Here is a 72,089-nt window from a genome sequence, read left to right as displayed (position 1 = left end):
GCACTTGAGGAGCCAACAGTTTCTAGGATTTAATGATTGTTTAAATCCATCATTCATCCACCTTTCTATCTATTGGAGTGCAAATTCAGTGCTATTTTCTGAGAATACAGTTATGGCATTTTGTGTAGACTCTTCGTAGATAGAGGAGATGAAGTCCTGAGAGAATCATTATTCAACGTATTTCCAGTAAACCCTGTTAGCCTGATCTCCATGCCTTTAACCCCCTGATTCAGTGTCTCTCCCCTGGGAACCACTGATCCCATGTCCTAGCTTCACTGTGCAGTGTGCCATTCCTGGGAGATGTTTTGTCTGACTTGGTATTGAAAAAAACCTCCAGTGGTTATTCCAGAAACTTCCAAAGAGACTGATCCTGTTGCTTCACTGTTCTCATTATACTGGAAAATGTCAACATTCTGGAAAGCTTTACCCTTAGTGTTTTATCTGTCTCATTTGCTTCAACATTACTTTTGGTCAGAGGGGAGGTAGTTCAGTAGGGTGGTCTTTAAGATTAGTTTAATAACATCAGCAGCACAGGTTTTCACATGAGAAATGTAATTTCTCATTCTGGGTCATCACGCAAGACACTACAGAAACACATGTCAAACAGCTGCTATAACTGACTCACAATTCCAAGCTGTTGTATAATTTTATTAAACATGATTGATGTGGCTACTTTTATAGGAGAGCCAGGTCCTGCCTGGGACTTCTGGGTAACAAGAGAGGAGTGATTTGAAGATGCAGCATGATTACCTTTGGAGATGGGAATGGTATTGCATTTTTTTCATAACTTTTACACGATTGGAAGGGAGAGCAGGGTAACACGTTCTCTGAAGTTCACTTTCAGGAGTGATGTGCTTTTTTGTTTTGCCAACCTTCTTGGATGACCTCTTACTCAAGCGAACTCCTCCGGCAGTATCGAGTACTTGGTTGTCTATCTTTTGCTGCCCACAACAGCAGGTTGGCGACATGATGAACTTTTGTTTGCGTCTTCTGAACCAAATTCTACATTTTGCGTTGTAAAACCATAGAAACACCAAATAGAGTGAAACCCATGCTTTAAAAGAGACACGAGATGCTCTAGCCCTGTGTCCTCCTAGGATGCCTGGCATTTTTTCAGCGGTTTTACCCCTCTTGCTTGTACAAAGCCATTTCGTGCAGAACTTTTCAACTCATGGATCCCTCCCCCCTCTCAGGCAACCTCAGGCACCGAGAGCTGGCAAAGTGTGTATCGTGAGGGTATGTGGAATAGGGGAGCACCAGCCCCTTTAAGTTATCTAACTTTTCAGCTTAGGAGTGCTAACACAAAGGAAGTAACAAAGAAAGTGATAGAAAAAACACCTAGATACACAAACTTAACAGCAGGTGGTCAAGAAAATAAGAAGATCAGAGCCTTTCAGCCACTGGCTGATGGACCATTATGGATGGCCCTCGGGCACCGCGGTGGGGGGGCAGCCATCCTGAGCTCCCTAAGCGGTGGGAAGGGGGAGCGAGGCTGCCTTCGGTGCGGTGGGTGCTTGGGGGCTGGGCAAAACTCGTTATGGGATATCAGAAGGTGCTCCTGGGACTGTGCAAAATTTATTATGGGACGGTTAGAGGAGCGGCCAAAGGTGGAGAAAGGTGGCGGTGGGGACCAGAATGGACTGGGGAGGAGCAAGCACGGGAAAACAAAGGAAAGGGGCCGGTCGTGCGTGCAAGATGCCAATCAATATGCTTGTCTGACTGAGCCTCTGACTGATCACTGCAGTCTGTACTATACTGGTATTAAAACCTTTGCTTAACCTTTTTTCCCCCTTCTTTTTCTGTGTAATCCTGCTTTGTATCCCACGTGTGAGTGCTGCAAGGCCTAAGTGCTAGGAACTTGGAGGAGGGACCCACAGATCTTGGTGACAGCAACGAAACAGACCAATATGCTGGAAACCAGTATGATAAGGTCAGGGGAGACGTTATCAATCTCTACCACTACCTGAAAGGAGGTTGTAGTGAGGTGGAGGTCTGTCTCTTTTCCCAAGTATCAAGTGATAGGACATGAGGTAATAGCCTCTAGTTGCACCAGGGGACGTTTAGATTGGATATTATGGAACGTTTCTTCACAGAAGGGGTTGTCAAGCATTGGAACAGGCTGCCCAGGGATTGGTTGAATCACCATCCCTGAAGGTATTTAAAAGATGTGTAGATGTGGCACTTAGGGACAAGCTAGATTTATATTTGTAGAAATTAAATAAGGTATTTGCAGTAGAAAAGGAAAACAAAAAGTATGATACAGTTCCTTTGCATTAGAAAATGGCTGAAATAGAGGCTTGGTTGATCATCTATCTTCAAGAGGGCATAGAGAGAAAATGTAACGAAATCAGAAAAAAGCCTAATCTCTTGTTTACACAGATAGCCAATGTGCATCTTCTATATTTTAGGAACAGAGTATTTGTGCATGGAGATAAAATGAAGTCTTTGTCAGTGTGGTTTATAAGTAGCAATAAATCAGTCAGAGTGATACTGTGGATTAAAAATGCTGAAGATCAAGCAGGCTGAAGATAAAAATGATATGTTTTTACTGTCACAATGACCTATATAAACCTACATCACCACAGTCCTAATAAAAAATTCATTCTGTGAGCAGAGAGACTAGTGAAGCTTGATTTCCTGACTATCTGTGCCGCATCTCACTGAAGATCCATTTTGCCGTGTCCTCAGCAAATCCCTGCCCTTCCTCCGTGGTGGTCCCATCATGTGCCCTCCTGAGCTGCTGCAGAGCTATTAGCCAGAGCCAGGGTCACTGTTGGTCCATCCAGAATGTTTTCTTAGGGCTGCTGCCAACTTCTTTTCAGTCAGACCCCAATTTTTATATTTTGCTATTAACAGATGTTGATTTTCACAAAACTGGTAAGACTTTCCAAGGCTCAGGTCATTACCCATCATCAAATAATGCTCAAAACTGACAAAAAGGTTAAACAGTTGCTGAGGAGTGGCTGTCAGACAGCTGTATGGACAGACTGACAATGTGAGTGCCTCACTGCTTTGGGGTGCCAGGCTAAAAAACTTTTCAATGATTCTTAGGTATTGCGATTTTCAGTCCACAGCTGGTGAGTGCAGGAAGGGTGTCTTCTTGGCAGAAAGGTAAATCTTTCAAGCTGTAGGGATTTTAGTGAACTGACATTTTAGACCAGACTTTTCATCCAAGCAAGCCTGAGAACTCTAAGTGAGCACTAGCCTTCCTTTTGTCTCCCTGTCACCCTGCCTAAATAGTGTTTTTTAATAGTGGTGAGAGGGAAAGAGGTTATCCAAGGGTTTGTGTTAGATAAGCACAGGCTATGTGTTTCCGCTTTACAGCTGGGTGAAAGCTCTTCACTAACTTGGAATTCACCAGAATATATTCATATATAGTAGGAATCTCTTGCAGCGGGGGAAGGGCATTTGGCTGTGTCAAAAAAGATTGCAGTGAAAAATGATTGATTTGAAGATGATGTCAGGAAACATGTAAACACATTTGGCAATGGAATAAAACTAACAGTTAATCACTTCCTTGGGGTCTGGAGGATTTCCTCATTTAAGGGATTTCCCTGTTGCTCTGCAGCTTCCCATGTCTCTGGCATATGCTAACCCAGTACTTGGCCTGCAGTCAGGTTGGAATAAGATGCCATCTCATTATATGTGCATGTGTAAGCAGTAAATCTAACAGTTACTGCCCTGCCAAACCATTCTGGGTGCTGAAGTTTGAGAGAAACCAGTATTCTTTTGGCTGAGGAAGACAGAAAAGCCAGGAAATTTACTTTGGGAGAGGAATTCAGCTCAGTGTAATTTCTTAAGAATTTGGTTTTTTTCATTCGATAATTTGTTTTTAAAATCACCTGACTCTCTCCACTATCTGGATGGTCTAAAAGCATAAGAAATGTCTTTCAGGTCAAAGCAATTATCCTTCTAGCCCAAGCACTCGGTTTCTGACTCTGGAAGTGTCAGATGCTGTTTATTGGAGCACAAGAGACTGGCCGGCTTCTTGCAGGCAGTTTCCCTTGTGCCACTCCCACAGTATCACGGTATCACTCCCACATGTGCCAGTATCCACACTGGTTTACTGGGCAGTGTTAGAGGTTACTTCTCTTTGTATCTACCCATGCACTTCTTTTGTATTAATTTATCTATTCTGGTTTGAATCTGCTGATATTATCTTCTTCCATAACTCCCTGTCACAATAAGCTAGAGAAGTATTAGGAATAAGTAGAATGTTCTTGCAAAGTTTGTAGTAGTCACAGTTAGCTTAGTAATAGGGGCATAGAAAAGTTATTAGTTATTTAGTTGCCCAGCATAAGATAATACAGTGCCCAGAAGACAGAGACCAATCAGTAGCAAGGGATAAATATGCAGTAACCTCCATCTGGAAAATGTTGGGGACCTTCAAAGCCCTTAATGAACATGTAATGGGGGACATGTAGTAGGCGTGTCGGGAAGCCTGTAAACCTGGAGTATCTCAGCCAATGGAGAAAGGGGGAGGGACCCGCATTTCGGGCAAAGGGAACAAAAGAGGCTGCAACCTCTATCAAATAGAGAGACCTCATTGGGGATTGTCCAATGAACTCTCCCTTTTATTCAACTAAAAGTTTTAGTTAGCTCCTCTGTCTCTTGGCTAGTTTTGAGGCTCTTAGTACCTGGATTTTTTTTGGAATAGAAGTATAAGAAGTATAAGAAGTACTTACTTTAATACTTACATATTCTGTTTTAAGCTAATTTCCTGGATATTGTCTTCATTATTATGTAATATTTAACTGTTCCTCTTCTCAGTGCTTTTCTCTCTCTTGCAAAGACCCCAGCATTTTTAGGTTTTCCCTCGTCAGGCAGCTGCTTGATCATTTTGTTTGGTTTTCTCCATACTTGCTGTAACTCTCCTGCATCCTTCCTGAGATGCAGAGAGCAGACCATGACCTGTACTCAAGTGCGTATAATCACTCAAATGTGGTTGTACCAAAGGTGTAGGTAGCAGCAAAATGATGCCCTCTGTCTTGTTCTCAGTACCTTTTTTCGTTATACAGCTTTGGCTTTTATTGATGACCAGAGGATTGTCAATGATGACTGTTGAAATATTTTTTTCTGACATGCCGCTTTCAGTTCTGTATTCAGCATCATGTAGGTTTGGCCTATCTTTCCCCGTATGCATTAACTTACATTTATACACTCTGAAGCTTATCTGACACTTCTTTGCCCATTTCATTTTGTCAGGTCTTTCTGGAGTTCTTCACCATCAGCATAAGAGTTGACTGTCTGAGAAAGAGTTTAGTACAATTTGGAAATTTCACCGTGGATTTCCTTCACTAGGTCTCTAATGAATATGTTGAGTAGAACTGATTCCAGCATTTTTCCTTGCAAGTAAAAGGCTTGATTTAGTCTTACTCTTTTGTTTCCTATTCTTTAGCTAGCTTTTACTTTGCAAAGTACCCTTTCCTCCAACCCTGTGGCAACTTAAGCTTCTTTAAAAACACTCTTTAAGCATTGTTTTGGCATGTCTCCATTTTCTGTGTAAAACACCACAAATTTTAGCATTCAGTTCAAGCTGTCTCAAGCTGCTGCTGATAGAGATTGAACAATCACCCGGTAACTTCTAGGACTGCCTTTACCCTGCTGCTGGGTTTGGAGTCAGGTTTCCTTATAACTGAGTCAGGTTTCCTTTTCATGAACATTTTGTTAGGGTATTTACTTTTGGAGCAAGTCTAGCTATAGTTAGGCTCAGAGACAACAAGATTTGAAATTCCTAGACCTCTGTGTGGAGTGAGACTGGAGAAGAGTTGGTCCAGAAATAAAACCACCACTCAAACCATAGCTCCTATCTCTGTTTCTCCTACTTCCAGAAATTACTATGGTAAGTCACTGCTAGCCTGTATCAGCACAATAACTTCTACCACGTTGTCACAGCTAAGTTGACCAGTGTTAAAAGAGGAAAAGCCAACATGCTCTATTTCTCTGTGGTTTTGGTTTCCCTTTTCTTCTCCCTCTCTGCCCATCTTCTACATAGTGATACTCGAGTGAGTGCAAAGGCCCATCAGCCCTCATCCTCAGCAGACAGTGAGAGAGGATGTTATTACTTGTTCTCACTTCTTAACATTAATGTATGCTCATTAATTTGCCAGGTGAGGTGAGAGCAGATGAGAGCATAAAGGGAGAATGATTTTTTTTCCCCCTCCAGGTTTTTGAGTTAACTTGATTTGGAATAGCTATGTTTTCACACGTGTTTGTCATTTCACTTGTTTTATGTCTTTATACTAAGTGGTTCATAATGTTCCTTTCATGCAAATATACTCCCAGAGGAGGATACAACAGCAAAGCAATTCTGAAAAGTCACCAAATAGATTAAAGCACAAAACATTGAGCCATATATTCCTGAAAAACATGAGGGTGCACAGTTGCCTGAGAGCCCAGGGGAAAGAGCTCCAGCTGATGGGGCCTCCAAGCATGGGGCTGGATGTAGAAGTCTGAAACAGTTTGAAGTTAATATTTAAAAGAGATGAGTAATTGCATGGCCATTAGTAACATTTGCAGCCAAAGATAATGGGAAACAAAAAAATCCGGTGCTTCAAGAAGTAAGTTGGCCCTGTAAACATTAAGGAGCAATTTTTTTTTTTACTGCTTTTTGGTCAGACCAAATACCTGTTTGTGATAGGGGTTTTGTGGTTTTTTTTTTCCTTGGGCATGAGGCATTAACCTTGATGGGGAGATGATACAGGGGTTCATAGTGCAACAGTGTTCCTAATAAAGATCTTTTCTAGTGTCTTAGTATTACTCAATATTTTCTGTCCCAAGCAGAAGAGAAAATATAGTCTTGCTTTGGATTTGTGGTCCAGCAGTAGGGAGACTTAAAAAGAGTAGAGTGTTCAGAATTATAAACATGGAAACAGAATGAAGCTACTTTGCTATAACAACTTGCCTTCCTGCACTCTTCAGTTTCTCCATCCTTGGGCAGCATCAGCCCATTGGCTTTTTCTTGGTGCCAAGGGTACAATAGATTTCTGAGAAGTGATTGGGAAGAGAAAGGGTGTTGACATGAATCAATCCAGTGGTTATGCTCTGGATCCACCCAATGGTTGCGTTGTGGACCAACAGAGGTAGTAACTGAGCTCCCGGCTGCTATCTGGACAGTAGAGCTAGGGCTGTCTGGGCACAGACTGTGGAACAACATATCTCATTGGCTGATGTGATTCTAGATGCCCATGTGGCTGTGAGTGTAATGTAATGACAAAGGGTTTTTGCCTTTTGAGTTGTTTGATTGGAGAACGGCTAAGGGGCACAGATAATGCTGTGAATCGGACACGAGGAATGTGTTAGAACATAATGCCTTTGTTGTGTACGTAATCTCTGTTGAGAAATGATTATGTGCTTGAACTGTGCTTTGTAGTTTCTAAAACCCTATTCACAGTTACTGTTTTGATACTTATAGTTAAAACTCTGCCCTTGATGTTTCCAATTTCTTCTGGTTTATATTACACTACTATTAAGTGTCAAAAAATTGTTAACTTTTTCTTCCAGAAAAAAAAAGTTTTTCTGCTTTTGTTATTTTAAATCCTCAGTTCAATAGGCGGGGCAGAAAATCTTGTGCGTAGTAGATAGTATTTTAAGACTGAAAATCACTCCACCTCTTCAGGTAACATAAAATAAGCCTTATGGGAAGAGGGTTTGGACAAGGTTTGTATCTGATAAGGACTCCTCTGAGCAGACAGTGTAAAAGAAGACGAGAAGATTGCTCCCTGAGAGCCTCTCCCTGCCCTTAAGCCTTGATGTGAAGAACAATGCACAGGCTGGGAGAACAAGATTGTATGTGCAGGACTGTTGTCACTCTACTATCTTCTTTCTAGGCCTCATAAGCTATACTAGAGAGATAATTGCAGATTATATATCAAAGACCCAGAGACCAACACAAGTCTCTCTAGAAAATCAGCAACCAAAAACCCTGAAAAGTGGTGTGAAGCTGGGTTTTAAGATACCACCAGCCTTTTGTGAGGAGTGCACCCCATGTGCACTGGGGATCTTCTCTTAATAATATATGATACACTATGTACATTTATTGTATATGTTTATTACATATATTTATTATATGTTATACTATATATTATATATTTTTATGAGCTGCTTGAACACTACAGACACATTCACTGGAATGGAAAGATGAAGCCCCATCAACTGTACACTTCTCTGTTGCGAAGTACCCTATATAGCAACAGGAGAAGATCACATTTTAACTTATGTATTCTCAGATCCCCCCTTCTTTTACCTGCAGGCATCTATCCCCTGAGCTATGGCAAAATCCTCACCAGAAGCAAACATACCCTGTTGCCATCATACCCCAAATGGAGCTAAACTGCAGCAGAGCAAAGAGTCCTGAGCACATCACCAGAAACACTGTGACAAGCACTCCAGGCAGCACGGCCTGAGAAACACAGCTCATCAAACACCTTTGGCTGAGCGAGACCAGACCACCACCACCACCAGTCACACTCTCAGCATGTGGCAGGAACATTGGCTTCCCAAGGCAGACTTAAAAAATTAAAGAGGGAACTAAAATTCATAGCTAGACTTCATAGCAGAAACTACAGACTTGGCAGGAACACTGGTTTCCCAGAATATCACAGCTTTCCCTGATGAGTCTTCTGCTGCTTGTACTCCATCTTTACACAGCAGAGGCTGTGGCTCTGTCAACTCTCATCTTCCGAACTTTCCTTTGTACCACAGAGATGCAAGCTATCTTTTTCTTTAAAGGCTTTAAGTGGTGAAACTCAGCAAATGTTGCCTTCCTGAAGCTTCCTCTGTTCTTTCAGACCTGAGGGGATTTTCATCTGCTCCAAAACTCACCCCCCTTTCCTGGTTATACCAGCTGGTGTGTAAAAGCAGTTATCTCTCTGCAAACCTGACCCTACTCGCACTCCTAGACCCTTATGGCTACACCCCCACAAATACTGTTACCGCTGTGGGGTGCTCTTCTTATCTGTAAAAACTGTCAATCTGTCTTTATTCTTAATGATGCAGTGGAAGTGCAGGGTGGCTCAGGTGGGAAGGGACACCAGGGGGTCTCCAGCCCAGCCTTCTCTCACAGCCGGCTCAGCTGTGAGATGGGTTGGATTTAATGATGCTGCCTGGCAGTAGGATGTGTCTGAGCTTTAAAGGGGGGATACAAAGGCAGAAATGCTTTAAAGAGCTTTTTGTGTGTGCAGGTGTTGTACAAACAGGGCATTGTGTCTGTGTAGACCCACAGTCAAGTTAATACATTTCACTTTTTCTCTTTCTGTTGGTTCCATATTGGTAAGAAAAAACACAAGTCCCATCCAATAGTTTCCTGCCAACTCATATTAATGAGATGCCTAGATATGACTCTTGGATTCTCCTAATTGGAATGCTGCTTTTAGATCTCCTGTCCTACATCCTACATGCATATTCAGTTGCATCTCAGAGGAAAACTCCTTTCTTCTCAGAAACTGGTTTTTTTCATCTTTCCAGATTTATTTCCTTGGAACTTTGAAAGCATGAATATATTACAGAAGCATTACCAAGAATCCAAAGGCTTTGGACGCTTTGTGTTTTAATTTTCTTTTGCTGCAGTTCCCAGTGTGAGTATTTATGGCCCTTGAATGCCATCCAGTGGTGGAAAAGCAGGGCATCTCCCAGCCTGCTGAGAAACTGCCTCCAGACACGGCAAGTTCACAGGGAAAATTATTTTTACATTAACAGCTTATCATTCTCATGCCCTATTTGTAGTGAAATCAGAAACCATAAAAATATATTTTATATGGTAGAGCATAGTGACAGAAAAGCCATCTGGTGTTTCACAGTTCTTTAAAATGTGAGACAGAAATAGACCCTATTTATAATTTGATTTTGTCTGGCTTTAAAGCTCAAGCTTTAAACAAATGCAAGGGCTGACTTTTTCATCTTCATCAAGATCTTTTAAGGCAGAATTTTCTCTTGGGATTTGTTGCTCAAGAGAGCTAAAATGTGAGCTCCCATGGAGGGAAACAGCTTTGTTAACACAGTTTCTGCTTTTCCCCATCCCTGCCATTTAATGATGGCAAAATAGAATGAAAAAAGAGAAAATGGCCAGAAAACAGAAGGAAACAATTAAAAAGCCCACCCCAAACCAACAACAAAATCCCACCAAATCTTCATTTTCTTATTTCTTCTTATAAAGAAGAGCATCTTTTTTTTTTTTTTTTATCTCTGCAAAAATTTAATTTTCAGTCTTTTAAAGCTCATGCCATTTGGGACAAATTTTCTTACTTAGAATATTTTCTGTCCAGTCAACTCTGCTTTTCAGTGACAATTATGTCAAGCCAGGATTTCTTGCCCTCCGGGAGCACCCTGAGCTGCGACCACTTACACTGCTTGGTGCTAAATCACCGTTTTGACAATGAGGGTCAGCCCTTGTTCTGAAGCCTCAGGCTCCCATGTGGACCTTCCTCACAGATTGCCTTGCAAGGAGTGCAGAGATGAATGTATATCCCTGGTTTTCCACCTAACAGTTCCCTTCTCCCTGGGAAGTACTGTCTGTACTACCAGACAGTGCCAGGGGATATCCCAGCTGCTTGGACATTCATACTCATGACCTGTTAGCACACCCAGGACATCGTGTTGGTTTATGCCATATAGCACAAATCCTAGATCTAGTTCAAGAGAGAACACTTGGGACTTTTCTGATATGGCTTCTGTTTTGGAGAGGGACATAGAGCTCCGAGCTGGCCTCAGGAGCAGGAAGCAGGGACTTGTGCAGTTAGTTTGCTGAGTGTCTGTACCTTTTGCACACAGGTCCCGGGCTTCTAGAATATAGTACTCAAATATTTCCTGAATCCCAGACACTGTTTATAGTTATGTTTGGCATTAATGGCTACTCAGTCCTTAGCTATTGTAGCAAGGCACAAAATGGTACCTACTCCTATTTCATCCTGAGTTTTTAAAACACCTTGCATGTTTGGGACTGCTATGGAGTGGGGACTATGGGATCAGCAATGCCACTGACTTTCCTAGGTAAATTTTTCAGGGAACCTATTGCAACAACAGTGACATACATTTTAGGATTAACACTCCAAGTTTGCCTGTCACTAATTCCAGGAAAGACTTATTGCTCAGCTCTGTTGGTGTTACTTTTCTTTACTCTTTGCTCTGATAGGCATATTTCCAATACCTTTTCCATTAAGATCTTGTATACACTTCTCTTGATGAGGCAAATCACATCTCTCTTTTATCTGCTACATATCTCAAGGAACAGAGTGCTCTTAGAAATCAAAATTAGTAGCAGTTCTCCAAGTGCTGAAAAATAAGCACAGAACAAGCATCAAAAATGAAGAACCTAGTGTAAAAGTAATTAAATTTTTAGCAGTAATAGATTGTAAGTTTATTTGCCTGCTAGTTTTACAGCCTTTAGTGGTACCATACTTTCAAACTCCCCTACCTTCCCTGTACCCCCATACCTTGGAGGAAGGCACCCAGTGGAGAAAGACAGGCAGAGGCAGGCAGGGCTGCTCATGGTCCAGGGTGCCTGATCCCTCCAGCATCTGCCTCTGCTCCCCACTTCAGAGTGTCTGCGGAGTTCAGCGTTTCCCTCTATTTTTGGTGTTAGCCACTAATTCCTTTTGAAGGGCAAAGTGAGCTGATTCAACAGAGAGGGAGTGTGACTTCAACACTGAGTTAATCCTGACACAGGTATCATTTGTATGAGTGGTGCCCTGCAGCCATTACCATGTGTCCTGCTGGTTCTCAAGATGGTGGAAATACCACTAGGCAGCACAGATCTCCAGTCCCAGCAGAGCTGACCCCAGTTGGTGCCATGCATATGCTTTTTTGTCAGTCCTGCACAATCACAGGCCATGGTTCTCATGTCTGAAGAAGCTGACAAGTACATTGTGCAGCCACGTCGAGATCATGCTATTCTAGTCCTACACAGGTGCTTTTTCTGCCTTGCAATAGGGCTTCTGCCTGGAGCCTCTCCTCGGATTTCTGAGTCTAGGTGGTTGTGCTATTTGATATGTTCCTCTCTATTTGCATGTAGTGTAGTTAAAGTCTTGTTTCCAGCAGTACAGAAACCAGCTTAGATGCTGGGTGGAGATAATTTCCTGACAAAACATCACCATTTTTCACCAGAACCTATCCTTACAGTTCTGTCTCACTTTGTTTTCTGTCATGGTGATGCAAATATTCCTGTTGACAGTCCATATCTGTCTGCTGGCTCCTCTCTACTTTGCAGTGGCATATCCTGTGTCTGCCAGCAGATGCCATCAAAACTAATCAAACACGAGAAACTACACAGAATCATAGAATACCCTGATTTGGAAAGGACCCACAAGGACTCCTGTCCCCGCACTGGACAGCTCCAAGGGTCACATCATGTGCCTGAAACATTTTCCAAATACTTCTTTAGCTCTGCCAGGCTTGGTGCTGTGACCACTTCCCTGGGGAGCCTGTTCGAGTGCCCAACCACCCTCTGGGTGAAGAACCTTACATCTAACTTAAATCTCTCCTGACACAAATTCTTGCCATTCCCTCTGATCCTGGTCACAGAAAGAAGAGGTCAGTGCCTGCCCCTTCGTTCCCCTCATGAGTACCCGTTCAAGGGCGGAGGACAGCTCTGCTTCCTTTGTGCTTTCTCTGCTCTTCTCCAAACCACAGCCAGAAGGGGGAAGGAGTGGTCAAGGATATTTCAAGGAACAGGTTAATGAACATATAAGTTTGATATCAGGCTGAACACATCTGATAAAATACATATGGAGAGAACTAGTCAAAGCCACCTCTGTATAATTAACAACTATCACAGAAAATTAAAGGAGTGGGGGAGGTGGAGACTTAATGTGCCTGCATTTAGAAAAGTGCAAATAGGGCTTGAATAATGTCATTCCTAAGAAAGAAAAACCTTCTACAGGCCCAGCCAAACTAACTCTGATATCTGACAAGATGTAGGACAATCTTTTAAGTGATCAGTCTGTATACGCCTCCTCAGGTAAAAGGAAATAGTCAGCATAGATTTGCTGAAAATAAATTGTGTCAAAAAAAGCTAGTTTCATTTTTTGACAGGATAATGGCCTAGGAAAGGAAGTGAGAAGTGTGATTTACCTTGCATTTAAATCAGACTTCTAGTACAGCTATTGGGTACATTATTTTAATATCATGTCTGGGTCTAAAGAAAATTTTTTATTCCTAGTGCACAACTAGCTGGAAAACAGTTTATAATTAATTTTCAAGGACTCACTGTCAAAGAAGGAGGACTTCATAAATGTGGCCCTATGGGACAAGACCTGAGGGCAGCTTTAATCATTATTTTATGGATGACTCGGATGATAAACTAGTTGGGATATTTGCAAATTTTGTGAATGACATTAAGTGGTCAGTGGTTTTATGTACCTTGGAGGAGGAGAATTCATACTTATTTTGATAAATTGGGCAAATGTTTCAAAACCAAGGAAATAAAAAAAAAGGCAAGTGAAAGGAGAGACAAGTCTGACTCTAGTCAGTGCAGAGCTGAGGCTCTATCCAGGTGGTTTGGGAATGCTTTTGGGAAACAGGAGCTTTGAATGTTAGTAGGCTAAAGAGTCATCATCAGAGGTCCCAAGGACCAGGTGGATCTGAACTTAAACAACTCCATAGGACAATAAACTTAATCAGATTGCACTCCAGAATGGTCTTTAGATTGATGGCCACACCATGGAAGATGACCACACCATTTTTCACTTAATTTCTTTGCCAAGAGGAATCCAGGGCTGAAACATCTTCAGGGTAGAAAGTGTGTTTGGCAGAGTTCAGTCCATCAAGGATGGATGGGAAAACTTCCATGAGAAGCTACAGCTTTGTGGCTGCCTGTTAAATTTTTAACTAGGAAACTTTTCCTGTTGCCTTACTGGAAAGTGTGTTAATACTCTTGTCTAGAAATCACCTGTAGAGACTCTCCAACAAATGCTGCCTGTCAATGTTCTACTGCAATGTAAATTAAGGGAAAATTTAGGTGGCACTTCATGAAGCCATTTGCTTTCCTCTTGGTTCTACAGCCACAAATGAAACTTGGACTTTGATTTTCTGGGGACTCTGCCAGTTTTGAAAACACATTTTCACGGTGTTTCTACCACTTGCTAATGGAAACTCTTTTCAAGGAATTGTTAAGATCTGACAAATAAACATTAGTTGTTTAACACTGAGGTTAATTGGGAAGACTGTTGTTTCAAGATTCTCTAAGCATGAGTAACTGATGGCCATACTGTTGTTTTGTGTTGCAAATCTCCTGAAATAGATTCATTTCTCTAATGTTATTCCAAGGGAGGAATTAAATATTTGAAAATGGACTTCACGAAACATAGTTGTTCAAGTCTGTTGTTGCTGCCCTTTTAAATTTCCACCTGTTGCAGCTGCCACTGCACTGTAAAGCCATGTAGAATGAAGAGGAGAATGCATATAGTTGCATTAATACTATGCTACATACATTATTAAATCACTGAACTGTAAACTGCTCAACAGAACATATTTGTCTTCCTAATCCATCCCTGTATCAGGAATGGTAACCTGGGGAAGAAGGGTGGGTAACATACGTAACACACCTAGGAGCCACAGCTGTGCCTGCTGAACTCACCACCCAAAAGCAGTCAATGAATTCTGGTAAGAAGATTAGAAGATTGGGGGGCTGGTTTTTCCGGGTTGAGATTTTGATTATCACACCGGTATCTTACAACAGTTAAAAGATAGAGAGGACTTCAAATTCTAGGTCCAAATTGTCAGTTCAGCTGAGAAGGATTGGCATGCCCATATTCATGCGCTTAAACTGAAATATTGTAGATGTGAGAGACATCAGCTAAAATACACACTGCACCTCCTACCAGTAATAACTAAAAGCAGTGGGTGCTGTACTGCAGAACAAGAAAAGGCATTGCCTGCCCTGTGATCTGGAAAGGAAACTAGAGCTTTTCTCTTCACATGATTGATAGCCAGAAGGAAGAGGAATTGCTTTTGCAAAATGGTCAGAGGCCTTGAACATGGTTGATGTCTACATTCAGAAAGCTCAATACACTGGGAATTGAGACTGTTGGTCTCTGAGGTGGAGAGGGGGGCAGTGTGAGTGCAGAAAGAAGAAGTGGGACATTTGTATTTACAGAGAAACCTCGTCAGTCATGGTAGACTCAGAATATTTTGAAGCCCGTGCTAACTTAAGTGTTGATCACTGCAAGACATGTCAGGCATGTGGGGGGATAAATTCTTGCTCTTCTGCAAAGAGGGGGAACCTGAATATTGTTACTCTGCTGCCTTGTGTGCTGTGATTTCATTTAAATCTTTGCAGAAAAGCTCAGAAAAGTGACAAAACCGAAACTTTCCTGTGGGTTGCTAGTAAATGGACCTGAGTTTTCTCCCTATGTCAGTTCTGTGAGTCAGGGATGGAGAGAGACAAACCTAGATCTTTTCCATTGTCACATATTGTGCTGGTTTAAAAGTAAACTCGTGGGAGAAATGAACCCAGCTCAAGAGAGATTACAAGTCACAGTCAAAATTTACTGAAAAGATTACAATAAATACAATGATACACAGAAAACTGGTTTTAACCCACAAAACCAGATGTATAACCCAGCACCCTGGGACAGGAACAGAGCAGTGTTCCTTAGCCCCTGTGCTCAGCACCACGTGGCCCCCCTGGGTGCAAGTTATACCTACATAGTGATAAACTGGTCCCAGCCTCTGTAACTAGGACACATATATACCTAACAGAATCTTACCTTCCTTTGGGGCAGAGGTAGGAAATAGGGCCTAAGGGTGTGTCAACACAATGCAATGAAAGTCATAGTGTGCTGACATCATGCAGCAGTCCTTGTGTTATACCTGGGCTGGAAGGAAAAAGTGGCTGCCTAGTGTAATGGTTAAGGGAATGATGCTTTGGAAGAATGGATGTCTTCACGTGCTTGATTGCCAACTTCTGGGAACTAATTTGGGAGAACTGTCCCAAACTTCTTGGAAGAAGAAGGATGTGTTACATAGAGCTCAGTCTCCCAGCTTTCCCATCAGCATTAGTAGACATATGCTCTCTGCATCTGTGATAGCTCAGGCTGCATTTAAGCAAGCACTGCTGTACTTGGAGCCCCTGGGAGAACTAGAAATTTAATAGAAGGCTGTTACATTTGTCGGTTCAGTAATATTTGGATAGAACAGAAACTCATAATGTAAAGGTAAGCCCAGAACCATCATGCCACCAATTGGTTGAAGAGAAATGGCCCCATCCCAGTGCATGGGCTGAAGAGCACTGGGCTTCAAGCTCCCACCAGCTCACACTGTCAAATCATTTGGATTTTGGAAGAAACTCCTGTTCTGAGGTGGGTAAAGAAACAGAGAAACTAGACTAAGGTGGCATGTGGTGTTTGTAAAAGAGATGTTACAACACAGCATTTGGGGGACAACATCAAGGCAGAGACACAGACATTCCATCCTGTCCTAAGCATGCAGAGAAGCTCTCTCTTACCTCTGACAGGCTCTGCTACACAGTGTATGTAGAGTGAGGAGGGAAAAAGACTCAAGTGAGAAGGGCTGGCATTATTGTACAAATTGGTCCTAGACCTGCTAGATTCCTGGATTGCCATCCCATTCTGCTAGCTGAGGGCACTTGTGCTCTTCTTCCCTAGTCAGTGTCTGCAGAGTTATTTGAGAATGCCACCAGTGGTTATTTTAGGTGCAGGGCTTATGTACTTCACTGAAAAGCAACTTTTTCATGCTTAGGTGTGAGGCGTATGAAAAGCAATTGGCTGTAAAACCTAGAGCTCAGAGATCTGCATAAGAGATTTATTTTGCTGATAAAGGTAATTTCTTTTTCTGATAAACACATCCTTGTTTAAGTTGTATGCTTCCTGTAGTACTTCTCTCCTGGAATAAGAGTGGCTGAAGAGTGCTCTGATACATAAATGTAATATGTATGGTGCATTTCAAACTTGTAAGTATTTCTTGTAATAGGCAGTCAACTACAGAGGAACAAAAAGAAAGTGTGTCCTTCTGAACTGCTTATTGAATGTGAGCTGGTTTCTTGTTTTCTATTCCTGTTGACTTGAGGGGAAGCTGATGATCTTTTTCACTTGCAAGTTCATGGGTCTCAGGCTCCTTGTGCACTGAGGTCTGCAGAAAAACAAGCATCTTAAGAAAAAGTAATTATCTGTGCAGTGAGGCTTTGATACTGACCGCGATGTCTCCATTGTTAGGTGTGAGATGGTACTATTTTGTTCAAGCATTGCTTCTTGTTTGAATTTTGTTGGAAACTGTGTGAAGTCCAATGACTTTGCCATCGATGATGAAAACTATTTTTCTTCACTCAGAGAGGAATTGTTAAATTGCTGAGGTACTAGGGCTACATCTATAACAACTACAGAGAGACATATCCCTGTACAGGGAGTCATTTGTGCCCTTTATGAATAGTGAAGAAGACTACATGAGTAATTTAGGTGCCTCATTTCTGGATGGTCAAAACTAGGTAAAATGAATCCACCTGAGTGTTTCTTACAGCACCAGTCACTAACTGATAAGATGAACCTCAAAGTGCTTCCACCATTATATGTCATGATGGTAGAGTAGCATCCACCCTGTTGAGCCATGCTCAGCTTGCTAGTTTGGCCTCTGCAGTGACACTGCTTGGGACCTGAGGCAGAGAGGAGGTCACTGAGGTCAATCCTCCAGAAGGAGGCTGACCGGTCAGAAGATGCAGAGTACTGAGAAGCTGAGGAGGCAGATCCTGGACAAGGGTGCAGACAGGAGGTGGAGATGAAGACTGGTGTTAAATACCTCCTTTTGAGTGCAGTTTCCCGCACTGAGCAGCCAACCTTTTTGGCTGTAAGCTTTCCATATATTTTTCACTTTCCATATACTTTTGTGCAGCTTCAGTTTACTCAGCGAATATTAATGTTAAGCAAATTTGAAATTTTGCTGTCAGCAAACACTCTCAGCAGAAGTTGGAGTATTAGTGCCTTCTTCCATGGCTGAACTGAGCAGAAGGGGTCTCTGGGGGTCTGTGAAGCAAGAGCAGTGAAGCAGCAGTCCTCCCATTGTAAGCCTTTAAAACACACGACATTTTGAGGGAAACTTTTCTGACTGTAATGTCAAAATAGCTGCAATCTGCTTATAGGCAAAACATAAGCAGAATAGGAAGGAAGATTTGTCAGGTGGTAAGTGTTCAGAGGCTGCTGCAAAGAATAGGGCATTCGATTTTTTCTCTTTGTCTGTGGTAGACGGAATGAAAAGAGGCACCCGCAAATTGCAGCAAGGGAGATTCAGGTTTGATAATGAATAAAGCTCTCTGTTGCTGAAGGAAATGAAACAGCAAAATAGGCTGAGGAAGATGAGGCATTGCCATCACTGAAGGACTTTGAAAACAGATTGAACAACTATTTGTCAGAAGTGACATAGCTGTATGAGACCCTGCATTGAATCTAGGGAATGGATGAGGGCCCTCAAGCTTTATGATCTGCTGCTTTCTGAGATGGATTATCTACTACAGACAAGTCTGTTGGCATAAACACAATATAAATGTGTTTGTCAGACTGTTAGACCACTGTGAGTACAGACAGTCTAACAGACATGAGTTTAACACTTCACATTTAATAGGAGCCAATTTCCTAAAATGAAGCGAGAGATTGAGGAATCTATTTAGGAAGCCTATTCTAAAAAGTTTGAGCATAACACTTGCTGCTTCTAATGTTGCAGACTGGCTTATACAGCACTACACTTTTTAAAGAACTGAGCAGGGAGATGATTGATTATTTTTCAAGTGTGAGTTACTCTTGATTCAGGTCCTACCTGAATGGTGTAAGACAGACCTGTGTGAATTACAGCATCTTCCTGACACTGCTGGTGCATGTTGCCCCTTCCCCACATGCTCCCTGTGCTTCTCTTCCTGGCTTTCTCTCACCAGACTTTTGAACAGAGCTTCAGGTGACATGATGTATGTCCCTTACAGGAGCCACCTGGACCAAAACTGTGTCCAAGGTGGTCAGCTGGCTGGGCAAAGGCCATTCCCAGTGTCCAGTCAGCTTTCACTCACTCAGTATCTGCTCCCCACAGTTTCCCACTGTGAAATGTACAGTTTGGTCATGGTGATCTAGGGAGCCTCCTTGGCTCTGTCTGGTTTTGTAGTTACTATCAGATAGTCTTTGGCCACTAAAATCTGTGCTTGACAGCATCAGCTGGGGAATGACAACCCGGTCAATCTCCCAGGGAACACTGTGATTGCTGAGATGGCAGAAATGATGGTAAAATCAGCAAGTGTCATCATCATTACACCCTAGGTGTCAGTATAGGTACATGTGTTGGAGGAAGAACAGGGCTCCAGAGTATGCCAGCATCGTATTTGCAAATGATGTTGATGTGTATGAATTGTGGCAGTGACTGGTGGGGCCTCAGTCTAAGAAGAAATTGTGATTGCAATAACCACTGTTTCACTTTGAGGGATGTCCAGTCAACAGCTGCAAAATAGTCAACATACTGTTTACATCAGAGGGGGTGGTGAGGCCTGGGCTGGGACAGAGGAAGGAGCTGGAGAGGCAGCAGATGACAGCATGACTTGTAGGCTTCTGTGGGAAGGATGGATGCCATGAACTTGCTGATGGTCAGCTCCTAACATGGGGCAGGGAGGATAGGGTACTGATGTGACCAGCTTTCAGAAGAGAAGAGCAAATTATCTGTATCTGTATGGAGATTGAGGGCTGGACATTGGTCAACTGTCACTACAAAGCTGGTGACCACGCTGCTCTGGGCCCAGGAACAGGAAGATCCACATTCTCAAATCACAGAATCATAGAATATGTGGAGTTGGAAGGGACCCATCAGGAACAGAGAGTCCAACTCCTGGCCATGTGCAGGATGCTCCAAGAATCACACCATGTGCCCAAGAGCGTTGTCCAAACACTTTTTGAATTCAGACAGGTTTGGTGCTGTGACCTGCTATGACTTCCGTAGAGAGCCTGTTCCAGTGATCAACCACCCTCTGAGTGAAAAACATTTTCTCAATATCCAACCTAAACCTCCCCTCAGCTTCCGGCCATTTCCTCGAGCTCTGTCACTGGTCATGAGAATGAAGAGATCGGTACTTGCCCCTCTGCTTCCCCTCATGAGAACGTTGAAGACTGCAATGAGGTCTCCCATCAGCCTCCTCTTCTCCAGGCTTAACAAACGACAAGTGCCTTAGAACTCTCCTGAATCCGAAGTACAAGGTAGTCCCAACAGGGTGCTTGTGTCATGTCCATAATAGTCAAGACATAACCAGGTCAGATCTACAGCTGATGGCCACAGCTCTCAGCAGTGGGCTGTTCTTCTGGTGTGTGAAGGACTGATTGGTGCTGATACTACTGCTGGGACTCCAATCTCTAAGATACTCCTGCGATATATGAAGTACAGATGACAGAGAGCATTGTGGCATGACCTCATGTGCCTGGGGTGTGCAAGGATCACCTGCTACTTTTCTCTCCCTTCTTGAATGTGTGGAGGATGCTGACACAGCAAGATCAAAGGCCTGTGGGTGGGTGGGAGCCTCTGACTGGAGATGAGACAAGGATGGAAGCTAGCTGGAGTGTTAAAACTGCCTGTGGGGTAGCTTCTGTGACTGATATTACCCTGTCTGTCCAGCAGTGTTGATCTGGTTATAAAGACCTGACAGATCAGTGAAGCCATGGACGTGGAGACTAATCCCCAAATCATGCTGCTCCCAAGCTGCTTTTCTCTTGTGCAGCTGAGCAAAACAGGCTGCCCTGGAGAGCAGCTCTTTCAAGAACACAGACACACTAGCAGTTTAAAAAAATACCCTCAATAAAAACTATGTTAACACAGCCACATGTAGAACATGAACTTGTAAGCAAAGAAGCTGTACTGTCTTACCTGCTACAATTATTTTTAAGCCTTTTTTCCCCCCCTCTTCTTTTTGTGCTGAAACTTATTCTTATCTCAAGGTTTTGCTTGGAATTAGGTGACCCATAAGACTGGCTTTGTTTGCGTCCCTTTTCTCGGGGGAACTACAAAAAGGTGGCTATTTCCTTCATCTGAACATATTTTTTCACCTTTATTTCCTTGGGTAGCCTTGCTGTTTCCAGCACCCTGTTGATCTACACATGACTAACTTGAAGAAGTACAGCAGAAAATACTTTTATGTGATTCAAAGAAAGACTAAAGCAAGAGCTTAGTGGGGAAAAGAAAAAAACCTCTCTCTCCCTAGAAGATGGGCTATTCATAGAGAGTGTGTTTTTTTTAAAGACTTTACTTTTAAAACGTCAAAGTAGAAAACTTATTCTTGCATGACCCTGCTTCAGCCTTCAAGTGTGTATATGCAGTTGCCTGCACGAGTCTAAGCTCCCATTAAAGCCATTGAAAATCTAGGGCTTAACTGAGCTGCCCACAGGTAGGCATCTAGAGATACCTGAGGTGCCCTAAACTATCCTGCTGTTGCTTTACAAAGGTACAGATCTGTGAGGCCTTTGTCATGCCTGGGTGCAGGTATCTCTTCCAGGATGAAGCGAATTACCACCTGACTCCTAAGTCTGAGTTAGACAGGTCTCTCTTGGCTCTAATGGGAGCAGACAGACACAGCACGCATATAGGTGCTTCTATACATCTAAATTTTTGTGTCTTCATATACAGCCATATCCTGTCCTATCTGTTTCCACTCCAGATACTCTCTGATATCCCTCTTGTGCTTCCAATCTCAGACTCATTAGGCTGGGAATATGATGCAGCCTTGACCATTTGGTATTTTAATACATTTTGCGTCTGCTGGAGAAGAGTCTGCACTCTCTTCTTTTTAAGCAGAGGATTACATGAAATAATCTGAACTTTCATTTTTGTCTGTACAAAACAAAGCTTTCATGAATTGGGCACCAAAATGCTTTGAATTCCCAGAAAGCCAACGGCTACATTTCCTGTACTAGCAAGAAAATGAGCTTCATATAAGGCATAATGTAGTAATTACATTGGCAGGAATTAGAAAAGGAAGTGGCAAAGCTGCTTTAGAGCCGATGATAGGTCTTAAAGCTATGGAAGCTTTGAGTTTTGCTTTTAATTAACATGGCTTCTCAAGATGCTCACTTGTCAATCACCCTACATAAAATGGTAGATAGGTTAAAAGTATAATTAAATTGTGGATTACTAGGAGAAATGGAAAGACTTATGTGAAGAATTGTGTGACTAGCAGACCTGATGAGCTGTAGAAACAAAGTGTGTACTAAGTTGGTTAAAAGCCAGAAAACTACCATTGGAAAGTATTCAACATAAAGTAACAGGGAACATTAGTGCATAGAGGCAGTTCATCAACCTAAGTGAAAATCTATAGGAGCAGATTCATCAACGAGCACCTCTGTCCGTTTCCTTCTATTTAGCTCAAAATGCCCTTTCAAAATATTGATTTTCTGCTGCTTTCAATGAACGTTTTACATGGGATATGTTTGATTTTTAGGCTTGTGCATGTTAGTTTTTGATAACCTTTTGGTAAATGACATATCTAACAAATTATATTTGAAGTCTGTTTGTGAAATAAACCCTCCTAATAAGCAGAATTTGCTAGTTAACTTAATGAGCAATAGCTTTCCTTTTTCAGCCCAAACTCCTCTCAGGGTACTGTAGCTCTGACACAGGCACTTGTTCGCAAGCTGGGTGTTTCTGAAGTATTTCTGAAGGTGACTGTCTTATGGCCATCCTGAGAAATGGAAATTTCAGCTGTGAGTGCCTGGCATGCAGCTGCTGTCTTCCCACTGGTGCAGGGCAGTGACATCCACGACACCGATGTGCTTGGCTGTGCCTTTGAACCCAGTGGGGTGTGCCTGGTGGGATTGGTCACTGGCTGCCACATTGAATCAAACTCTTCAGTGATCTCATAAAAAATATGTGATATCAGCGGCAGTGGGGAAAACAAAGACAAGCTCAGTATAGGTAAAAGTGCTTTTTCTCTAGCTAATAGCACATGAGAGAGCAGGATGCGTAGATCTGGTATCCAACTTCCTTGGGATCCCCAGCCCCATCCAGCTGCAATGGACGAATGAGGAACAGTCTTTGGCAGGAGATTCACTTCCACTCTGTTTTCCCTGGAATGTATGATTTCCACCCTGCAATCACACTCCTATGCAGAGGAAGACAATATTCAACACTGTGAATTAAATCCAGACTTGAGCTGTGTCAGTGTTCAAGCAGAGCATCTGTGACAAGTGCTGTGGGGGTGGCAGTGCACTGTGTCTGCTCTCTGACAGCCTAATATCAGGGCTGGGGCTGGGGTCAGGCAGCCCTCTCCTGCCTCCTGCATTAGGGGTCTGTGTGGGGGTGTGAAATTCCCACTATGTCCAGCTCCTGGCCTGCCAAGGAGGCAAGACTTCTTATTAGCAAAGTACTCCTTTCAGCTCAGATGACAACAGCCTGTGGTTTTCATGCTGATGATGGTAGTTCTGTCCCTAATGGTGCACATATATATGTTAAAGCATAATACATTTCACTTGGTACTTCTTCAGCTTGCTTAGCTTTTTCTCTGTCATTATGGTGACAGAAAGGTTGATCTCAGAGTGCCACAAAGTGTGGAGTGCTCTTTCAGAGATACAGAATTGCTGAGAAATACACTGAGAAGATGTAAGGGGCAAATTGGGAGGGTACATAAACACTCATTCCAGGTATGCTCTACCTTTGCTGTGTTCAACATCCTGCTTCTCGTGTTTGCTGTGGCTTTTGGTTAAAAGACAGAGGAATGCACCTTCTAACCTATGTGCTGCTGCTAAAGTCAAACCTACCCACTGGATTGAAGGTAATGGTTCACAGGAGAATATTAGTCCAATGGGATTATGGGGGAAAGTGTGGAAGAGAGAGAAAAGAGAGAGAATCAGGAAATGATCACGCATCTAAAGTAATCAGCATTCAGATATTATTGTCAGATTATAATTCAAGTTTTCAAACAGCCTTCAAAAATAGCTCCAAATTTTGCACATCAAGAGGCTGATTCAAAGGTAGTTGAAGACACTAGGTTTACCACTGACTTGTTTAACTTCAGATCCAATTTCCAAGATTTTATAGGTGTACAGTATATAAACCATAAACATGATGAACAGATCACTACACTCCAGAATGTCTCAAAACTTTGTCCTCTCCCAAACCATTCTCCCTTAGAAGATACCCTACAGGCTGTTTCTACAATACAGAAATAACTGTACTCTCCAAAGGGATTGCAATTGGCCCAGAGGACCTCCATCCTTTATGTGTTATTAGTCATTACCATGGACTTGGGGTGTCAATGTCAGACTGTTGTCCCAAATGCAGGCTTGTTACCCAGTGTGCAGCACCAATTCACACACTGAGGTGAGGTATTTCAATTTTTTATTCTAGTTTGTGCAAAGTAGGGAGCTAGGTGGTAACCCACAAAAGGCTGGCTCCCTGATCATCAAAAATTTACATACTTTTACATTTTAGTAAACAAAGGCATCAGCATTCATTGCTTACAGATTACATAACTTTTTAATTGGTACTCAAATTCCTATTTGCTAGTTATATCTCTCATGTCTCATGCTACTTGGTCTGCAGGCACAGTTTTTCCCTGCATTTGAGTCTGGTGTCCATCTTGAATAGGTGGTCAATGAGCTGCTGATCGTAATTTCCCACTGCCAGAACTACCATTCCCCCAGTTACTGCTCAGTTCTGCTGACTTCACTCCTGGTGGCTACCATCCAGGCAGCCTATTCATCTTCAGATTTTCTTCCCTTTTCCTTAAAACAAAAGATTAGCCAAGCATACAATGTTCACAATGCAGTTACTTAATCATAACTGTCCAGCTATAGCTACTTGAAAAAAATTGTAAAGTTTGATTCAAATCTTGAGGAGTTCAAATCTTGAGGGGCTTGACATGAAGACAGTCAGACTTGGGTGTCCCACTGTGCTGATTCCATCAATAATGATGGATTTTCCAAAGAGCAAGAGGAAAAGCAACAAACATGGATGTGGAAGGAGGTGAGAGAATGTCAAATAGCCAGGAGAGTCAGTGAGAGCTGCTCAGGCCTCTCTGTGCCCCATGAACTCTCTTGTGTGCACTTACATGCCTGACTGTTGCTCAGTGCCATGGCTGCTCTTGGTGATTGCCACACAGCACATTTAAGGGTGAACCAAGCTATCAGCTGTGGCCAAAACTCCCTTATTCCATGCTTGTGCCCATCTGGAGGGTGGAGAGAAGTAAGGCTGCCAGTTTGTGGTTGCTCTGGGGCTGCAGTGACACCAGCTTGTGGTTCCCTGTTTCGGGGGAAAAGAAAGGCATTTGATCTCTTCCATTGCATTTCCTCAGCTGTTCAAGCTGGGCACTAAGCTGAGAAGTTGCTGCCACCTCAACAGGCTCTCACCTCAACTGTAAGGCCTCAGCAATGGTTGCTTTTGGGGACATTGGTTACTACCGTGCAAGGTGTCAGGAATCCCAGCTGCAGTGCTTGGGGGTTAATGGTGTCACTCTGTGGTGGGTTTTTTCAACCCTTCCAGAGGTTTTGCCAAGACAACCTTTCAGTTGCCTCAGTGATAAGTACAGCCTGTCTTTGTGTGCTTTGTTTGTCTTTGTGTGGGAGCTAGGTTTGGTCCCAGTAACAGGTATCCACTCTCAGTACCTGTCAGACTGCAGAGTCTCTGCAGTGTCTGTAGGAGACACATGGCTTGTTTCCAACCAGGACTGGTGAATGTGGGGGACAACAAAGCGCTTTCTTTTACAGTGGGTTTGAATCTCCTTCTTATGTTTTGATCTGTAGAATGTCAGAACTTGTTAGTCTGCTTTAGGGAATGGGGAGGTTTAGAAATTGTCTCTGATGTGACTGTACCTGAGTTGATCTGGTACTGCCCTGGGGGTATGTGCCTCCCTGCCATAATAAAAAGAAGAGTTTGGCAGAGGAAAGCAGGCCAGATGAGTGAAGTGAAAACATTCCTGTAACATGGGCTGATGTGGCCTTTCTACATTAACTGGGGTACTGCTGGTCAGGATGCTGCGGCCCAAGCTTTTACACAGGCTGACACAGCACAACCCCACTGAGGGGCAATGCTCAGCCCTGGCTGCTGCTTGCCTTGCTGTAATGTGCCGTAAGGGCTTGATGAATGTAGCAGGGATGCAGCAGCATGTACTCCGTCCAGGCAGGTCTGCTTTCTGGGGGTCTCTGCTGCAGGTCTGAGTGAGGCTGTTGGCGTGGAGCAGGTTTGGTGTGCTGGGACATGGAGAGAGAGGGACAGTGCCTGCCTTGGGGACTGTGCCTTGCTGAGAGGTGCCCAGGGTGTGGTGATTATGCACGCAGCTTGTTTGCAGTCTGTCACCTGTCCAGATGCCTGTCCTGCTCTGTCCTGCACCTGCTGCTTCAATGGGGTTGGGGGACACAACTCCAGTCACTTGCTTAGTGCACAGCCCAGGCAGAAGAGTGGTCCTGTCCTTCATACCCCTCACTTTTATTTGGTCAGAGGTGCCCTGAGTTCCCTGGGTGAAGGGGGAAGCCATGATTTGGCTGGGGGCAGAGTGGGCTCTGGGGAAGGCAGGTGACAGCGGTGATACCACGTCCCCAGTGTTCAGAGGAAGACAAGATGTGGTCTCTGCCAGCCATGCAGTCCCAGGTCTCTATTCCCTTCCTGCCCATGGGGTCTGCATACGTGGCAGGCTAATCTTAATTAAAACCACAGATAACTGCTCTTGAGCAAGTAGCCAAACTGCTGTAGTGAAAAATTAAAGGATTTTGATCTGTGATTTGTGTGCATATGCAAACATCAGACCAAGACAACCATGCTTAATTTTGCAATCCTAGATTAACTTCTGTGACCTAATTGGATTAATTTTTTCTTTCTACCTGTTTCAAAATGACTGTCCAGTCATCATATAAAAATGTTCTGAAATTACAAAAATAAGACAGTATTTTCTTGTTACTCTAAATTTAAAAAGTGATTTTTTTTTATTTCTCATATGCAGACTTAGCAATAAAAGAATAAGGAACTGTACTGGAATATGTATGAATAAAAGTAAAATTCTAGCTGACAGACTTTATTTTAGTGATCAGTTCAATTTAAAACCTCTCAAGCTGGAGGTGTTGGCCTCATTTTTTATTTATTGAAGAAATAAGCTCCTTGAGGCTTATCCCAGCACTCTAGCAGCTTGGAAGGCTGTTTCTCCTTTAAAGGACTGGGATAATATTTCTAGTGGCATTCCGAAAGTGAAAGCCATTTGTGTATAACTTTCTATTAACCTGAAAAGGACACTGTAGAAAGCTTTGGAGAAGAACAATTTTTTATTGTAAAATCCACTGGAAGGTCACCCTGCTTGCTGCAGGGATGCAAGTTTCATATTTTGTTTCTTAGTGCTCCTTTAAAATTAATATTCAGAAGCTGAGTCATTTAAAATTATGTGCAAAACAACAGTTTACAAAGGAATAGAAATTCTGTCCCCTCTCTTCACAGAATTTATGTTTTGTTTCTTAAGTGACAAAACATGTATCTTTTATAAAGTGTAGTTGCAGGGAGATAGGGCTTTATGCCTCACCTCATAGAAATATGTGCCATTTGCAGTCATGTGGTGTACGAAATGAGTACAGGAGGCGTAGTACTTTGGAAGATTTGAGTATCTCAATGACATGGAATCTTGCACCAGATAGAAATGAGGCTTGAAATTTGTCATGCAGGAAATTAACCCACGAAAACTTCAGAAAGCTGATCTATATGCTAATGTGTTTTAAGAATGCAGTGCAAGCCACTGGAAGAGTGTGAAATGTGAGGGGTGGTGGGAGGAGTGGAGTGGTGCAGGGGGGCATTTCCAACACTGCTTATTGCATCTGGGAATCATGCTAGCTGTGACTTTAGCTTTTACTGATAGAAGCCCCATGGGAGAGGAGAGGGAATTATTAAAAAGATATCTTCTAAAATTGTGACATGTGGGAAGAAATCATGGTTTAATACACAGCATCTTTCATTTGGAAGAATCTCAACGTACATTAAAAATCTGATTTGTAGGAAAACTACAACAAAACTGAAGCAGAATCTGTGCAGAGCAGTGCCATGGAACAGAACCTGCAACCTGATTTCCAAAAATCAAGAGCAGAGTGATGCTTAGGTTGTGTATAAACACAGCACAAAGGTGGCCTTGCTTCTTGCTATAGGTTATTAGATGCTGCTGTGATGCTGAGGAAGGCTGCAAAGGGAAGGAAGGAGAGAGAGATAAGAAACAGGAGGAAAAATTAATGAACAGGATTCACGGACCAGGAAATAGTGAAATGAGGAGGAAAGAAAAGTGATTAAGTAGGAAAAAAGTTGAAATGAATCTTTCTCCCTTAGATCTCTGAGAAGAGGTTCATATAATTTTCTAATCATGTTTTTTTTCCCACAGCTCATTCATGGTTACATCTTCTACTTACATCAGCAACATCAAAAGTGTACATTTAAGGCCCGATTCATAGAAGCATAGAAATTAACTGAGTGGGAAGGAGTAATTTAATCATGTAACATCATCTACGTGTGATCACCTACATGGGATTAATGAAGAAGTAAAGATCCCCTAGCACTGTAAGAGGGAATGGGAACTATGCTTGCAATGTGATGTACGTAGAGAATGTTAAAGAATAATTTTACAGCTCATGAACCTGGCATTTATCTAGACTCAGATAATTTTTAAAAAAATTATTATTTTTGGCCTCAAGAGAAAAACAGGTAGCAGTTATAAAGGGTGACTGTGTTGCATGGGACTATTATGAAATACTACTTTTCCAATACAAGATATCACAATATTTACTGTGTTTCCTTAAACAAAAAAAGAATTTAAGATAAATCTTCATACAAATCATTTGTGTGTGTAAAGGATGAACACACACCAGCTTGTCTGTTATTGATATTTACAATGGTTAAACAATACATAGGCACAAGGACAATCTCTCCACTTCAGCTGGAAGCCTGTATTTCACCTCAACACTGCAATGCTCTTTACTCTTTGATAACTGCGATTGAAAATAGAGAAGTGGAAATAGAGCCCTTAGAAAAGATTGCTTTATTCTTTTAACATATTCTCCTCAGTAAAGCCAATTTGTTGTTGTTGTTGCTCTTGTTTCTTCCTTGTACCTCCAAAGGACAGAGAAGTAAGAAGTGGTAACTATGGAAAACTGGACAGCTCAGGTACATGGCAGTGAAGTCTGAATAGTGACAACATTTTAAGTAAACTTGGTGAGACGTGGGCTTTGTTTTAAACCTTTTGGAAAGTTCAATCCCATTATCTATCTCCATTCAGGGAGATGAAAGAAATTGATCTCATGTGCTGTAAACAGCTAGGTACATCATTGGGGTGAGGAACCCACAGCTCTAAAGGGATGTACCTGAACCAAATCTAAGTGGCTCAGGATATACACAGCTCTTAACATGTTTTTGCTGTGTTTAGGATGTGCTGTGCCCAAGAGAGAGAGGTAGCTCACCCTGAGAGATGATGTAATCTATGTGGGAAGGATGGAGAAAAAAGGACAGACAATACATGCATAGTTATTCCTCTACTGCCCATGTTGACTGTTTTCCTTTCAGGAGTTGTATCAGAAGTGGTTTTGAGAAGGAAAAAAAATCAGCTGCAAGGAATAGGAGAGTGTGGCAAGTGTACGGAGGTGGTCAAGACAAAGCTTGCAGAGAAGAGAGTTGAGGTTGGCACTGGCAAAAGAGCAGGAGATGAGTGCAAATAGAGTTACCTGTGCAGGTACAGATGCCTAAAAGTGAAGATACAGATCCACAAAATAGTAACACGAGGGTCAATTTTAATATGGAAGAAAGGGAACAAAAAGAAAGGGTATACAAGGGAGGCGACAAGATAAAAATAGCAGGTAAAATAGCATTTGAAGAGTAGGTCTTTTGGGGAGGGAAACTGGTTGATGGATGCAGCCTTCAAGGCTAGTATGAACTCACTCCAAAGCACTGGCTGCTTACACAGAGCAAAAAGCTTCAGGATATGGCCTGGACACATATAAGACAGAGTAAAATCTGACAGACTTGAACAGCCACAATCATGGGAATTCTGATAACAGTGCTGAGATAGGGGGAGAAAACAGGGGCTTGCTCTAGTAGGATCACAAAAATTTAGGGATTAAACAGTCAGAAACACAAAGGCAGGATAGGGAGTCAGGCCTGTAATGAAAGACAATTTTGCAAGGGGACCATTAGTGAAAATAAGGCTCTGAGGATGCAAGATGGTTTAGAGAGGCTATGGAAAATGGATGTAGTCTGAAGACCTTGGATACATCACTAAGAGCTTGCTGGGAAGAGCTTGTATTGCACAACATAGTGTGGCTGGGCCAGATCCAGGATAAGCGTGAAGGGGACTTGCCATGGACAAGTCAAGAAATGTCTCCAAACCTTTTGTAAAAGCAGCAAACACTTAACATAAGAAAAAAAAATGTTGTCAACCAGTGGTGCCAGACCAGCAAAAGTTTTTATTCTCATGAGAAGATAGGTGACTTTTGATCAAGTTAAACTGTTTTAAGTAACCAATCCTCTATATTGTTCTTTACTTCGATTGTGAGCATGGGCAAAACATATATCTTCATTAGTCTAGTGGCATTTGTTGGAAAACACAGCTCTGTGTTTAGCTAATGACTTAATTAGAAAAGCAGTAGTCAGTTGGCAGTGAATGGTGAGTCTTTATTTAACAGGGAAGCACGGAAATTAGCCATCCATCTGTTTTTTCCTGTTAATTACCTCTAAATATTAAAATTGAATACAGCCTTCAACCTGATTGGTAGTTTGAGTGGTAATAGTGGAGTTCAGATACTAAAAGGAAGACATCAGAAGAAATGAAGATGATGCAGCACCTGTATTTTACAACTTTTGTACATATTGCTGAAGCACTTCTACCTTCCTAGGACAGCTGCTGTGGAGGTCATGTTCACCATTTCTGGCCCTTCAGCCATACTTACCGCTTTAAATGAGTATCAGTCTTGGCAGCAGAGTTAAATGAGCCCTTACTTTTCCACAAGAAACATGACTGCACACCACACAGCAGCAGCAGTGCCAAGCTGTGGGGTTGGTGCCACTTGGAGGTTTGTTTTAAGTAGGGGGGTTGGACTAGTTGGCTTCCAGAGATCTCTTCCAACCTAAATTATTCTGTGTGCCCTTAGGAGCAGCAGTCAGAGCTGGCAGCTTATCTCTGCCAAACCAATTTTGTTGGTTTTCCACTCTGAAACACCTTTCACCAGCATTGCCACTCCCATCTCTTCCTTTCTTCTGTCAAAGACCCTTGTGCAGCCCACAGCTGAACCTTAGCCCCAGTGACAGCCCAAGGAAGCTGGCTGGGGTATAGCTTCTGCCTCATCTTAGCTGAGTGCCTTGGGGTGGCTCAGACTGTCTGCTGGGGCAGTCTTGCATATTTACTCTTCCCTTTCTGATCATTATTGCAGCTAGGCACCCTTGTAGAAGAGCAGGAAATGACTCAAGAGACACCAAAACCTACTCTCTTCTAGCCACAACTGCTCGTATGTCCTGTCTTCCCTGTCATATTCACCTTGTTTCAGGAAATTATGCCCAATCCTTTTCTTTGATAATCATTTCCATTGAGCTTGCTGAGAGAAAAAATAAAATTATTCTACAGCACTTCTTAACAATACTAACAATTATTTTAATTTCCAGCTACTTTTTTTTCCTTAACAGCATAGGTACTCTGGGGAGCTGCTTTGGAAGCTTTATAGATAGGCAGGATAAGAACACACTTCCCCAGTTTCAATCAACAGTTTCCACCTCCAACAAGCTGCAAAAAGGAAAAACCATACGGGATCTCTGTGCTTCCTCACTAAAAAACATTTTCAGTGACTGAGATTAATTTTTCCCTCTTTTTAGGTATTAATGTTAGCTAGAAAAGATTTCCAGTTGTTTAAGTCAGTGGGGTAAGATCAATCAATACATGGGGTTGTTCACTACAAGGCCCAGGTGAAGTGTGGCACAAGTGAATAATATCATTCCAGAACCGGCCAAAATACAAGGCCTGAAGAAATAAGGTTAGTGGTATTAAATGTGTGACCAGTCAGATGCGCAATTAGTTTCACAAGTGTGACACTCGCTAGCTGCATCCTCTCAATTCCCAAACAAACTGCAGAGGTGTCTGCCCAACTCTTTAAAGACAAATCTGGAATATTATATGAAGACAGTCACCTAAATAATTGCTTTGGAATAAAAAATGAGATTAATTTTCAGATGCAATGAACTGAACTTTGCTTTCTGTTTTGGGAGTGTATTCCTGAAGAAAGGAATAGTTTATTCTGCTTCAGCCCGAAGTGGAAATGGTGGTAATTTTCCTTCTAAGTGGCTGTTACAGAATGCCATTTAAAGTAAAGATTTGTTGTTTAGCTGTCATGACCATGAAGTGTTTATTAATTTTTGAATATGTATTTATGGGGTACAGTTTATACAGTGCATGACAATTCAGATGTTTGGTTCTTAAATGGAAAAAGTATAAAAGTGAATATTGTTGTTTGCTTCTTGAAACATTGATTACAAAAATGTCTTAAACATCAGTATCTAATAGTAATAATATCTCTTTTGTTGTTTCATTTCTAAAAAATCTTTTCCTTTGTAGAATAAATTTATTTCAAACCCTTTACCATGAATAACACTAGAGATTAAAAAAACAGCATAACGAATTACAGGCTGACGATAAGTCAAGCAAATAGGCAAACACAAAAATCCCTTTTATCAAGGGAAATGGTGACAAAGTCAAATTATTTTGCTCAATTTTAAGGCTAGGAGTCATGTCAGCATCATCATCTCCCAGTATTTTTATGTATGTTCCCGACACCTGATAAGCTTTCTAAAGGCCAGCTTGAAATCCTCGTTGAAGCTCGTGTACAGCAAAGGGTTGATGAGGGAGTTGACATATCCAAGCCAAGTCAAGAAGTCCGCTACTTCTGGAGAGACAGTGCAAATGTGGAGGCCCACAAGCAGTTCCTTGATGAAAAAGGGCAACCAGGACAAAATGAAAGCACCTAAAATCAGCCCCAAAATGCGAGCAGCCTTTCGTTCCCGTGTCGTGGAGATCTGCTGCCGGTCGCCAGCCAGGTCCAAGTCATTCTCGAAAGGTGGGATCCTCACGGATGCGTTGATTTTATCAAACTCTGTGGTCGGGTCAGACGTGGAAAAGTCCGAGACGCAGAATGTCTGTGTGAGCTTGCAGCTGGCAAAAGAGTTTTGGCTGTCTGTGCTCCTGTTGCTGAGGTGGCGGCTTGAACCTCGCTTTTGGTAAAGGCTCTTTGCAGCGTGGTAAATTCTGTAGTACAGGATCAGGATCAAAGTCAAGGGTATGTAAAATGCCCCAAATGTGGAATAAATAGTGTAGATTACATGATCGTGCTGAATGCGACACTCGCTGGGAATATTGATGCTGTGGTGATTTCTCCAAAACAAAGGGGGCATTGATATGAAAATGGAGATAGCCCACACGGTGACTATCATCAGCCCAGCTCTCTTTGCCGTTCTTTTCCTGGCATATTCGATAGCGTCTGTGATTGCCCAGTACCTGTCCAATGCAATGACACACAGATGAAGGATCGAACATGTGCAACAGGTCATGTCGACGCTAAGCCAGATCTCACAGATGAAGTATCCCAAAGTCCATTTATCTATCATTATGTAAGTGATGCTCAAGGGCATGACGAGAACAGCAACAAGGAGATCTGTCACAGCTAGTGAACATATGAGATAATTTGCCGGCTGGTGGAGCTTCTTGGTTGTGGAGATTGCTGCAATTACAGCAGAATTCAGCAGCATAGTCAGGGTTGTGATTGTGGCCAAGGTCAGGGTAACAAGCATCTTTTCAGTTACTGTTTTGGGCTTTGCAGCCCCACTGGCTTCAGTGGTGCAATTTGTGAAATTCATTTTCTCCTCCAGGATGCAAGAAGGTGCTGCTTCAAGTAATGAAGGGTTGCAGGTTCAGAAGTCATCCATTTAGAGAGATGTTCCAGGTGCAATTTTTTTTTATAATCCCATATTCAACAAAGCAGCAAAAAGCCTCCAGGTTTCCTCCTGTTCATTGTTTTCCTAGAAGATAAAATCACATCTATTAGTCAATCGAGGATAATCCCACCTTTTGGTATAGAGTTCTACATTTCTAATATTACTATCTCAAATAAAATGTTGGTGTGTTTTTCCTTCTTCTCTTTTCTCTTGCCTTTTCTCCCCCCTTTTCTCTACATTCATGGTTCTCTTTTTTCCTTCTCCAAAGGGCACTTCGGGCCAGATTTCCTGCTGATGTGAAATGGTTATTCCTTCTTTGGTTTTGGAGATTTTACTTAAAGTGGGAGGTCCCTTCTCACAAACATGTCTGTGATCTTTGTGAATTATTGATACCAGGAGCTAGTCTTTTTCCTGCTTGTTAAAATACATTCCAGCAGACGAAGAGCTGAGGAAATTTGCCTTTTCATCTCAATTGCTGTATGAGAGTCATCAATTACTTCTATGTATCACCTTTGAAAAAGAGCAGCAGAGGCATGCCGGTATTTCACAGTTTTCCATTCTGCTTTTTCATATCCATGTCTGTATTAATATATTTGAAACTGTGCTTAAAAATTTCTCAGGTTACCTTTATCATGCAGGTTTCAAACAATGTTTAAAACTTTATGGAGAATGCTTAGTTTTACACATCACATCAGTGTTGCTAGGAGCTTATATAGTTTTGTCTAATTATTCCTGACATTCCACATAGCTCACTGTGAGCATCTTTAAAGAAGACAGACAAAAAGATTTTGCCATTGCTTTGAGATTTCTATCTAATTGTGCTCCCTGTCAAGGAGCCCAGTGTGATGCAAGGTATGAATAACAATTTAAAAAACTCCCAACGTTTAATGCTGTTTCAGGAGTTCAGATGTCTTTTCCGTACATCCCAAATGCTGATTGAAGCCATTTAGCAGTACATGAGATGCAACTTGGGATATGCTCTGGGGCTTTGCTTAGTCATTTGTAATTTACCTTCCAGAAAAGATGTAGAAAACTGAAAGTCTGAATCTTTTCCCATGAAAATAAACAGAAAGATTCCTTCCTCTGTGATGCCTTAAGATCCTTTTAGTTTTTTGGTATTTCTGATTTTTACAAGTCTTATAAGTAGTAATATAGCAGAAGTAGATTTTAGAAACAGCAGCATGTACTCCTTTACCCTTTCCCTTACCCTTAGCATAGCAATTACACAGATTCTTAACCCTATTACCCCATTCCATGCTCCCCATATCAAATATCCCCTGAATTCCATTAGAAATGTTTAGTCTCTTGTCAAGGTAGGCCTATTCTGTTTAGAGAACACTTGTACTCTGGCCTAAACCAGAAGATACAGCCAAGAACTGGGTGAATGTGTGCCCTTTGTGCTCCGAGGAAGAGTAGGGGGACAAAGTAGGTGGTCCCAAAAAGACCCCAGCCTCAATTCCCCAGGTGTGGACTGGGGGTGGAACAGGGCAAAAGCCAGAGGGTGGGAAAACCTCGGATTGGACAAACAGTGTTACAAATTGTAAGCACCTGAGGCAGAGGCCATGTGCGCGTCTTGTAACCCCATGCCTTGGAGACACGAATTAAATCCTTTTCTTATCTCACCTCTAATTAAATTGCTTTGGAGTTTTTTTTCCTCAGCTCCTTTAAGCATCACCTGGCTTCTTTTATCAAAGAGTAAGGAGGCTTCTACTCTGGTTGTACAGGCTCCCTCAACAGGCAGGGGAATAAGATAGCGGCTGCCAGAAATACACTCGTCCCCTCTCAAGAAAAGTCTTTAGGGCAGATGTTATGAAGCATGTCCTGGAAATGCTGATTGTCTCTATTTTGACTACAAGTGGCTCCTCCACAGTTGCATTTAGAATACGTGCCAGATTTTTAGATGGCTAAATTTGAAAGGTAAAACCCATTCTCACTGACACCAGTGGGACTTGGATTAGGCTCTGAGAGAAAGTTTGCACGTGGAAGCTAATAAGGAATTAAGAAATTGAATGAGAAATTATGAATTTAAAGCTAGTCAGCTGCTTAGCTCTGTGTACATATGCTCTTATTCAGAAATTGGAGTGCCATCTTCAGAATGAGCTGAATGAGGAACAATCAAAAATAGAAACTTTAGAAAAAACTGCTATTTGTGGATAGGCTCTAGGAAAGCTGATTTGTATTTTTATAGACTCTGGATTAGCAAAATGTGAGTTTTAAATTCTGCCCAAGGAACAGCAGAACCACCTTCCCCCAAGGCAGAATCCACTCTTAAGAAACTGCTTTAAACTGCTTTAAAATGTGAATAGCCTCGGAGAAAATATCAAGCCTGCTTATTAAAAAATGACTGGAGAAGTCAGATGGAAATCCATCCATCCGTCTTCAGGACTGGAAATGGCAATTTGACTGTTTAGGCCTCAAGTCAAAACTTCAGCTCAAACATTTTCATAAATTGTTCATGGGAGTCTTCTCTGTCCAGCCAGATCCTGATTGATTTAGTTTGCACCCTTACTATGTCTGATGTTTTGACCAGAGGATAAGGGTTTTCTCTACCTCCCTGAACTCCTGGAGAACAGACTAGAAGCAATTGTAATTAATAAACTTTCCTCAGCATTATCACTTAACGAGTGTAACCTATCCACAAGCACACTGGTCCAAAGACACCTGAAGACACCATGGGATTCTCATGTCTTCCACAACCACTTACTGAGCCAGTCCACCCACAGGAGAGCTCATGAAGCTTCTTGATGTAAGCAGCATTTCTTTTTCCTGTCCTTCACTTCTCTAGGGGCTCTGAAGTTTCATGGTCCTGGCACATCTCCCCATGCTGTGTGTTCCCCACCATTTTCTCTGCTGAGCACTGTCTATATGCATCTTTAATCCAGTAGGAGCTGAATTGCTGTGGTTCTTCCCCAGGATAGCCTTTCCCACTGATGCATCCCAAGGGAAATCCTTTCTAAGCTCTACCTGTTCTCTGTACCACAAGGATACTCCGAAAAATAAATTCTTTCTTTCCTTAATTAACCTGTCTTTAAACAAACTTAATCAGACCAAGCACCAGGTTTCCTTTAGGACAAAGGATACTGCTGATGAAATGGGGGAGTTTGGTTGTTTAAATCTGCACACTGCTCAGTGGGGCCAGCATTTTTTTCCTTGAAAAATCACTGCAATAATTGAAGACAGGGAAAAATATAAACAAAACATCACCCTTGCAGAACACCAGTCTACAGGTACCTCAGATCATGCAAGGCCATCGGTTTATGGTCAAAACCCATCACTGGGGAATTAATTCAGTTTTAATTCCCAAGCTCCTTATAGGAAATGAGCCCTTAGCAATTCAAACAACATAAATACTACATACGAGAATGGTATTAAGCCAATATTAAGAAAGTATATTTAAATGCTGAAAAGTCATTTCAGTTTTTAAGGGATGAAGGTTTCTTCTACAGCTTAAGTATGTGCCTCTTGTCATCCCTTACCCACTTCATGAGGATACACACTAGCATTATAACTAGTCAGTTATAATTAGTTGACTGTAGGCTTTGTGGCTCCTTTCACCTGCTCTTCCACCCTGGCTGCTTCTCTTTCCAGGCCATCCTTATTTTTATATGATCTGATTCCAACTCCTGCCTTACAGAATGCACAGGGTCCCATAGCCCCAGCTGTTCGCCTCCCAGCTCACCTCCTGTGCTGGAGCAGCCTCAAGACCTGCTGCTGCCAACTCACCCACTACTTCTAGGGGCTCGGCCAAGGCTCGTGTCGAGTCTCCCACAGTGCCTGTGTCCCAGCCTTTCCCTCATTGTCCTTGCTTGTCCAACTGTTCTCTCTCTACTTTTGAGTCAGATGGTGCCTATGTGGAGTATTTTGGCCCAGAAAAGAGATGGAGTTTTAAAATGGGAAGTGATTTACCAGGAGAAGTCAACGACTGACCTTGCTTATTAATACAGGGCAGGATTGAAATGCTACTTATCATTAATCTTTAAAAATGCAGGTGTGTTTGTGGTCATACCACATGTGTTAACAAGGAGAATCTTACTATCTCTAGTCAAGAATAGCTGGTTTCCAGCATTTCTATCATTTGTGTACAACTGCTATATATAGTATTGCTATCACTATAGTAATTGATTGTGGTTTTCTAAATGACATCTTGGAAGGGACATTACCAACAGTTATTTAAAGCACTCTCATGAAAAGCACTGCCATGTTTACGTTTTGCAGTTGTATTCCTTTAGGCTGTCAGTCATTTCCTACAGAGAGGATTTTACACACACAGATTAATTTCCTGCATTTGGTGAGAGAAACTCATCTGGGTTACTCCAAACGGGAATCAATCAATCAGGTTTCATATTAGATGATAATTGTTAATGGCGTTGAGTGCTGTCTAGGAGGAAAAAAGGGGAAAGAGGTTGATTAATTGTCCCTTAAAAGCAACTGGACAATTTTAAGCTGCAAGATGGCAATGTCCATGCCTGCTCCTGCCAAAAAATATCTCCCACTTTTCCACAGAGGATCATAGTGTAGCAGCATAATCTGAATTTCTGCTGGACACACTGACTCCCACTCCTCGGCTACTGAACTTTTCACCATTTCATAAGACATGGAATAACATCACTTGCAGAGAACAAGTGGAACTGGCACTGCACGTGTATGTGCAGCACAGGTTAGTTCCTTTACATTCATGGTTCTACATTTTCTCTAAACAATTATGGCACTATACAACTACTACATCTTTGTCCCCTTGACAGCAATAAACCAATTTGACTTTGTTAAAGTCTGAATTGGTCTGAGAGCTTTACAATTTCAATATTTCCACGATTGTAGCTGCGAAGGACAAGAATCTGTGGCATGATTTGTGAGACAGTTTATGGAAAATATAACTTAGCACATTTATGATAATGCTAATATTTCAAACTATGGAAAGATGCTAAACTTCCAATGCTCTTCCTTATTATCTCAAAGAGGTTGTCTCTTTCAAGTTCATATACAAAGCCTGAAATTCAGGCCTTCAGGTCAAATTTATTTTGCAAGATCTGGCAATTTTCTAGATCATCCTGCTTTTGTAAAGTCAACAAATCTTCTTGGACTTCATGGTTTCTTGGTAGTCAAATGATAGAGCTGAGTTTAACTGCAGATTATAAGTTTCCAAATACTTTGTACTGTACTCTGGCATGCTGGTATTGCTTTGGGTTTCTGAGGATCTCAGTGCTGCTGCAGAGGTCATGTTATGGCACTAGTCTTAGGTGGCTACAATTTATGTAGGAATGGCTGGGGTTTGCAGGTGGTTGAGATGGAGTTATATGGGAAGTGGTCGAAATTCACAGAAAAGTAGAGGGGAGCACTAGGGACATTTTGGGAGCACAGCCTTGCCAGACCCACAGCACCTTAGCTGCTGCAACAATAATTGCATATAAAACTTGTGGGAGTAAGTTAAGCAGCACGTGCATTCAGTTAATTAGAATCAAAAGGGAGTGTTTCGGCCTTGGAGCTGAGAAGGAGTGTGTGAATCAAAACACTGAGTTTGCAAAAAGTCCTGGGAATTCTAGTTAACTGAATGACAACACCAGGTGCTGTTTAGCAAAGAACCCTAATAAAGGGGAAACTCAGAGAGAGCTCTGTGGAGAATTCTGAATCATGGTGTGTGCAGCCTCAATTCTTCATCATCTGTAAAGCTGAGCTTGCTTACATTAACTGTGTCATAAATTCCAGATTTATGACAACCAGGACTGATAGGGAGAAGGTAATTTGGTCAGGGTTGTCTATCTGGGAGGAGGCTGAGATGGAGAAAGGGAGGGTCAAGGCTGGTGAAAAGAAGGATGAAAAGTGGAAGAAGGGTAACAAGTCAAAAAGGGAGTAAGTGTTGCTCACCCACAGCCAAAATCAGGGCAATAACTCAATCTGTTGTCCAGACAGACACGAGTCAAACTTGAGATCATGGTTGGGTGGGACAGGGGCTTTTCCCCATGCTGGCTGGCATAGGGACCCAGGGGAGAGAAGGATGCAGCACCCTGGTGGTGTTGCTTCGATGCCTCCACCAGGCCTGATGGCTTTGGTAGCAACCCATCACCTCCTCAGGGTAACAAGGTAAGTCCATGTCCTCTTGCCTGTGCAAGAGCAAAACTAAGTGCTCCTGCAGGCCAGCTGTGTGTGTGTGTGTGCAGTAACCCTCATGGCTCTGCTTATTTTCCATTGAAAACTAAATGCTGTCTATGGGGTTGCTAAAATGACAAGCTGTGAAGCGGTGCTTAGGCACTGTTATTTCTGCCCCTGGATCTGATCTTCTATTGCTCTCCATCTCTTTTGCTGAAGAGCCCAGGACAAATGCCAGAGTGACCATGATATTTTAACTCTCTCAACATCATAAGGTGGATCTCTCCTTGCTTGTCAGGGAGGCTTAACCTTCTTTCCCAGTGGACACTGCCAGCCTGGAGGATTCCCTTCCCAATTTAGAAGCCTGAGAGAAAACTGGTGGGAAAGGGGATGTGCTGCCTCCCAAAAACCCTGGTGCAATCTGATCTGAGTCAATGAAAGACCACAAGCTGGCAGTTTTGCAAAGCGTTTTTTTGAAAGAAATCCATCCAGGATGGAGGTAAGCTTTTCTGGTGCATATCTTGGCACATGCAAATGAGAAACAATAATTAGTGATGATCTTCAAACCATGTTCCCTCCCACAAGCAGTGGCATAATTATCATTCGCAGATGATTACTCATTTTTATCTACTTCAATATAAAAATTAATAAATCTTAGGCAGTGAAAGCTCCTAAGATGCTGCTGAGCTGCAATCTGATACAAACTAGGACTCAATGCAGATTTAGTCCTGTTTTAAGTCAGCCATAAATAAAATTCACTGTGGTGGTAAAATATACAGATTTCTCACAAAAAACCTACAGTAGCTGCATACTCTAATTGTAATAGTTTGTAATATATAATACTCTAAGTTTATAATAATTTGCTTTAAAGAGACAATCAAATGAAAAAATAAACTCATAAAAAATAAAACTCATTATCACTTCTCATAACACTTTAGACCCTTAGCACTGTCCATTTAAAAAGTCTGTTTTGTTTTATACTACACAAAATACCCATGTGAAGTTCAGCTCATTCCTTGCAGTTCACTTCACTTTACCCTTTTCATGCTCTACTTTAAATCCTGAGATGTTTAACCTATGGACACCAGAAGTTGTATTTTACCACACCATGGAGCCAAGAGACATGGGTAGCTGGATCTTGCTGGATATTTTGGGGTAGAATTTGTAGTACAACCCTACACTGTCAAAACATGTAAGTGCTGCCTTTCCCACCAAGTTGTTGCAAGAAGACCTTCTTCCTGTGCCTCTTCTTTCTACAGAGGTGCTTTATGGAGATAGAAACCTTCTTTCACTATAAATCTGTGCCTGACAGTGCAGAAAAGAAAAAGATGCTTTGATTTGTCTCTATTTGTTTTGCAGACTGCATTTGTATAAGTGCTGAAATGAGCTGGCTTGGGTACCAGACACATTATTTTACATTAGCATGGAGTGCTGAATGGGTTAAGTCACCCAGCCAAGAAATGGTAGATTCTCAGCCCTGGAGTTCCCAGTCACTGCAGCTACATGAGTGACCTGAGTTAACCTGATTAAAGTCAGCTGAAGTGCTCTCCCCTGATACGTGCATGACATCTATGCTAACAGAGGCGGCAAGCTTGTTTGATTGCCCCACAGCAGCATGTAGCTGCTCCAGAGCTGTGCTTGTCAGCAGACCTTGTCTTAGTGCAATGGTGCTCTTGAGCCCTGGATTTCCTAATTTATAGACAGCCAGACCCGGGAGACATGTAACCTACACACTTAACCTCTCATCTTGAAAGAAAAATACAGTCTGCAAGTGTTACTGACCCTTGCAACCTTCATGCTTAACTGTCACTCTCACATAGAGACATTATTGTCTGATTAATTTTTTTTTTTTTTTTTTAGAAAACATGTGGCTAAGACTGTCTTCCTTGAACTTCATATTTCTAAATGTTTTTCACAACTAAAGAAGACCTTTTCTTTGTGTTTTTGGTTCTATCTGTCTTTGTACAAGCATCTTTACAAGATGCCGGGTTACCAACATTCCCTCTCCTCTGTTTTTATCTAAATTGCTAAAGCTTTTAATTTTTTTAACCTATATTGTTTTATAAAACTGACTATGGCAGTGATCCCTGCTATGGATGTTTTCCATAACAGAACCATAAAAATTTCAAAGACCTGGTGACAGACTCAAATTTCTTGCTATGGAACAAGGGAACACATTCGCCCTAGGTTTTGTGCTGCTGCTGCAATACCCACTGCTGCTTTTGGCTTGGCTGTTTTGATCTGCACTTCCCTTTTGTCTTACTGAATGGTTCAGCAAGGCATGAACAAGGGTACAAAACAAAAGAGAGCTGATGCTGAGTATTGGTGGGTCCTGGGGCCCTTCATAATCCTTCCTCCTACAGCTCATTCAGACTATTTATTCATTGACTGTATGACTAAGACCTGCAATCAGGTAAAATACAGGTGGGAGGACAGCTTGGATAATGAGATACCCTATCAGACATCGGCAGCTAAGCTGCAAGATTGCTCCCTATAATTTGTAAGAGGGAAGGGCAGAGAAGTGTGCCATTTTCAGCACTTACAGCCCTCCTTAAAAGAGCAACACCTGGGACGATGCTTCACTGATGGGTGGTCCAGGGACAGCTGTTCATGAAAGTCAATAAGGTTTAACCATAAAATGAAGGCACACAACATATGAATGAGCAGGCGAGTCCATCCCCAAAACCTACAGTTCTTCCGGCAGCCACATCACTCAAGTCTGCCAGGCAGCAGCCAAGACGCAGATCCATCCATAGCAAGTCCAAGAAATATTTTCCCAAAGCAAAATAAACTAGAGTCACATTTGCCTTAAAGCTAAAACAAAATGACAGTAAATGACTCTAGAGGCCATGCTGTCACAACAATGGAAGGCTGGTGCTGAAGAGATCCCTTGTTTCTTAGCTAGGAATAGGATATACACAATCTTAGTGTTTGAAGGAAATAGAGAAGCACACAACAAAGTGCTGGAGGACTTGGAAAGAGAGGAGTTCACTCTGTTATCTTCTGAAAAAAAATAAAACCTCGTACTTTAAAAACTAGATCCAGCAACAAAATGTTTCAGTGTCCCCTTGGTCACTAAAAGTTTAATTTCTCAAGTAAGAAAACTATGTTTCCCCTTTTGAATGGACTTACAAAAAGAAAATCCATTATTCAAACTCATTTTGACTAATGTTTACTCTTTTAAAAAAAAAATTCTGGACTTCCTTAGGATGCAGTTACATGGAGAATGGAAGAACTATCCATAGAGCTCCAGAAATGGTAATTTTTTAAATAACATGAGCTATTTTGAAGATTAGTATCCTTTGAAATAATAATGTTTTGTTTGTTTTGTAACTAGAAACAAAAAACTGCCTTGTGATTCTCCTCCCATGGTCTTTTAGAACAGAAATCATGCAGGACCTGTAAAATTGTTTCAAACAAAGAACTGTTCATTAGAAAGAAATCTGTTTCATTTTCTAACTCTTAAAACACCCACTTCACTGGAAGATCTTACATTCCTCTGAAGAGGACTACATCTAATATAACTAGACAAAGTTGTTGTGGGAAGAGTTGGGTTTTCTCCCCAGCTGGCAATCCTTATTTTTACTGTCTTTGAGCTGAAGATCCCAACACAGTTTGCAAGCCTAACACTTCACATACTGCACACAGGCCCTGTGGGAGGCACAGTCCAGTTCCTCACTTATTAACACCTCAGAGGAGAAAAATGCAGTTTGTGGGTGGGAGACCGTGTAAAGACAATGGGATTGACTTGTCCTGCAGCTCCTGATGCCCAAATGCAGAGTTGGCTCTAGAAATTCAACAGTGCTGTAACCTGCAGAAGAACTGGGCTTATTATCTCTAAGCACATGCCTGAAATCCTACCTAATCTTCACTGTTTTATGGCTTAAATGAAATCTAAATGTTTCTAAAAGTACGCCTTGTAGGGAAGACTTGTTCCCTGTGTTAAACAGTTATTACCTACCCACCTTTCCTGTCACCTGTGGTTTTAAAGGCCTCTGTTTTCATCAGTTTGACCCTCAATCTTCTCTTTCCTAATTGAAGAGCCCAAGCACTCATTCCTCATATTGATCAACTGTGCTGTTGTTCCTCATGCAGAGGAAAAAGCCTCTGTATGTACAGGTGCTGCATTATTAAAGATGTTTTGGTCACTTAAGTCCCTGAAACTCTGGCCTATAAAATCACTACTCTTGTATAAAGATGGTGAAACACTAGCTCCTGGGTGCATAAATCCTTTCTGAATATAGGTATGAGACTTCTGAACTAATTAGCTGCTTTAGTTTTTCTTTCTGAGGAGTTTCTCAGGCTTGGAGCCCAGCCACATAGCACAGCATGAGTGACAGGGCCAGGAAACTACTGGCAGAAACCTAATACATCATATTGCATTTAAACCACTAACTAGAAAAGGAAGCATCTGCCTTTCAAGGTCTCCCAAATGCATTGAGAGAAAAACTGCAAAAAAATTCTGTGCTGAATTCTCACCTGTGACTGCATTTTCCATCTCAATTTCTCCTCTTGCTGCTTAGAGACATGTCAAAGACACACAAATATTTACCAATGAATATCATACATTCAGCTCTGGGGAAATGGTGCTATTTGCATTTATATGGAGACTATCACTTTATACAAACTAAATGTCACTGTACATGCATTCTTTTTCCAGTCGGTATTTGTTTCTTGCTGCTATTACGTATCAGAAGACTGGTGTCAATGGGGTTTATTTAATCTCCACATGACTTGCTTCTGTACACAACTGCTCTGCAATTCATAAAGGCCTCAAATGAGCAAATTTGACAGGCTAAAACTTAGTAGGCCTTGAAGCTTGATCTGAGATCCTTTGAAATCGATGGAAATACTTCTACTGTGAGCAAAAAGGTTTCGGATTAAGCCTTAGTGAATTTACACCCGACTTCCCGCTGGTAAAATACAGCAGATGACTCACAACGGCTCTAGACTTGGTTTGAAAGGAAAATTTTTTGTGACTGAACAAATAGTTTTATTGTAGCAGAAGGTGCTGTGGGTCCTTAATAGTGTAAAAAAATGTCTCATATTGGTGAGAAGCACTGGGCTGGTGGCATGAGCCTGCTGCCTGGGACTGCGAGCGTGGGATTTCCATCTGGCCAGTGTGCTTGTTGCAAATGCAGGAGAAATGAAGTACTGGCAGCCCACGTGGTGTACAACAGCCTAAAGGTCAAGGACAGATTCCTGCTTAGCGTGAGAAAACACTTATTGCACAAGTTCTGAGTGCAAATCCTGCTGATGAAGAGGCATTCAGATATTAGACTGGCTGAGCTCTGACCTTCACGGTGGCCTGATTCACCTTCAGTTTGCCATGTGGAAAGAGGGTCCAAAGTTGCTGCAGTACATTTATGGTAATGTGAGTTTGTATTTGAATTGAACTCATGCTACCATCTCAGTCTTAAGGCAATCTCTAGCTAAACTTGGGCCCTAGGCCACAGTTTGAACAAAATTCTCAAGCTAATCCTGGTCAATAGCTCTTGAAAAATCACATGAAAAAGAGACTTACTGCTTTTATTTCCAGAACTTTGCTGTTGGTAGTGGAAGCCATGGGAACCATTAGATCAATGCCAGACACTCACTGAGTTGACAGCACATACAAATGACTTTTTGGTTACCCATATAAATACAGCCACTGTTGTGATACCTCAGTTACATTATTCGGGGTCTTAGTGATAATTACTTCTAGCTGTAGCTTCCATATAAAGACATACTTTTCCCCTGAAATCCTTACTATACACACAACCAAGCTAAAATGTTGAATTTTGTCCACTACCTGGAACAACTAAACCATAGCTCTGCTTTTGGAGACTTTTAGTTGCGACTAAGATCACACAACTGGCACTGTAACTACTTGTCTGGAACGCCATGTAAATACAGAATAAGCAAAAAATCATTACGAAAATAATTGAATATCAACCATTTAAGGCATGTCGTTATATGAATTAGTGATAATTACCTGTCAAAACCCAAAAGCATAATATAATTAACCCACAAATACAACATAAATATGGAGTAATTACAAAATTTCACCCACTATAATGATTGAGTTGTCCTTTAGCAGGTGTAATAAAACATGATGAATCAAACTCCGTTGGAAGAAGAGTACGGGAGTTGGTGTGTATGATGCAGAAAGAAAAAGGACAGTATTTGGCTCTAATTCTCAGCAGAATGCCACTGGAAGTCATATGCTTTTCGGCTATAAACTACATACACTAAATTTCTATTTTCCCCTTGTAGTAAATTGGTTATACCGAATACAGAAGATTGTGGTTCATGCTAATAACATCCTATTCACATAGCCTTTTAATAATGAGAAAAATGCTTATGTGAACGTGTCTTGCCCTGGATTGCATTTTGCTGCAGCAGTTAATACTCACAACAATTAAGAGATATTAATATCATGCTAACAAGGAAAGGGTCATGGAAAAAAAAATTAACCAGAATCCCCCCGCGATGCTGCCCCCAGGTGCCTGTCTCAGTGGTAGAAGACTGATTTTAAGGGTATAATACATTAGACACCTACCGTGTGCATTTCAAATGTATTTTTCTCACTAAGAACAATATTAATTTCTGGATTAAACCAGAGTACTTTAATCAGCAGCACAAGCAAAGCCTTGATTTACTCTAACACACAAATGAAGGGGAAGATGAAGGGGTAGAAGATGGAGAGTGTCTGTCTCTTTTGCTTTATCAGACATCTGCTTCAGGAAGCTTGTGTAGATACAGGCTTGGGTAGAACTTACTGTGGGATCAAGGGTGAATATAGCAAAGCAAAATGCTTTAAAATTTATCAGTTCTATAAAATTAAAAGAGTATGCATTCTCTAATTCATACAGGGACTAAAAATGTGTGTATTATGTATGTTTTGTACATACAAAACCAGTATGTAACTGTACAACCAGCATGTTATTCCCTAAATATTTACTGAAAGTCCAAGGACCTGAAGACCCTCATTAGTTTGAGATTTTGAATTCTAACAATGAACACCATGACCATGCTGACTCACCTGCCCCTGAGATGACAAAAGGAAAGGAGCTGACATTGCATGACCCCTGTTCACTCCAGCAAGGGCTGGAACAACACTTATATGGCATTTAAGGCTTCCTCATCCCAAATGGGAAGACTTGCTGTCTCACTTTCTAGATGCTGTCAGCTTTACAGCTGATACCTAGCCCAGTATTGCTTGCAGTGAGAGATGATGGACAGCAACAGACAATAATATTAATCCTTTTTGGACAAGCTGCCAGGCTTGACACCCGTCCTACTTCATTAAATGTGAACATTGCTCTCCAGGCAACACTTCTTCTCTGTCTCCAAAGCAAACATATACCAACCTGTGTGAGACATTAATTGGATGGAGAGCTAATTTCTGAACAGGATGGTCCAGAAGACCCTACCAGACTGAGTAAATTTTCCTCAGTCAAAGCTTGTGCAAGGTAAATATTCTTCCTTCACACAATGGAGTCTCTAGGACATTATACCAATGTAACACAGTAGAACTTAGGGTAAGAAAAGGAGCTGCTGTGATTCTGTGTCACCGCTACATTTCTGGACTTACATGGCACCGCTTATGATGAGGAATTTAGAGTTCAGAAATCACCAAAACAAAATAGATCTGATGGAATGTGAAATCCTGACTGGCCTTCACAGGAGAGTTCTGCCCCTGCTGAAACATCCTATCAGCACACCTGCCCCAGAGTTCGGGGCATCGAGTTTGTCCTGTCCTGCTGAGGACTTCCCCAGTGGGTCCAAGGCACAGCCACTTTCTGCTGGGAGCTTGTTCCGGCACCTGAACACACTGAGAAAGGAGATGGGAGGGTCAGAGGCAGACTCTCATTGCTATGTATTGGCCATAACCCATTATCCTTTGTCTCCAGCTGCAGCATCCTTGGTGGCAGTGAACCACAGAATCAATTAGGTTGGAAAAGACCTCTGTGATCATCAAGTCCAACTTTTGACCAGACACCATCCTGTCTACTAGACCATATCACTAAGTACCCTGTCCAGTCTTTCCTTAAACACTTGCAGAGATGATGACTCCACCACCTTCCTGGGCAGCCCATTCCAATGCTTCACAACCCTTTCCGTGAAGAAATTCCACCTAATGTCCAGCCTGAAACTCCTCTGGCACCACTTGAGGCCATTTCTTCTTGTCCTTCACTAGTTGCCTTGGAGAAGAGGCTGATCCCCACCTCACTACAACCTCCTTTCAGGTAGTTGTAGAGAGTGATAAGGTCACCCCTGAGCCTCCTTTTCTCCAGAGTAAACAACCAAAGCTCTCTCAGCTGCTCCTTGTAGGACTTACGCTCCAGATCCTTCATCAGCATCTTTGCCCTTCTCTGGACCAGCTCCAGCACCTCCATGTCCCTCCTAAATTGAGATGTCCAGAACTGGACACAGCACTCGAGGTGTGGCCTTACTAGGACGGAGTACAGGGGGACAATCACTGCCCTGGTCCTGCTGGCCACACTATTGCTGATCCAAACCAGGATGCCATTGGCCTTCTTGGCCACCTGGGCACACTGCCGGCTCGTGTTTAGCTGCTGTCAGCCAGCACCTCCAGGTCCTTTTCCAATGGGCCAGTTTCCAAGCACTTTTGCCCCAGCCTATAATGCTGCAAGGGGTTGTTATGGCTGAAATGCAGGACTAGGCACTTGGTCTTGTCCAACCTTGTACAACTGGCCTTGGTCCATTGATCCAACCTGTCCAGATTCTGCTGCAGAGCCTTCTGAGCCTGCAGTAGATCAACACTCCCATGCAACAGGGAGATAGGTAATATCTCAGCTGCATTCTTTCACAACACACCTTAAATCTCCTGAAAAATCATTTAATGTGATTCCTTATGTGGCACAATACGCTTGCAGGTGACTAACCTGTATTTTTTACTTTTGGAGAGGGAGGTTAGACTAGATGACTTCTGGAGGCCAACTTACATGTGACAAACAATTTTCACATATATTACAAGAAAATATATGAGGGAACCATCATCTCAACTTATTCTAGTTTAAATAGAAGATCCGTGTCTGCCTAGGAAAGTTTCTTTTAGGCAAAAAAAATAAACAATGTTAAATTAATGACAGCAGCAGCAGTACCACACTTCGTCAGGGCAGCAGCTAAAGTAACCGGCTTTTCTTAGGGTAAGTTTAAGGTATGTAGGTCTGTTCCCTTTAGCCCAACACCCCTGTTTTGCCACAGCCATTTGCTACCTACTGTGGCATGTGAGCCCATCTGACCAAAGGCTGGAAGACATGGACTAGACCTCTGTGATGCTCCAGCCCATGCAAGAAGCAAAGTCCCACCATCCCATGGACTGTGGGACACCAGATTGCTCTCATGCTAAGCACTATCTCAGGGGCACAGGGAGCAGAGCAGGCTGCTGGGGTAGTGAATCTTATCCCTCATAAACCACAAAACACAACAGGAGACTAACTCCAGATAAATCCCTGGAGAGATGCACCAACCTGCTGTGCAGCCTGGGCAATCCCAAACTCCAGAAGAGATTGCAGCTACAGATGGCCAGAGGCTGGCATTGCCCTCCTCCTTGCCCACTCTTTGTGGGATGACTGGGCCACAGGGCCCTTTGTGGCTCTGCCCACAGTGGTAGGGAAGATGCTTCACTTTGGATATGCTGGAGGATGAGAAGCAGCTGAATGCTCTGGAGGCATTGCACCGCCTGTCTATGCAGAGATGCTGGTGACACAGGGACTCCTCAGCTGGGAGAGCTTCTCTCAGGGCACCTGATGATTATAAAAGGGAAGCTGAAACAGCTTGGATGTCTGCAGGTTGTTGCAGCAAATTAAATATGATGAAACACAGTAGCCAGTTTTATAGGATCTATTAACTGTATTAGACCTTCATATTGGAATAATTTATTGCTGGATTCTACACAGCCCAGATGAAATTCCAAACATCCTCCAAAAGGTTTTGGTTCTTTGCAAGGGCATTGGCATAGAAGATATATCCAGTCAGATTCAGTAGGAGCTGGAAATTTACTCTGGAGGCTGTCCCAACAGCGTTAAAGGAGCAGCTGTAGCCCTTACTCCTAGTTGTCTTTTCTCATGCTGACATTGCTGGCACACTTGGTAGGAAATGCCAGTACAAAAGAATGTTGAGGTCCTGTGGAGAATGTCCAGCAAGTCTTATTCTTTTCAATGATCATGTGAGAAGTACTCCATGTTTCAAATCGGTCTGATTTACTTCTCACCTAGCAATCTGCTGGAGCAGCACTGGGTGTAGAGAAGAAGACCTCTGGCATACTCATGCTGGTGGAGTCATTGCCTGCTTCATCCAGTGCTGAAGGGTGGCAAATACACCCCAGGGCTGAGTGCCTGCAGGAGGAAAATGAGGCAATTCAGAAGTTATTCGTTGGTGTCTCATTTCAGTGGTTGCAAACAAGAATGCTTGTGCTGCTCCTCATGCTACTCTGCATTGAGGAAGTGCAGGCACTCACCTTTAATGGATGATTGCTCTTGGATAAGTTTGCTAATGGCTGCCGTTATGTCACTCAGGAAAATCATCTTCACGATTTCTGAAAGACCCCATTAACACTGCATTAGAATCCTGATGGCTTTTATTCACTGAATTATTTAATTACTTAAATTTTTTAAACATATCAGAATACCTTCTAAATCAAATGTGACCTCCCAGTCTTCTGTGAGAGAGGCTGACCTTGAGCATGCTTCCTTGGGCTGTTGTAGCCTTGCTTCTCTCTTCACACATGCTCTCCCTGCAGCACTCAGCTTTATACCTTCAGAAAAAGAGTTTTTGAGGGAAGCAGCATGCTAAGTGGTTTTCTTTTTTTGTGATTTATCCAAGTGCCTGTTTGCTCCCACATGCTGTGAGTGGATAATAGCAGTTCTCAATCAAAGTTAAAATTACTAACGCTCTTGTCTGTGAAAAATATAGTGCAGGAAAAAAAAAAGGTTAATGATGCTGCTATACTACCAAGCTTACTATGGTTTGTCTTACCTTCATCCCTGCATCCTTGTGAGCATTGTTATATTGACTGGCTATTCCGGTCGATCTCTCAGCTGAAACCTAGGAAAGACAATTGTATTTGATATTTTGCTAAGATGGTGAAACTAGTGTAGAAAAAGCCATGTAAACAGAAACGAAAAAACAATGTTTTTTCAGACACTATGCACATCATGCAGTAAATACTCACAATTCAACAGTGTACTGACGGCACAGTGGTTAGCACAGAAAATTACTCCATCCTCCTCCTAAATATATGTTTATAGCAGTAAATTTTGCCTATGTATTCCCTCATAGCTGAAAGCTGTCAAAATTATTTGGCACAGGATGTTGGAGTAGTTTCAAGAAAAAAAAAAAGGCAACAACAGCAGCCACTCTCACTTCAAGTTATTGACACTTCAGTGTCTGTCTGCAGTCCCATCATACACAGGTAACATACTATTAATTCTCTTTTTGTATTGTGTTCACTCTAGGGTCTTTTGTGACTAAAGTAATGGCTACTTTTCAGTTGTAGTCTGCTACAACATTTGTCAGTGTAAAAGGGCAGAGAGACGATCTTATACATTCTCAGTCTTCTACTGAACACATTTAATTTATGGGAACTGGAAAATGGGACAGCATTAGAATTTCATATATTCATGTACAAAGTCATTTCAGTTGAGATAGATGAACTCTGATGGATTACATAGTGTCAAATTATATGCTTCAAATTATATAGTGTAGTGATGGAGTGGTTTGACCAAGTCACAATAGGCTCCTTATCCGAAAAGGTCTTATATCAAGCATCTGAAACCACTCTTGGGCACTAAATCAAAATCAGTCTGGTTTGTAGGGGTCATCAACATGCATAGACCACTGCCTAAATTGCTCTGTCTGTATGGTGAGTAACTCAAATGATTGCTCGCTAGGTAGTCTGGGATCAAGTCACCCTTTATCAGAGAGCCTGGTCTCTGAGAAACTGAAGCCTCCAGCAGACGGATGAAGTTATCTTTACTTCATCCCCACTGAATACTGCTAGTTCCTTGTGGTGCTTTAGAGAATAATTACCAAATTTCAAACTTTACCCTAAAGATATAACTCTGTCCAAAGATTGTCCTCCCCTGTATCTTGGATGTTTACAGTGTGCCCTGATGTACTCTTCCCTGGGATACATTAAAGCTTTGCTGGAGCATGTTGGCTCCTATTCTCAGATATGCAGATGCATGAGCTCTTTATATCACTTTTTAAAAGCTTTTACAACAAGGTTTAAGATGCTTCCATCTCAAGGGTGACCTGTAATTGTTAATAATTTGCAAAAACAACCCCATCAATGAAAACGAGGGTTTCAATACAAATATCTTAAGTGCTTCAACTAATCAAGTTATTCAGCACAACTAGATTTAAACATGCCTTTTCATTTTCATCTAAGACCCTATAACAACTGGACTGCCTGTTAACATAACAGCCAGTAGCAAACATCTCTGTGGGAGCCCTCTGCTTTTGCAGAGACAGCAGAGCTTCCCTGCTGAACACAAACATTTTTGGGAGCTCTTAAAAAGCATCCAGCTTAGTAACCCTTCTGGAGGCCCCATGGGCTGAAGCTGGATGTTGTCCAGCTGTGGCAATCACAGAATCACAGAACAGTTTAGTTGGAAAAGCCCTCTAAAATCATCAGTTCCAACCATTAACCCAGCACTGCCAAGTCCACCACTAAACCATGTCTCTAAGTGCCACATCTACATGTCTTTTAAATACCTCCAGTGATGGTGATTCTACCACTTCCCCAGGCAGACCACTACAATGCTTGATAACCCTTTCAGTGAAGAAATTCTTCCCAATATCCAATCTAAACTTCCCCTGGTGCAGCTTGAGGTTTATTCCTCTTGTTCTCTAGCTTAGAGACCGACCCACCACCTGGCTACAATTTTCATTCTGGTAGTTGTAGAGAGTGATAAGGTCTCCCCTGAGCCTCCTTTTCTTGAGGCTAAACACCCCCAGCTCCCTCAGCTCCTCTTCATAAGACCTGTGCTCCAGATCCTTCACCAGTTTCATCATACCCTCTCTACACTTTGTGTCACAACAGTTGACTTCACTTTGTCTCACCACCTCCTGAGGTGTCACTTGAGCAAAGAGCTGGCAATTTGCTCTGGACATCTGAACAGCAAGTCCACATAGGCAGAAATGGGCCACATCAGGGTACAGCACCTGTGCGCTGCTGTGGCCGGGTGCGCTGGCAGCAGGGCACACCAGTCCCATTGCATTCCGGGTAGGACTTCAACATCTTGATGCAATTTTATGTAGGTTTTATTGCCAGCCTCATTTTATACCCACCAAAGCCAGTGATTTATTTAGTTTAGAACAGCTTTATTCAGAGATGTTTACCCACAGAGTGTCCCAATATGGAGGTGTGGGAAAGGAGATTACTTACAATTTCTTTACATTTTTTCTCTGCTTATTTTCAGCAGTCCTCTACTGAAAATAACTTGGAGCTGTGCATAAAGGCTGATTATCAAACCTATCTAGGGGATTGAGTCACACAGCTGTGCATCTAAATCTAAATTGGAGACAGTATTTTTGGATTACAGATGGCAAAATGGGAGAGGGAACAGCAGGGTGAGAAACTAAGTGAAAGTGTGACTTTTGCATAGGGCCGTGAGGTTTCATCACCAATGCTGGCATGGAGGGAAGAAGGATCTCCTTGGCCTCAAGAAAACCTAACAGCACAAACTGCATCTAGCTCTGTTAAACTCCCCAAGAAGCATGCACTAGGACAGCAGCACCACTCTTAAAAATACAGCGTATTTTGCACCTGAGGAATTCAGAGTTTGACAATTTAATAACTTTGGAAGAAACTGCAGACGGCGTGCTCGGAAGAGTTTCTGTGACCTGCAGGAGCAGGAGTTGAGACCCAGAGTTGACACAGTTTCCCGATTAAGCTGAAACCAACACAATAGAGCTACCTTTTCTCCCCAAGACCCAGTCTCATAGCTTTGCCAGATTATTTTGACAAGTTTTCCACACACTGAGGATTTTAGCTTTACTTGTAATAATACCTTTTAGCTTGGAAACACTGTTGATTGCAGACTCTTTCCAGAAATGAAACGGGGGAAAAAAAAGGAAAAAAAAGAATTCATTTCCAGACACTTGAGAGTAGAGGAATTGTTCAGGTGCTGAAGTCAAGGTAAAGTATTAGATGATAAGTAGGAGGCTCAAATGTTAAAAATCTCAAGGTAGGAAGATAACAATTTGAACAGGCCTTCTCTCCTCCAGTACTACTGGGAAAGAATGATATTACGGTGAACCTCGTTAAAATGGAATATTCCCAACAGAGAATAATTGATGCTAGTACTACTGTCAAACTGAAGATCTGAAAGGGACTAATTACGTTTTCTACTAGGAATAACTTTCCATTTTGTCACTGCTTCCATACCTGAGCAATCCCATTAATCTCAAACATCTGAATCTCAGATCCTCTGCTTAATTTCTGCTGGGAATTGAGGGAAATAGCAAAACCAGTACTGCCAGAGCTACAGTAGCTGAAATTGATGCCCTTAAATCAGAAGAACATGTCAAAACATTCCAGGTAGTCTTTAATAACTCCTTTTAAGAAGCATGCAGATATAAGAGAGTAAGCATACAGAAAGCAGGGTGTCTCGTGGGGGTGCTGGTTTGGCCATTCACGGCTGTGACAGGGAGCAAGGGATCCTATCCCCACAGCCCTGTGTGGCGTGTTGGGAACATGCATAGGGCTAAAAATGCGAGCTAAGAGGGAGGATGGCTCTGCTTGTTAGTGGGAAATTTCTCTCCCCTTCAGTCTCACGTCATTAGCTCTTGACAGGGCAATGAGTTCTTCCTCCAGCTTCCATATGGCTTCTGTAGAGGTTTCTTTTTGGTCTTGACTTCTAGACTAAAGGGAAGCAGTTAACTACTTCCCTTGAGTGTCAGCCTGTTAAGACTAGGCTGTTAGAGAGAGCACATCGAGAGAAAGCATCACCTATTGTTTCAAGAGAAAGCACTGGCCAGAAATGGAGGGGATTAGCACATCGTCTACACAACTACAACAGCTTTGAAGTGTTCCAGGGATATTGCCTACCTCAGTGTTTATTCTGTTCCTGAGTGCTTCTTTATGGTGGTGTGCATATTCCCCATATTGCAAAGAATGAGAGAGATGTGGGATGAATAGTTTTTAGACAACATGCTACACTGCAAGAACTTTGTCAGATGATTTAACATTGGCAAAGAGAAGATAAGTGTAATTGCTGAGAGCTGGGATGCGGGATATTGAACCACATTTTATTGGTTTATTATTATTATTATTATTCCACAATAAAGTGGAAGTTTTGGCAGCCTCTCTGAAGAGCATAAAGATGCCACTTACGTGATGCTATAAAAATGCAGGAGCCAAGTCCTACTGGAAATGCCATGCTGGAAGGGACTTTAAGAGATTATGTGACCTGGCTCCTCTGTGAAGCAGGATTAGCAAGAGCACCACTCATCTGGGAGTGCAGCCTGTGTCTCCTCTTACCCAGGGCTGCACTTTCAGGACCAGTTCCCTCCCCCTGGGTATGAGTGGTTCTGCTGCTTGCCTGCAAGCAGTGACCAGGTGCAACAGAACTAGGGAAAAATTGAAAAAAACGTCACTTGAGGAATACTGGGGTAGTTGAAAGTCTCACCAAAGTCAGAATTCTGGAAAAGCTGAAGAAAATCAGAACTGAGTTCCCTGCCCTCTATCTGAACACGCTGGAAAGACATTGCTTTTACAAATCCCAAATGTAGAAGAACCAGTGGGCTGGTACAACTAAAGTTCACCAGTAGGACTCCTCCCTCAACCAAACCCAGACCCTTTCCTTTGTGTAGTCTCAGAAGCAGTATATATAACAATAACACTTTCTACTTAATGAAGTGTTGTTTTTTTTTTTTAAATAGCTGATGCTAAATATATCTTACTTATGAGGACATTAACAGAGTTTGCAGGTGCAGGAGAACAGAGCTCACATTTGATCCCCATCAGCACCATAAGAAATGGTTTTCTCCTTAGCTAGGTTATGTTTGGAACATGAAATGTCATAAAAATGCAAGGGTTTTTTTGGGTCATAAGAAGTATTTATTATTGCCTGAATGACATTGATTTAGAAAAGAGTTTACAGGTGAAGGTATAGAGATCTCTACATGATCAGAGGCACTCCAGTTCTTTCCAAAGGTGCTGACTATATCCACGTCCATGTGTGAATTCAGTGCGAAAGATAACATAACTGGGGATAAATGCTACCACAAAAAGGTTAACACTGGAGGGTAATTGGAAGTAGGTGATGCATCAACATATCTGTCCAAATTGATGATGAAGGATCAAAAATGTCCTGGAAATGGCTTCAAGAAAAACTTATGCCTAAGAAGCAGACGAAATCAGCAGTTTGGGGCACTATTTTGTAGCACATCTGACAGACATGCAATAGAAATCGAATATAAATTTTGAGGGACCAGAGGATTTAGGTAAAGAGACACCATTTTGGAGACCTACTAATAGTCAGTTGTCCAGAGACATTTCTAAAGGCAACATTGATTCTGTAAGAAGCACTGACCAGCTAGATCTCTCTGTATTGACACTTCAGAGCAGGAATGCAAAGAGCCACCAAGGAATTTTTGTCTATTTAGCTCCACTGTTAGGCACAGCCAGGATGTGACATTTATCAGTGGGCATAGCTTGCTGATGATTTTCTTACCATCATCTGGCTGGCAATCACTGGCCAAGGTCTACTTTCACATGTATTGTATACTTCAAGCTCCTTTCAACCCCATAACATGCTGTTTCCTGCCCCCCCACACTCTGTCTGCCAAAAAACCTTCTAGCAAAAGTGAAAATTCCCACTGATTGATTTTCAGAATAATTTTCACGATCACGCAGTATTGCTCAGCCTTGTATTACACACAGTTTGAACCACTCATGCGGGATTTCATGCCTCATGAAACAGCTTAAAGTATTCTATCTAAAAGGGCCCAAAATTAGATCAGTGTTGGTACTGCTGAACTAGATAGTGAAATTGTTTAAAGGTTGTTACATTAAAAGTTCCATTAAGATATATGTTGTTGAATAAACAATGTAAAAACATTATGCTTAAAATACTAAAAATAAAATTACTACCATGCTTTGCCTGCTGAAGACAACACTTTAAAAATATTATAAGTCAGTTTCAGAGAGAAAACATATTTTTCTGAAAATAGACCATGGTATCAACAGTATCATGAATTAAATACACAGAGAAGAGAGGTATTACATGCACCCAAAAGAAATATATTTTTTTTCTCCCCTTCTGAATAATGCCTATTGTGTGCCTGGTTAGAAAACAATAGCTTGGTTATGAAATAATGGAAATTTTATCCATGAAAATGCCACCCTCACATTAAAATCATCACACAGCTCAGAGCGTGCTGTCTGCAAGCTTCTTGGCTATAAATGTATCAGTAAATAAGGACTATTTTACTGTGGCTCTTAACATTAGGTGAATGTCTTATTCAATGGTTGCACTAGAATGTGCTATACATGAAAAAGAGAAGATTGAATTAAGGTGCACTGTAAAAATTAAACTACAAGATGAGATAAATGCTAGCCTCCTCATTTTTAACCTACTTTTACATTTTACGTTCTAAGTTCTAGCTCCACAGTCTGTAGTAACAGCCCTACTGCTTGCTCCTGGCTGTGTGCTCCTGGAGGTCCCAGGACACAGCTGCACAGCAGGGAGAGCCCCATGAGCTCCCCATACCTGTACCGGGGCGGTCAGTGACACAGGAGCTGGTCATACCTGAAACACTCATAAAGCATGGGAGATGGACGCAACTCAACGTCATTCACTTCTGGAAAACTGCTTTAGTTAAGGGTGAAAACTCTCAGGTTTCTCTCCATCATTTGTCCCTGGCCGCTCTGGAACCACTCTTTCAATCCCTGGATTTTTCCAATGCTCCTCTGATGCCCAGGCAGAAGCACTTGCAAGGGACAGTCAGGGTGAATATAGACATAGGGAGTAATGAGATACTTGTTCCATGGTCTCAAGTCTCACAGAGTGGGATTGAGTGTGGCCAGAAGATGGTGATGAATGCCAGCCCACCTTGTCCATGAGGGAAAGCTACAGGATCGTTTTAAGTGTGATGCAGCCTGGATCTCATATACAGTGTATGCAAAAACTTCACACTGGGAAGTGTTTGCCTGGGAAAGAGCCTGCACTTAGCTCCATTCACATCTGCTGAATCCCCCAAATTATAAAGGAGCCAGGATAATAGCAGTTTACCTTAGCAAACTCCCTCAGCAACCAAAGAGTAAAGAAAATGGGCTTAAGAAAAGCGAAATGTTTCAATATGGTGTGGAAGACACTTAAGTAATATTTTCTCCCCTATCTGATTTATATATTAATAACTCATTCACATTCTCAGCAGTTCCCAAACCTCTATTGGCTCCAGTTGGCATCTACAGTGCCTAAAGGATGTGGACAAAATCCCAAAACACATGCAGCGAATTTGTATAGATATCAGGGACTCAAGAAAATTGACAGGAATTTTTCTTCTAATATACTGCTGTAATTGGGCCAAGTCCTCACTTCTCCCCTGGGCCTGGTGTCTGGACCTGCCCACAATCTAGATTTAAGCTTTCCTGGTAATGTAAAATGGTACCTTAATATAAACCTCAAGCTCAGCTTCCGCCCTGATCTTGGATGTCCCTAGGGCTTGCTGAGGATGTTCTCACTTGTTCTTCTGGCTGCCCTTCAGCAGCATTGGGCAGGGTTCCCTGCTAGCACTTATTAACAGGAACAGTTAACAGAAACAGCACGATTATAAGTTTCCAAACATCCATGACGTGCTTTTTGACACCAAGCGAAAAAATCGCAAATATCTCCACCAGCAAATCCCAGTATATTTATCACCCACCTACATATCAAACCTGCCTCAAAACAAGCTGTGCCTAAACCTCTTGTGGCTCTAGTTTTCTTTATGATGTGTTTTTTCTTCTGTGTTTGAAAATAGTTCTTCTATTATCAAATACTTGGGAAAATAAGTAAGCTTTACTTTTGTATGACATGCATTTACCTTTAGCAGCTTAGTATATATGTTAAATCATAACTCAGAGACAAAAACCAACAGTGATAGAAAACTGGTATTTTGACACTAAATACTGTAGCCTTTTCAAAAAGACAATTGGACTACACTAAGTCATTAAAAAATGTCAATTGTCATTTAATATGAGAAGGTTTCAGAGCAAATTTGGCATAATTGCTTTTAATGGAAGATTTCTCCCTCTTTCAGAGACACTTCTGCATCTACCAGAAAGAAGAGAAAGTCTGTGGTTGCCTCAAACTCTACAGGACAGAAATCATCACAATTAACAGGTTAAATGCAGGGCTAGTTTCACTTCTTTAATCATGATAAGAAAAATTCTATGTAGAAATTTCCCTACTTTCTTTTTACAAACTTCTCCACAAGCAGGAGCAACTAGAACTGTAGTCCCTGCCCCTAAAAATAGGACACAGCATTTTGGACCCCACCAAGGCTCAGCCAGGAAGGACAGTCCCATCATAGGAGGTCTTCTGACACCAGCCTTCAAGCACAAACTGTAATGAGTTTGGATAACTACTATTTCTAGTACTAGATTAAGAATTTACTACTATTTCTTACTCTCTTTACTTTGGTTGATGAAAATCTTTCCATTTTCTCCTAGAGAGAGTTTTGTAGACTGTTGGGCTATAACTATGTCTACATGGATACAAAAGCGGAGGATTTCTTTTGTATACATGCATTACCTGACACAACTGGAAAATATCTGAAGAAGGGACCATAGGCTTCCTAATAGCAAAAGGCTCAAATAGCTAATGAGACCTCCTCTTGGCCTTCCCTATGTGTCTGATGGGTTAGCTGTTTTGAGGACCCACAGGAAGAATTCAGATACGGACAAGATGATCACTGTTTTTCAGAGGAACAGTCTGTGTTTTAATATCCCTGAAAGCTCTCCTAAGGCTCAGCAAGAAGCTGCTGTGTGAAAGGCAGCCCAGAGAAAGGCTCATACACATACAGCAGGAAAGTGCAATTTTAACCCAGGCGAGTGCTCTATTCATACAAGCTCCTAATGCATAATTTGTCCAACTATTCAGGAATTTCAGATATTTGTTTCAGTCCAGTAAACAAAACCAGTGATAATCTGGGCTCTTAATTCAAGAAGATAATGCCCAGCACAATTTGATTTTTAGCTGTCTCTTACACTGTGCAGTTCACACTCACACCGTGCGAAGTTTTTATCAAATATTTACAGCTCTGTGAGACTGCTTGGCTAGTTTATGCTAGTTTATGAAATATAACAGCTCATCAAAAAGAGAAAGGTGGATTCTTGACTGTCACAACTCAGGGAAACGCAAATTGTACAGAAAACCACCTGAGCAGCGACAGCTACCACAGCAAGCAGCATCAAGCAGAGAGCTGGGTGCATGTGTGTACCCAGCTGGACCACTTCACTTTGGTCAGAGCAGGCACATGCTGTTCTGATCCTGAGAAGCCTGGCAGAATCAGCTGGAAAACATCTAGTAAAGAAAATGTATGTGTGCTCGCTTGTGTAACCCACTTCAGACCTCACTCAGTTTGAAAATTGGGCGATAACTACTGAACCTAATCTATTTCAGCAGTTTAAGAATTACTTTGTTTTATTATTTCGGTCCTTTAATGAATTGTCATTGTAAATGGATCAAAATTAAGTTATTGGCTGTATAAACCTGTGAATTATGCCTGTGTATTACAATCGCCCACTCCCACGACAGGATCTTGCTGGGCAGCCAACTTCAGTTTTGCACCTTTGGATTTTTTGGGATGTGAAGTTAAGACACAGCACAGATACAGTTTTGCTAAGCTCCAGGTATTTTCCCTCATGCAGAACTTCTCATACATGAGAAATGCTACGAATGAAAAACCTTACTGCAAGAATGTGGTGTTGATGGGAAGCTGTCCATTTTAAAATTAAGATATTAATTTAACTGGCAGTCATTGTGTGTTTGCAAGTCAGAAAGACATAGTTACAGCCCAACAGTCTACCAAACTCTCTCGAGGAGAAAACCGAAAGATTTTCATTAACCAAACACTTGAAGCAAGGCAGAGAACATTTAATTCTGTGAAACACAGAATAGTGGAATTATCCCGGCAATTTACATGTGAGCTCTGAGTCAGTGCTTTCAGGCAGGGAATAATTCCACATATGCATCCCAGATGAAACAGGACCATAAATCTCTTTCTGAATGGTACTTTTCAGCTTATATGCTTGGCTTCAAATTCATCTCCTATAGGAAAGACACTCAGAGATAGAAGCAGCTCCAGGCCCAACCCATGGAGCACAGTTCAAGAGAGCATTTTGCTATGATGACATGCTGCCACAGCACAGGTAGCTGCAAAAACACCTAGAGGCATGAAGAAGGTATCTGTAGGGACAGGAGACAGCCAAGGGCTCAGGTAGCCCACACTGGGACTGGGCTGTCCAACTTGGAGAGATGGATATGTGTCTGACCTCTTCTCTCAAAGCTCTTCCAAAGAGATGCTGCTACATCTGAAATGCAGGTTCATTAAAGGGATCCATCCTGGCCTTCCATGACTTCTAGCTCTTAAATAGACATAAATTGGTAAATCAACTGCAGCATAATTAGAAGCTATCAGCATGATATTCCCCCAGGATATCCAAACTTGGAAAGTCTTTCAGGAAAAGAAGGATAATTCTGCAAGGGTGGTGCTGGAGGTCTCAGTGCAGCCTGTTCCCTGCCAACCTGAAGCTGTGGCATTTGGCCAGAAGTGTGAAAGAAGTGGGTTTCCAGTGGTAGCAACCAAGTGGCAATGCTGGGGGCTAGCAATGTGCTGCCCTAGCTTTTAAATTGTATTTGGTGAGCTGCTGATATTGTACCACCATGCCTTTTTGAGACTACTGCAGAGATTGAATAAGCTTTTTCATTTTTAGGATCCCAGACAGACCCCTGAGAGGACATGGGTAACCCTCAGAAGCAATTTTACTATGAGCTTCTGCTGCAACAAATACTTGATTTGCCTGCTTCCAGTGGAGATGTCCTTTTGTGTCTTCCTGCAAGAGTGAGGCTGAGCAGGGAAAGGCTGCACCCCATGTCCCACAAGCTCTTTGGTAAGGGAAGTAGCCAGCCCTTGTGGGTAATGAAGAAGGAAACTCTGGCAGTGCGGAGTGAAATCCAGAGCAGAGGCAGGAGTGGAAATGTCCCCCTGGCCACAGAAGTGGGATGAGGAGGTGCTTTCCCTGCAGGTCCAGGGAGAGCAAGCAGACTCTACAGCCCAAGAAACTGCCACCTAACTGAAAGGATTTAGCCAGCAAAGGCAACAGAAGGGAAACTGGCATCCAGGAAGACTCAGTCAGCAGCCACAGCCTTGGCAACTGCCATGTGTAAGACCAAGCCCTGTCTTTAAAAGAGTGGTCTTCATTTCGGCATTTTGCCTTCTTGTTTCTGGATGTGAAGAAACAGTAAGCAAAAGGGTTGTTCCATGTGAGCAGAGGAGTTAGATGTTGTGGCTGATCAATGTGCTTCCTGGAATTCTATATAATTTAAAGGCCCAAATACTTATGTCCAAGATGACTTTGCTGTCTGTGGGACAACGAAAGATATCCCTTTGTAGTAGGAGCTCCTTGTTACAAAAGCACCCTTGCCAAGTCCTACCCAAGCCCAGGATATCTAAGGACATCCTGTGACTCTTTCAGGGTTATCTCCTTGCCTGGATGGGAGTACAGCTGCTGCTATGAACGTGACTGAGCCTTTAGAAACTTTTTCCATGGGAAGTTTCTCAGCAGTCCAGCACACTGGTTTCTCTAGGGCTTGAGCCCATGCTGGCTTCACAGGGAGATGATAACACCCTTCCTCTTTTATAGATCTGGGGGCTATGAGCATGTCCTGCTTCAGTCCACTCTTCAGGTTAAAAAGCCTGATGAATCTCCTTCAGACCATATTTTTAAGCCCTTCCTTGCACGCTTACCAGGTAGCTGACACACTGAACAGCTGTGTCCTCAGCTGGCAGAGTCCTCCAGCCAAGATCTCACCGATGCCTACTCGCAGGACCAAATCCCACCACATGTTTTGTAGGGTGCAATCCTCCTTGTGAAGCCCTGTGAGATGTCAGGCTTTCCCTCAGTACTGCTTTTTATTTCTGCAGAACTTCTACCAGGCAAGCTGTTTCCCATACTACATTTGTGCAGCAGATTATTCCCAGGTTAGCATGATGCTTCCCACCTGGCATTCCTCATCTCACTTCTGCAGATCACATCTCCACCTCAGTTACATTCAAATTCTGACCTTACCTGCACCTGCAGAACTTCCTGCAGAGACCTCCACAGATCCCACATTTGTTGCTGCCAGGATTGTCAAGAGCATCAAATTATCTATGTAGAAAGGTTCAGAAGGGCTACTCTACCATCTGTTTGCAGAAGTAAAACCTTGGGCAGGTAGTTAATTTTACACAGGTCAAACCCTGTTGAATTTATGAGGGCTGCCCCTAAGCAGCTGTATTTACATACATGATCTTGTGGAGAAATAGGTGCTGGCTAGTTACTTTATTAAGGAGAACCAGACCGATATTTCTAAGTCAAGTTGTGTCAGGGATCAGTTTGACAGACTTAATGTAATTAGATGGAGATGAGTTTGGCCTGGTAACTTTTACTTATTGTGTCCTCCCACTGTTTGACCAATGACTCTCCAAATAGCTTTGAACTGATTTAAGACTTTTCTCACTGTTTACTTTGAGATTTTTTTCTTCCTTTTTACTATACATGACTACTCCCTTTGTGTCCTGGAAGAGATCCTCATGTCTTAAATGTCATTCTTACAGGAAGGTTATGATAAATCCAAACCCCTCAGTCAGAAGAGGGGCTGCTGCCAGGTTCCCCTTCTACTCACTAACGCAATTGCCAGTAAGGGACACCTGGATTTCAGCAGGCATACCAGGATCAGGGATACACAAGTTTTAAAGCCAACATCCACTGTCTTTAGGTGGCCACGTGGTGAAGCTGGTGGGTAAAAGAAAAAAAAAACAAAAAACAATAAAGCTCCAGGCACATCATCAAAAGCAACAGGCTAACACAGAACTGTGAAACCAACACTGCTTCTGTCAGTACACTCCTCAAATTGTTAAATAACAATACAAGCGAAAGTGCATCTTAACTTTATTGGAGCTTGTAAGGCAGGCGTATTTATCTGCGTCCTGAAAAGAATGGGAAGATACCCAAGGATACAGATGATTTCAGCATGTACAGGACTTCGTCAGCAGAGAAAAAACAGTACCATTAAGTACCATTTTCTAATTTCATAGGAATAAAAGAGTACCTTGCAGAAGAACCAAGCTACTTAGAAATAAATGCTAATCCTTGGACATCTTAATTATATAATGTTTTCTTTCTTCATGCTGGAAAGTGCTCTGGTTCCTGACAACTATCTATCTATCGGATGCCTGACAATAATCTGGTTTTGGTGCTTGTAAATGAATTGCAGATCAAGTCTTACCAAATAAGAGATTCTCTACATGCTTGCACTTTTAAAATTGGGTAGAGCATATGAAAGCTACCCTCCCAAGTCCTGGAGTTTGAGAGGTGACTGAAATGCAAATGTAGGCTGAAGCCAGCGCTCGATCATGGAGGGCTACTGGCTCTTATGAGGTTGTAATCTGCATTTCAAGACAGTCAAGAACTGCTCACCCCATATTTACAGACCTCCTAAAAAAAACCACAGGAAAAATCCACAGCACTACTGATTACCTAGTTCTGTGCAGAGAGACTGATGATGCTGTTCAGTCCACGTTTTCCCTGATTTGGTTTGCCTTGAACTTTTGAACGACTGTGATTCATGTGACTGAATGCTTCAATGAGCAGTACTTAAGCCCTGGTTTTGAGAAACACAGAAGCACATTTGCCTTCAGCCTTGCCTTCAGCAGCTCAGTGATTCCACCAAAGCTCATGACACCTAAGCCCCCACATGAATTTAACAAGCACTTTACTGTGTGGATGCCATACTTACGTGTTTCTCTATGGCAAAGTAGTGCTATTTCTATATCATCGGAGTTATGAATTGGTGTGGGTTTTTTTCTGTTTTTGTTTGTTTGTTTGCTTTGTTTTTAAACTTAGAGCCCCAGTACACCCAGATTACATGCAAATTCCTTTCTTTTGAAGGTGAACATTTCAGAATTTTTTCAGTAAGAATCCCAGCCACCAGGAAATAAACACAGATTAAATTCCTTATGCTTTTAATAGCCCATTATTTAGAGTCAGCATGAACCCAAATAATGGACTTTAAGTGTAAGGTTGGTTACAAACAACAAAATGAACTAGCCCTGTTCTCTGCACATCTATATTGAAGGAGACTCCAGACTGTAACCAAAGGAAGGTGTCTATTCCACCTGATGCTCGTTTTGAGTCACAAAGACTAACAGGTAGATCGACAGTCCAACAGCTGTATTTCATGCCCCTGGAGGTCCAGTCCTGAAGCAAGAAGTACAGTCTACCTCGTACAGTACTAACTATTTTCACATCCTGTGAATCATTCCACCGCTCAGCCCCCACCCAGGCATGGGAAAGCAGAGGGCAGAGCACTGCCCTTTCCACCTGTTGAGAGAAAGGGCCGGTACTTTAAAGACAACCTCACACGAACACGAATAGCGACTGGGGATACCTGGACAACCCTGGAGAGCGCGCTGCTTACCGGGACAACGGGAGCGCTGGGCGCTGAGGGGAAGCCGCGCTGGGCGGGATACCCCCGCTACTCACTCCCGCTCCACGGTTCCCACGGACACTGGAGCCGCGCAGCCCTCAAGGACACCTTCGGGAGCCGTCTCAAGCTCACGAAGGAAAACTTAGGAGTGACTACAGGGCGGCACCGGCTGCCTGCCCGCCCCTGTGCTAACGAGGTTTCCCCTTGCAGCCCGTCTCCTCCGGGCAGCAGCGGGGGATGCCAGATGAGGCACCCTGTACATTCCTGCAGCTCCCTGCGACCCCCGCACTGTCCCGTCCCTCCTCCCGCAGCTGCCCAGGCTCAGGCACTCACCTGGGCTCAGGCGGTAGCGGCTCCTGCTGCCCCTGGGCGGGGGTCGCCACCCCGGGAAGGGGATGTTTGGGACGATCCGAGCTCCGTCGCCTCCCCGTAGCGCGGCAGCCACCAAGTGCTGCGCTACCCCCCGGCACTGGGATTTATCGGCGGCGGAGGGGTGGGGGCGAAACGCCGTGCGGATCCACTTCGGGGCGCGCCGCGACTGCGGGCAGCGCCAGCTGCCTTCCCGCCCCCCCTGGGCGGGGGGAGCTGGCGGGGCCGGGCCAAGGCAAGGATGAGGATGCGGCAGCTCCGCTCCTCTCCGCTCCGCGCCGGCGGGGACACGGCACCGGCACCGCCCCCGCTCGGCCGCGCCCGCCAGGGGGCACCGCCGCCCGCCCACAGCCGGGTGAGCCGCGGGGACACCCGGCCAGGCCCGGCCCCGGCCCCCCGGCCCCGGCCCCAAGGCGCCGCCTCTCCCCGCTCCCCGGCGCGGCTGCTGCCGCTGCTCAGGCACGACTGTCGCCGCTGTCCGTGCCAGCGATGCGCGGGGGGTGGGCCCCTGTCGGGGGCGCTCTCGCTGCCCTGTCGGGGCGTGGGTCGGCGGGCGGCTGCCACCCTGCCTGGAGCCCGGCTGCGGGGCTGGGTCACCCCGATCCCAGCTGGAGCTCAGCCCACGCTGGTGCGGGCAGCGGCGCGGAGAGTAGGTGTGTCGGCGGGCAGAGCGCTTACGAGGGCTAGTACCTGCTGCGGTGACTGTCTGGGAACCTGGAGCCTGCTTGGGGCTTGCCCGCTCCCCGCAGCCCGTCCGTCAGCACCCTGTGCTGAGCGGTGCTGGAGACGCGCTCCTGGAGCAGGCGGGGCTGTGGTGTGAGCCATGTGCGTTTGCGAGCGTGTTTTGTGATTGTAAGATTGCATCCACGCTGTCTGAGCACACTGGAATGAAGTCGCTCAGTTCTACATTGTATAACCTGTACAGAGTGACAGATACCCTATGGAAGTACCCCAGAGAGAGTTTAGAGGCCATTAATGATTCAAAATCAAGCAGCTGTTCCCTCTGAGAATGACACAATTTCTACCAGCAGTGTTTACATTGCCAAATGCAACTTTTATGCTATATTTTCTGCCAAAACAGGTAGGATGGAAGCTTCCCCACACATCAGACAATTGGTATAAAAATGCTACAGGACAGTCTTAAAAGGTTTCTGCTTTTCTAAGCAAGGATGGATGCATGGGATACAAGGAAAACAATGAGTGAAGAATGGAAGTAAAAGAACCTCTGCTTTGTCTAAGGAAGTTGTCACTAACCAGAAATCATATTATTTTGCACAGCTGTAGATACTTGTGGTTTAATGTGGAGTGTTGTTTGTTTAAAAATCCTTCCACTAAGTCTCTGCCCCTGTTTCTCCTACTTTAGCGAAGGATACTCTCACAGAATCCTGATGGACAAAATGTCCAGCACACAGCTGGATAAACACATCATGTGGTGGGTGAGCAATTGGCTCACAGGTTGAGCACAGAGGGTAATAGTGAATGGGGTAACATTAGAGCGGTGACCTGTCACTAGTGGGGTTCCACAGGGCTCCATCTTGGGCCCTGTGCTCTTTAACATCTTCATAAATGATTTGGACACAGAATTGGAAGGGATACTCAGCAAGTTTACAGATGACACAAAACTTGGAGTAGCTGTTGACTCCCTCGAAGGCAGGGAGGCCCTGCAGAGAGACCTTGACAAATTAGAGGACTGGCAATCATCAACCATATCAAGTTCAACAAGGGAAAGTTCTGGATTCTGCCCCTGGAATTGTGAAACCCTGGATGTACGTAAAGACTGGGGAATGAGATGCTGGAAAGCAGTGTCATAGAAAGGCACCTGAGGGTCCTGGTCAGTGGCAAGTTGAACATGAGTCAGCAGTGCCCTGGCAGCCAGGAGGGCCAACTGTGTCCTGGGGGCATCAGGCAAAGAATCGCCAGCTGGTCAAGGGAGTTGCTTGTCCCGCCCTGGTCTCCACTGGTGCAGCCTCACCTTGAATATTAGGTGCAGTTTTGGGCACCACAATATAAGAAACATATTAAGCTACTGGGAAGTGTCCAAAGGAGGACAATGAAGATGGTGAAGGGCCTTGAGGGGAAGCTGTATGAGGAGCAGCTTGGTCTGTTCATCCTGGATAAGGGGAGACTGAGGGGAGACCTCACTGAAGTCTACAACTTCCTTGTGAGGGGAAGAAGAAGGGCCGGTACTGATCTCTTCTGGTGACCCCTGACAGGTCCTGAAGGAATGGCCTGAAGTTGTGTCAGAGGAAGTTTAAGTTAGATATTAGAAAATGGTTCTTCACCCAGAGGGTGGTTGGGTACTGGAACAGGCTCTCCAGGGATACGGTCACAACACCAGGCCTATCTGAGTTCAAGAAGCATTTGGATGATACTCTCAGGCACATGCTGTGACTCTTGGGGATGGTCCTGTGCAGGGCTAAGGGTTGGACTCAATGATCCTTTTGAGTCCCTTCCAATTTGGCATATTCTGTGATTCTATCCTGGTGCTTTCTGGTGTTAAGACTGCTGGAGGGCTCTATGGTTTAAAATGGGAGTGGAAGATGGACAGATCAAGAAGACCAAACACTTCTGGATCTCATTAATGATGACTTGAATACCTTCCTCAAATTTTGAACAACAAAGGAATGAGATTCCCAAGCGTTTTTTACGGTCATCAATGCTGAAGAGCATTTCTGTCTTGGACTTCCTATAGAGTCTCTGACATCTCTTACTTTTGTTTGGGGATTAGAGGAGGATGGTAAGGCTGATAGGTGTTCATATGACATCAGCCATAACAGGGTCATAAATTTCAGTGGGGCCATCATCATGCCAGTCAGACAAATAAAAACTGAGTAGTATTTATTCAGACATGTGCATGATTGTATAAAACATGGCATGTGTCTTGTCTCAGGCAGTGACTCTGCATCTCATCCTCCCCTAACACAGTGCAGCGACAGGTGAAACCTGCTTCTAGGAGCAGGAGGTAGCTGTGTCAATCCTATACACATGGAGAGCCCTCTGTCCAGGGTGCCTGACAATGAAAATACAGATTTGAAAAATAAAAGCAATATGACACAAAATTAAGCATGGAAGGAAGGATTTTAACTGAGACAATGGACTCTTAATGAAAGACACAAATGTCAGTCACTCACAGCTGAACGATTACAAGTTGATCGGAAGCTGGGTGGAGTGACAGCCCAGAAAGCTTCACATTAAGTAAATTAAATCCCATTATTCTTTAGATTTTTTAAAAAAATAATTAAATTAATTTCATGTGACTGTGAAAGGAGCTGAAATGACTGCCAAAAAATGTTCTTGTGACAGGCTATAGAGACAGGATTAGTCAGTAATTGTGATACCAGCCTAGTGCTCAAGAGAATTTTGTGTCTTATCTTCCCAGCTCTGAATGGCGATAAGAGGACTCTTCAGTTCCCACAAAATAGTGCTGGGGACAAGTACTCGACTTGCATGGTGGGGAGGTATCTCTGTATCTCCAGGTATCTCTGGATCATCTTTTACTGCATACCAGCAATGCTCCTTCAGACCCGATGTGTGATATCCTGGGCATATTTACAGGTAGATGATGTAGAGCCTGCTAGGTTGCTTCCTTTCAGATGGGCATGGATGTCTTGCTGTGAAAAGGAACATGCCTTTCAGACAAGATTTCATATGCATTCAGATATGTGTGCATGCACCTGCTCAGTCTGCCAAACTTCCATCATGGCAGAACTGCAGATGTAAGGGGAAAGGTAGTGTGAGACCATCTTGTGGGCTAACTACCATCTCCCTTACTGCAGTTCTGGATAATTCAGGTATAACTAGTCGTAGTGAGCCATGCTGTGTTGGGCAGGAAACATCCAGCAGGGAATTTTTGGCTGGTTGCTATCTGTAGATTTCTTTTACTCTTTCTTTAATGTATTGCCCTTCTCCTTTCCTGATCCATTCTTTGCATTTAGGTTCCTTCTTCTTCCCTAGGAAGTCGTTGGATATGTCACCATGCACGTCTCAGCAGGGCAAAAGAATCCACCAGAGTGGCTGTCAACAGTGTGCTCTGTAACCCCCTCCCTTCTGTCTGCAGGGCTGGCTGCTCAAATGCTAATGCACTTCACGTGGGATTCATATGCCTTTAGCTTCTGACGTGGTGAGTTAATCATCAGAGTGCAAGCTCATCACCTCAGGCTCTCTGTATAGATAATGGAGAGAAATAGACACCTCCAGAAAGCAACTCCTCTCATCCATCTTAGGCATCTATGTGAAGATGAAATGAGCTGCCTTTCGGAGATGCTCATTTCTCTCCACCAAGTCTTAAAGGAGCCCAGGGTGACTTGCTTAGATGGAGGTGATTAACATTTAGATATGTACAGTGAAGTGAAATGATTTCACTTCTTTTGAGTAATTCTAGTAGTCATGACCTAGTGGAGATTGAGAACCCTTGAGACTTTCTGTATATCCTATAAAATGCTGGCTAGGGGCAAATCTGAGCTGTTTTGCAGCTTTCTGGCAAATAAAAGCAGTGCTGATCAGACTGATTAATTCTAGTGCAGCAGGATGATGCAAATATAGGAGGGGACAGAGAAATGTTGTTCAAGCAGTTTCCAGAGGTGCCATTTTGACTGGTAGGTGGCTGCTTCCACCCACCTATCCATCTCTATATGGTAGCTGGCTGCTTAGAAACAGGTGACTCCTGAACCACTCTTGCCTCTGCTAAACCAGGTTTTTCTTTTGCATTAGAGTGATTCAAAACTAATTTTAAGGGCTCTTGCAGCTCTCTCTAAAACACCTTGTTCTGGCTATGATGAGATGCTGTAAGAGACACTCACCAGACTCACCGTAGTTCTTTCTTCAAAGCTGCCTCTTCCTGAGCTCTGGATGACACCCTGTTATCTTCCTAAGGAGATAATTCTCTTTTGTCTTCCATGAAAAAGTGATCTATTTTACTGTCAGTACCCACTAATCTACTGCATTGCAATTACTCCTCTTAAGCAAATTAACAAAACAACATCCTCATTTTATTTGGATTAACTTCTGCAGTTAAGACTTGACAGATGATACCAAAAATACCAATGTAAATACTATGTATTTTTATGTTTGATCTTCTCGGAAATACTCTCAGACTTGTGTTTTTCATGTGTGGTCTCTGGTCATTAGTAGTTCTAGGACTCCGAGGTATAAACAGATGCTTCTGCAGGGAAGAGCAGAGCTGCCGTTTTTCAAAATGCTGTCAATAAATCTACTGAAATTCAAAACTTGGCAGGATCACACTCCTCAGCAAGGAGTCAATTAGTCATTAGTTTGCTGTTGTTCTTGGGTTCTTCCATGTCTACATGTCAGTACTGCAGCCTCAGATGCCCTGGAGCTGTGATATACTGCTTGGTGCCATCAGCTCTGTCTTGCTTTGAACAGAGCAACTGCAGTGTCTGCTCAGCAGCAAAAGTCTGTCTGGGAGCAGGGCCCAGAGGACACAGCCCCAACCCGCTTGCATCTAGCAGATGAAATGTTAATGCCTGTGGCATGGTATGGGCACGGTGCCTTCTGGCTCTGCTATGCTGGGGCAAAGCCTGTTTGTGACTTCTTCATTTGTACAGTGAGCAAAATAATTATGTATTAGCTTATGTGTGTACTTTGTGTGTTTTCTTTCCATCTCTATCAGTGGAACTGGTAAGCATTCAGCAAATGTCACCCTTACTCCATCATTCTCTCTTATTTTGCAGGCATATTTAGCAGGATGCTATCTTGTAGCATCCCTCCAGCCTCAGCAGCTGTAACTTTAGCTGTTAGCTGGGGATGCTGTGTGGTTGTTAGCCTGACTGTAATGGGGATGGATCACTGATTTGGGATGTTGTTTGAAAACACTGCCATTGCCAATATCAAATGGTTAACTGGTGATGTTGAACTGGGTGATAAATATGGCCAGTCTTCGCGAGCGAAGATTTGGGAAAGGTCATTAACCCTTCGAGCCTGCGCAGTGGATTTTTTAGGTGAGACACAGCGTGCGCTGAGCTGAGCCCACCCTTTAATCCTGAGGTTCATCTGCCGGGGCCGAGCAAGCTTGGACAGTGGCAGTGAGGGTCTCAGGACGTAGGTTTGTTTAGAGTG

At 42.8% G+C, this 72,089-nt stretch overlaps 1 protein-coding gene across 3 annotated transcripts; it reads right to left on the bottom strand.

Moving 5' to 3' along the window:
• Positions 1-31,559: 31,559 nt before the first annotated feature.
• Positions 31,560-66,211, bottom strand: HTR1E (5-hydroxytryptamine receptor 1E). Of its 3 annotated transcripts, XM_017824097.1 has the most exons (7): positions 65,979-66,211; positions 50,941-51,009; positions 50,594-50,719; positions 50,423-50,500; positions 50,177-50,300; positions 49,434-49,709; positions 31,560-33,954 (listed from the first exon to the last, which is right to left on the bottom strand). In XM_017824097.1, exon 7 carries the CDS (start codon positions 33,790-33,792, stop codon positions 32,698-32,700), a length of 1,095 nt encoding a protein of 364 aa, XP_017679586.1. In that variant the 5' UTR covers positions 33,793-33,954; positions 49,434-49,709; positions 50,177-50,300; positions 50,423-50,500; positions 50,594-50,719; positions 50,941-51,009; positions 65,979-66,211; the 3' UTR covers positions 31,560-32,697. The 3 variants fall into 3 exon arrangements, with proteins under 3 accessions (XP_017679586.1, XP_017679595.1, XP_017679599.1); XM_017824106.1 differs by lacking the exon at positions 49,434-49,709; XM_017824110.1 differs by lacking the exons at positions 49,434-49,709; positions 50,177-50,300; positions 50,423-50,500; positions 50,594-50,719.
• Between the last annotated feature and the right edge of the window lie 5,878 nt (positions 66,212-72,089).

The sequence above is a fragment of the Lepidothrix coronata genome, unplaced genomic scaffold (assembly GCF_001604755.1).
Source record: "Lepidothrix coronata isolate B3197 unplaced genomic scaffold, Lepidothrix_coronata-1.0 Scaffold4, whole genome shotgun sequence".
In the NCBI taxonomy this organism is placed as follows: domain Eukaryota; kingdom Metazoa; phylum Chordata; class Aves; order Passeriformes; family Pipridae; genus Lepidothrix; species Lepidothrix coronata.
The sequence above is the reverse complement of the archived record's forward strand: the minus strand, read 5'-3'. Positions and strand labels throughout refer to the sequence as shown.

Bases quoted from the DNA above. Each gene is read 5' to 3' on its own strand.
- HTR1E (XM_017824097.1), bottom strand. From the start codon at position 33,792: ATGAATTTCACAAATTGCACCACTGAAGCCAGTGGGGCTGCAAAGCCC.